This window comes from Arachis hypogaea, chromosome 4 (assembly GCF_003086295.3).
Source record: "Arachis hypogaea cultivar Tifrunner chromosome 4, arahy.Tifrunner.gnm2.J5K5, whole genome shotgun sequence".
In the NCBI taxonomy this organism is placed as follows: domain Eukaryota; kingdom Viridiplantae; phylum Streptophyta; class Magnoliopsida; order Fabales; family Fabaceae; genus Arachis; species Arachis hypogaea.
The window spans coordinates 125,233,179-125,298,563 of record NC_092039.1 but is presented as its reverse complement, the minus strand read 5'-3'; the positions used below and the strand labels follow the sequence as shown (position 1 = coordinate 125,298,563).

The following is a 65,385-nucleotide window of genomic DNA, read 5'->3' as shown; positions in this document are numbered from 1 at the left end:
AGCAAGTACCAAGTCAGGAGAAAATAACAGAAGCCTGATCCAAGAAACTCTCCAGGAACCCTCAGTGGTAAAAATAGAAGACAAACAAGAAATCTTTGAAGGTCGGATTAAATCTCGGATGGATGAACCCCTTGGTCGAATACATGAAATTCGACACCCTCCCCAAGGAGGAGAAAGAGGCTAAGAAGATCCGAAGGGAAGCACAACACTACACCTTGGTGAGAAATATTCTCTACAGAAGGGGGATATCAACACCATTGTTAAAGTGCGTACCGACCTCAAAAACCACCGAGGTGTTAGAGGAAGTCCACAGTGGAATCTGCGGAAATCATCTCAGAGCAAGATCACTAGCCAAGAAAGTAATCCGAGCAGGATTCTACTGGCCGACTGATAAACCCCATTTTTAGGGTTTATCTTGTATTGAATTTAGAGTATTTTGATAACCTTTCGTCACATTTAGCCTATGAATTAGCATGGTTTTGTTATCTCTCCCATATTTATGCTTAAGTGTAAAAACATGCTTTTTAAGCCTTATTTTGATGAATTCTAATTTCTCCTTGATTCCATAAGATGCCTTGATGTGTTTGCTAGTAATTCCAGGATTGAAATAGGCTAGGCATGGATCAAAGGAGCAAGGAAGGAAGCATGCAAATGGAGAGAAGCACAAAAGACAAAGGAATTGATCTCGGCCAAGCACGCGCACGCGCACAAGGCGCTCGCGCGCACATTGCAGAATCGGCCAGGGACGCGCACGCGTACCGTGCGTGCACGCGTCGATGACTGCACATGACTTCATTAAAGCAACACGTGCCTGGAGATTTGAGAGGGTTTCTAAACCCATTTTTGGCGCCAATTGCTGATAGGAAGGGATAAAAGGATCAAGGATTGAGGGGAGGGCATCATGATCATCATTATTGAATCTAGGGAAGCATATAGCATAACTAGGATTAGTTTAGAGTTAGTTTTAGAGAGAGAAGCTCTCACTTCTCTCTAGAATTAGGATTAGGTTTAGGTTAATCTCTCTCTTAGATCTAGGTTTAATTCATGCTTTGATTCACTTTTCCTTTATCAATTCTTAATCTTCTCCTCCTCCTCTTTCTAGTTATGTGCTTTAATAATTGTAATTCTCCATTTTGTTTTGGATAGATTGTTGTTTCTTTGTTTCCTTTCAATAATGCAATTTGAGGTAATTCATGATAATTGTGATTTCCTTGATTTTTGTTGTTAATTCATTGCAATAATTGTTGTTAGATTCTATTCTTGTTCTCAATTTACTATGCTTTTCTTTTGTACCTTCCAAGTGTTTGATGAAATGCTTGGTTAGATTTTAGTGTAGGTTTTGTTCCTCTTGGCCTAGGTAGAGTAATTAGTGACTCTTGAGTTATCTAATTCCTTTGTTGATTGATAATTAGAAGTTGCTAATTGATTTGAATACCTCTAAAGCTAGTATTTCCTTTGGGAGTTGATTAGGACTTGAGGAATCAAATTGATTCATCCACTTGACTTTCCTCCATGGTTAGAGGTTGACTAAGTGGGAGCGATGGACAATTTGTCATCACAATTGAGGAGGATAACTAGGATAGGACTTCTAGTTCTCATATCTTGCCAAGAGCTTTGCTAGTTGTTAGTTTATTTTCTTTCCCATTTATATTTCTTGTCTAAAATCTCAAAAACCCCAAATATAACTCACAACCAATAACAAGACACTTTATTGTAAATCCTAGGGAGAACGACCCGAGGTTCAATACTTCGGTTTATAAATTTAGGGGTTTGTTTTAGTGACAAACAACTTTTTGTATGAAAGGATTATTGCTTGGTTTAGAAACTATACTTCGACGAGATTTTATTTGAGAAATTCTAAACCGTCAAAAATCTAATCATCAAAATGGCGCCGTTGCCGGGGATTTGCAATGGTGTTGTGTTATTGGTTATTGTACATATGTGAATATTGTGAATAGGATTATCTTTTGTTTGTTTCTTAATTTTTGTTAGTTTTATTTTGTTCTCTCAGTATGAATTCTCACTTTGGCTTTGAGTTTGGTTCTAATTTTGTTGTAGGAAATGTGCACCTCAATAATGACACTCATTATGGATGGAACCAACAAAGATGGGAGGAGCCTCAAGGAATTGATTACTCCTATTGCAACAACCTCCGGATACCTATAGGTATAATCACCATCCTAATGCATGTCAACTCAATGGCTATGGTGACTCTTTTTGTAACAATCAACCACCATCATATGCCTATGAATCTCATCCTCAACATGAACCTCAACCATTCTCACAAGCCTTTCCATACCAAACACCTTCCTATGATCCATATCCATCATATGACCAATCATCCATACCATATTTTTATGACTATTTTGAGCAAGAACCCTTAGAACCACCACAACCCTATCAAGATTACTCCCAAGAACCACCTCAATACACACAATCTCCACAACCTTACCAAGAGGAACCACCTTCCCATTATGAACCCTCTCTCCAAAATAATGGACCTTCTTACTCACCCCAAACCCTAATAGACGATCCTCTCACTTTGTTACTTCAAGGACAAGAAGCCATGAAGCGAGATACATTTGAGTTTGTGACCAATTTGACCAAGGTGGTACATACTTTAGCCCACCAACGTTTGAAGACTCAAGGTACTTCCGTGACCACATGTAAAAAATCAATTGAAGAGCGTAGCATGAAGGAGAGATTGGAAACTCCGGTGGGGGATGAGGGATGCCATTTTGTATTGGAGCAACTATAGGAAGCCATGATTATTGAAGAAAAGGAAGAAGTGGTCGAAGATTTAGGAGATATTGAAAGTCCATGGGAATGTAGCATCATGGAGAACTCTTCCAAGAAGCTTGATATTGATGTTGAGGAGGGTGTGCAACCTCCAAGGTATGTCATCGTTGGAGACTTGGAAGAGGCTTATCAAGAGATGGATTCAATCATGGATGAATTTCTCTTTACAATGGAATCCTCTCCCATTGGACATAAAGTTGAAGTTACAAAAGAGTGTGCACAACCTCCCATACCCTTGGTGAACAATGAAGAAGAGAGTGAATCAAAAGAGATCTACCAAGAGGAAAACGTTGGCATGGTGTATATCGAAATTGAAGAATACGAAGAGGTTGATCAAGAGATGGATTCATTCATTAATGAATTCCTATCCAAAATTGAATCACCTTCCATTGGACAAGATGAAGTTCTTGAAGACAACACCAAGCCAAGTGAAAAAGGGGAAAAGGTTGAAATTGAAGAAGCTTGTGAAGAGGTGGAAATACACAAAGAAGAGCACAAGAAAGTAGACCTTGCATTGTCTAAGTGTGGGGAGGTCTCCCTTCCCAAGTCACCATCCAACACAACATTCAAGTGGGTAAAACTCTTATCCCTAAGCTTTACTTTCTCACTTGAATATGGTTTAATCGAAAATGATGGTCAACTTAGAGCTCTTTGTGGAGTTAGGAATAGGAGAGAGTTGTGTAGTGGTTGGAAATTCGGTATAAAAATCATAAAGGCCAAGACTCCACGGTATAGGAATGAGGATGGAACGGAAATCACCGTATATGGGTCTAGAAGGAAGCATTGGTGGAATAAAGAGAATTCTGTGTGTCAATCACCCGTACGACAAAATCATGAAACTCAACTAACGGATGGGTGTGAAGATAAGATATGGGATCCCGGTTTGCTATATGAAGACCAACTATGGGGACTCATATCTTGGGTAGAACTTTGCCCAAGCCTGATGAAGATGGTTGAAAATTCTGTCAACCAATTGAGGAGCAAAGATCCTTGGAGATTCAAGGATGAGTACAAACATAAGCCACCATGACAATAAGCACCTCAACAAGTCCAACATAAGGACTTAAACTAAAAGTGCTAGGTGGGAGACACCCCACCATGGTAAACTCTTTCCACTCTCTTTTAAATTTGCTTAATAAGTGATTTGAGTTGCCATTGTAGGTAGATGTTTCATACAAATTTGTTTGTACAACTTAATTGTTAGCTTAGTCACATGTATGTTGTGTTTAGTAGTAGATGAATAATATCAAATTGCATTTTTTTTGTGAATTGTATGATGGCTGATTGAATAAAGAGTTGTGAACAGTATGGGGAGCACCCAGCATAATTTTTCTGAAAAAAAAGGGGGTAGACGCGCGCGCACAACGCACGCGCACGCGTCCCTGAGCGGATGCATCATCACCCACATCCCCGAGAGTTGGGCCTCTCTTGGGCAAACACTATGCCCCAAGCCCAACCCAATCCATTTCTCAACCCAATCCACGCTGACGCGCACTACGTGCGTGCGCGCCGATCATGAGAACAAGGACATGTACGCGGACGCGCACCTGCCACGCCCGCGTCGATCTGCTGCTGCAAATTTTTGAGCCAAGCCAGAGAGTTGAGCCGGATCTGGGCCAACTTTAAGCCCCCAGCCCAACTCAATGTACGCGGACGCGCACTTGCCGTGTGCGCGCCCATTTGCCCAGGGAGGAACAGACGCGAGCGCACGCATCGCGCTAGCGCGCCTTATCACAAATTACCAACATACGCGCACGCGCACTTGCCGCGCGCGCGTCCCTTACATGCTGCCGCCACTCTCGGCTTTTGCCCCGAGAGTTGGGCGTGCATCAAGCCCACTCTAAGCCTCAGGCCCAACCCCATGTACGCGTGCGCGCACTGTACGCGCACGCGCCGTTGCATAATCTGCCAACCCACGCTAGAGCGCACTGCACGCTCACGCATGGATCTCCATTTTCCTCAATGCACGCGGACGCGCAAGGTGCGCGCTCGCGCCGATTCAAAAAAGGGGATAACCCTAATGCGCGAAGCGCACTGCGCAGTCACGCACTCCCCATCCTCTTCTCACCATTTCCTTCTTCTTCTTCCTACCTCAGCCGCCGCTGTTGCTCCGCCGGCAGCCACCACCGGACGGCCATCCTTTCTTCTTCTCTCATCACCACCTAATATCTCTCTCTCTCTCTCTCTCTCTCTCTCTCTCTCTCACCCATCCCGTTCACCTCGGCTGCCGCAACAACCGTTGTCGCCGCCCTTCACCGCGGCCGCCATTGTTCACCATCAACCCTCTCTCTCTCATCCATTCACTTCGTTCTCTCTCTCTCATCCACTCACTCTCTCCTCTTCCTCTCGGCCAAACCTCAACCACCGCAGCCATCCATCTTCCCGGCCACCGTCCACGGCGGTGCGGACTTCTGCCTCCCCCACATTCCGGTCAATCCCTATTTCCCTTCCCATTCCCAGTTCCTCCCAGCTCCCAGGTTCCTACTCAATTTCTGTTTTTCTGTTTTTCTTTTTATTGTTCATTTCTGTTAGTTACTGTAATTGTCTATTAGTTAGTTGAATTCAAATGTTACATGTTAGGATTAGATAGAAATATCTGCTGTTAGGTAGCTAGGGCTGGATAGAGGATTCTAGGCCTGATAAGTGCTCCGTATGTGCATATTTGCTGCTTGTTTCCTTGGGTACTGTATGTTGATTTTGGGTTGCTATTTTATGCAATATGTGTTGCTGGGTACTATTTCACTGCTGCTGTGTTTATTTGATGTTGCCTTCTTGCTGTTTGTGCTATTTTGCTATCCGGGAACGTCCAATTTTAAGCCGGAATGCTGCCCAATTTTCAAGAAAATTAGTTTCATTCTGGTCTTTATTTCAAATTTGGGCAAATTTCTGTTTCCTTTTGACTTCTCGGATTTGCATCATTCATTGTGAACATGAACCGCAACTTATCTTTTCTTTGAGCCTAAATATCATCATAGCACTAACCCACTTTTCTAACTCACTAATTTCTTTAACCAATTAACCTCTACTCACATTTAACCCTCTTTAACCATTCTTTCAAAATTATGATGATATTATTGCTCATTGAATAAGAGTTGCTGACCTTAGTGAACATTGCATTCTTGTTTATTTGTTCACTTATGCTTACTTGTTTACCAACTCTTTCCAAATTCAGTTCACATCATGATTGTTTATTAGCCAATTGATATCCTGAACATGCCTTCTTTGTTACATGCTAAGTGTTTCATTGCTTATATTCTATCATATTTTTCAGGATGTCGGATAAAGGAAAAGCCATAGCCACTGCCTCCAAGAAAAGAAAACACTCTACACCCTCTATCCCCTCCATTTATAAGAATTATGCTAAGAATCCTTTGAATGACGAAGAAAAGGAAAATCAGTCATTACCTTCTACTGACCCAACAAAGTTCCCCAATCTCTACTGTGAGCTTCGACTTTCCAAATATCGGACAACGAAGCTGAATACTGAGAAGAAATTGCTCCCCCCCAATGATGTCCGACGGTCCATTACTAGTCGGATCCTTGAGTTGGGTATCGATTTTGTTGACAGAGATTTGGGGGATATCAACATTTCTTGGGTTAAGGAATTCTACTGCAACTTCTTCCGTCCTACTTTGGATTCGGTTCAGTTGAGGGGTAGAGAGATCATGATTACTGAGACTGCCATTGGGGAGGCATTACAGTGTCGGCACATTCCTGATGACACGTGTGCCCATCAGCAGGCAGAGATGGCTATCCATACCATGACCTTTGATTATGAGGCGCTTAGGCGCGTGATTGGTTTACCGGATGCTACATGGGTCATGGATGCGACCAACACCAAGCCTAAGGGGATGCTATTTGCTCAGCTGACTAGAGAGGCCAAGACTTGGCAGATGATCTTTGCCCACTATGTCTTGCCTACCACTCACTTCTCTGAGATCCCTATGGAGATGCTTCTGCTGATTGGGTGTGTTATGGAGGGGAAGGATGTCTCTTTTCCTCGACTTATTCGACAGTGCATGTGGCGGGCGCATATTCGTGGCCTACTTCCATTTCCTACCTTGGTCACGAGTATGGCATCCCTAGCTGAGGTCCCCTGGCTAGACGATGATGTGATACCACCACCCCCTGATGCAGATGACAGGGAGGTTACTATTCCTTGGGGTGGTTGGGTGCACGAGAAGCCCCCAGCCAGACGCCAATCTAGAGCTAGAGCAGTAGTGGGGACAGCTGGACCATTAGCCCCTACAGCAGCCCCATCCTCCTCTATAGCAGCAGCTCCCTCTTCATCGACAGTTCCTTCTTCAGCACCTGAGCCGACTTATCTACTGGTCCAGCGCCTGTTTCGGTTCTTAGAGCGCGAGAGGCGCCATGTCAGACGCCGACTGGACCGGATGGATCAGGCCCTCATCTCCCTCGGTGCTGAGTTACCTCCGCTTCCCGACTCTCCGGCCTCCGATGAGCAGGATCATCAGGAGGAGGATGCGGAGGCACCGACTCGGCAGGATGCCCCTACAACTGCCCCAGATACCACAGAGACACCACAGACTCAGGCGGAGCCGGTTCCACAGCCTCAGACAGATTCAGCACCTACCATTGTACCTTCCACTGATCCTCCGGTTTAGCATCGAGGACGATGCTTGATCTTAAGTGTGGGGAGGTCACCGGTAGCACTTTTCTAGTTATCCTATTTTGCATGTCTTTTGTATATATTTTGATGCATTTTTAGTTTACTTTGGATACCTTTACTACTCAATTTGGATTTTAGATATTTCGATGCTTTTGGATATTTTTAGATGTTTTGGATGATAGATTCCATACTTTTAGTTGGATTTTTCTTTATACATTTTTGCATATCTTTCTTTTTAGTTTGTGGTTGTGATTAGAAATCATACTTTGAATTGCAAACACTTAGTCACCCTTTTTGCATAAGAAATTGGTTTTAAGCGAAAAAGGAAAGGGTGAACTAAGGAAAATTTTGAATTTTTCAATCACAACAATGCTTAGTCAAATATTGAGATTTTTCAAGAAATTTAATTATAGGGCACCAACCCAATTGATTGAAGAAGCTATATCTTTATGCTTGAATTTCATACTTTGTGAATCATGTATTGAATTAAGAACACAAGCTTGTGAGACTTGAGCCTATTGATGTGGTTACATTTTATAACCACTTATTTTCCATTCTTGTGTGAAATTGTTCTCTATCTATGATTGTGATCCTTGATTTGTTTGATTCTATATGTCCATTTATTTCTTGTATTCATGAATTTATATGATTGAGGCCATTATTTCATTAGCCCACTTACCCAAATAGCCAACCTTTTACTCTCCATTGTTAGCCAATTTTGAGCCTATGCTTAACCAACTTTGTTCTCACTTTAGCACATTACAAGCCCAAGGCGGAAAACCAATGAAAGTCCTTGTTTGGATCCTTGATTAGTCTAGGCTAGTGAGAGTGTTTATTATTCAAAGTTGGTGAGGCTTGGGAACATTGGATGGGATAAAAGGGGTAGTACACTTTCATGTTTAGGAATTGGGTACATATTCATGTATGGATTAAATGTATAGACCTTATGCATTGATGCTCTTGTGTATAGTTTGAAAGAAAAAAAAGAGAAATGAAAAGAAAAAAAAAGAAATAAAAGAGAAAAAACAAAAGAAAAGAAAAGAAAGAAAGAAAAAGGAAGAAAAATAATAAAAAAGGGACAAAATGCCCCAAAGTGAAGTCAATAAAAAGGAATCAATGCATAGGTGTTATGAATCAAATAAGAATGCATGAGTATGTAAGAAAAAGTGAAGAATGGGTAGTTAGAGTAGTTTGAATTTGTATAGGTCATTATGTAGGTTAGGTGGGAAAGTCTATACTAATCCAAGATCCAAACTCTAGTCCACTTAACCATAAATGAACCTACCTTGACCCTAACCCCATTACAACCTAAATGAAAGATCTCATGATGAATGTATGCATGCATTGAATAAGTGTAGATTGTTAGAAGAAAATCAAATTTTGGAAAAGCATGAATAGAAGAGAATTGAGTGAATTAACCCTTAAACACTTGAGTGAATAGAGCGGATACACATCCGGTGAGGGTTCAACAGTTCAATTACATGTATTCACCCATATTATCTACATTCTTGCAAGTTTGAACTCTTTTTGATAATTCAATACAATTGTGGTTGGACTTAACTCCTATTGCCCTAACTATTGTGCTTACACATGTTCTCTTGGGAATTGATTTGTTTGAACTAAGCATTTGCATTTACTTTAGGTAGTTGCATTTAGATAAGTTCATGTAGTTAGTTGCATTCAATAAATGGCTTACCCCTTAGTTCCTTCTTATTTTAGCATGAGGACATGCTAAGGTCTAAGTGTGGGGAGGTTGATAAACCCCATTTTTAGGGTTTATCTTGTATTGAATTTAGAGTATTTTGATAACCTTTCGTCACATTTAGCCTATGAATTAGCATGGTTTTGTTATCTCTCCCATATTTATGCTTAAGTGTAAAAACATGCTTTTTAAGCCTTATTTTGATGAATTCTAATTTCTCCTTGATTTCATAAGATGCCTTGATGTGTTTGCTAGTAATTCCAGGATTGAAATAGGCTAGGCATGGATCAAAGGAGTAAGGAAGGAAGCATGCAAATGGAGAGAAGCACAAAAGACAAAGGAATTGATCTCGGCCAAGCACGCGCACGCGCACAAGGCGCTCGCGCGCACATTGCAGAATCGGCCAGGGACGCGCACGCGTACCGTGCGTGCACGCGTCGATGACCGCACATGACTTCATTAAAGCAACACGTGCCTGGCGATTTGAGAGGGTTTCTGAACCCATTTTTGGCGCCAATTGCTGATAGGAAGGGATAAAAGGATCAAGGATTGAGGGGAGGGCATCATGATCATCATTATTGAATCTAGGGAAGCATATAGCATAATTAGGATTAGTTTAGAGTTAGTTTTAGAGAGAGAAGCTCTCACTTCTCTCTAGAATTAGGATTAGGTTTAGGTTAATCTCTCTCTTAGATCTAGGTTTAATTCATGCTTTGATTCACTTTTCCTTTATCAATTCTTAATCTTCTCCTCCTCCTCTTTCTAGTTATGTGCTTTAATAATTGTAATTCTCCATTTTGTTTTGGATAGATTGTTGTTTCTTTGTTTCCTTTCAATAATGCAATTTGAGGTAATTCATGATAATTGTGATTTCCTTGATTTTTGTTGTTAATTCATTGCAATAATTGTTGTTAGATTCTATTCTTGTTCTCAATTTACTATACTTTTCTTTTGTACCTTCCAAGTGTTTGATGAAATGCTTGGTTGGATTTTAGTGTAGGTTTTGTTCCTCTTGGCCTAGGTAGAGTAATTAGTGACTCTTGAGTTATCTAATTCCTTTGTTGATTGATAATTAGAAGTTGCTAATTGATTTGAATACCTCTAAAGCTAGTCTTTCCTTTAGGAGTTGATTAGGACTTGAGGAATCAAATTGATTCATCCACTTGACTTTTCTCCATGGTTAGAGGTTGACTAAGTGGGAGCGATGGACAATTTGTCATCACAATTGAGGAGGATAACTAGGATAAGACTTCTAGTTCTCATATCTTGCCAAGAGCTTTGCTAGTTGTTAGTTTATTTTCTTTGCCATTTATATTTCTTGTCTAAAATCTCAAAAACCCCAAATATAACTCACAACCAATAACAAGACACTTTATTGTAAATCCTAGGGAGAACGACCCGAGGTTCAATACTTCGGTTTATAAATTTAGGGGTTTGTTTTAGTGACAAACAACTTTTTGTATGAAAGGATTATTGCTTGGTTTAAAAACTATACTTCGACGAGATTTTATTTGAGAAATTCTAAACCGTCAAAAATCTAATCATCACGGACCTTGCAGAAAGATGCCACAGAATTTGTGAAAAAGTGCCAACCATGCCAGATGCATGCAAATTTCCACGTGGCTCCCCCAGAGGAGCTTATCAGTATCACTTCTCCATGGCCCTTTACAAAATGGGGAATGGATTTGTTAGGTCCTTTTCCCCAAGCGCCAGGACAAGTCAAATACCTAATCGTGGGAATAGATTACTTCACAAAGTGGATAGAAGCAGAACCATTGGCCACCATCACCGCACAAAGAAGTCGGAGGTTCCTCTACAAAAATATCATCACAAGGTATGGGATACCTCATTCCATTACTACAGATAATGGAATCCAGTTCACCGACTCTACCTTTAGAAGCCTAGTAGCCAGTATGAAAATCAAGCACCAGTTCACCTCGGTGGAGCACCTGCAAGCCAATGGGCAAGCCGAGGCAGCCAACAAAGTCATACTGGCAGGGCTAAAGAAAAGGTTACAAGATGCAAAAGGAGCCTGGGCTGAAGAGCTCCCACAAGTGCTATGGGCTTACAGGACGACCCCCCAATCCGCCACTGGAGAAACACCCTTCCGACTAGTTTATGGCGTGGAAGCCATGATACCAATAGAAGTCAACGAACACAGCCCAAGAGTGATTCTCCATGACGAGATCGGAAATATACAGGGGCACAAAGAGGAGCTCGACTTGCTCCCAGAAGTCCGAGAAGAAGCCCAGATAAGAGAAGCGGCGTTGAAGCAAAGGATGACTACAAGATACAACAAAAAAGTCATTCGAAGAGCATTCACCCCAAGTGACTTGGTCTTGATCAGAAACGACATTGGAGTCAACAAATCAGGGGAAGGAAAGCTCGCTGCAAATGGGAAGGGACCATACAAAGTCAATGAGGTCTTAGGAAAAGGTTATTATAAAGTGACCGACCTGAACGGCACCGACTTACCGAGGTCGTGGCATGCTTGTAATATGAAAAGGTACTACAGTTAAAAGCGAACTCTACTCCCTAATGTACTCTTTTCCCAACTTCACGATTTTTTCCCAAAATCAAAGGGTTTTTTCTGGAGATGGGTTTTTAACGAGGCATCATAGTAGGGGCTAAGGGAAACAGATTGTCAAAAACCCTTAGTAGCAATAAAGTACCTTCCCCAATTAATAAAGATCTTTTTCACCTTACAAATATCTCTTATAAATTCCTTTTTTGTTTTCTCTTTCTTTCTACGAAACGCGCCAACTTAAGCTCGACAAAACGTGAAAATCCCATGAACCGACCTAGATGGTCGTCAGGACAAAACGACGAGGTACAAGTTGGTGTAAAGAGGTTATATAAGTTGATCGTAAGAAACTCAGGGACAATCCAACTCATGAGTCGAAATGAAAACCCGAGTAGAAAGGCTCGGAAACACTTCGACCTGTAAATCGGAATGAAGAACCGAGTAGAAGAAAAACGCATCGCAAAAATAACCTAAGGCATAAAAGCTCAATAAACCACAAAGTTGAGCATAAAGGAATAGTGGAAAAAAGAGATCGAAAAACTATTGAAAAGACTGTCCTAGGTTCTTAAAGCGAAAAAAGCTCAGAAGAACAGACAAGTCGAATAAAAGGTTTTTGGAAAAAGGTCAAAAAGATTTCCTAAAATATCAAAAACAGAAAAGCATGCACGCATAAGGTAACTTAAACCCTTATCCAAAAAAGGGTATTTATTTTTTAACTCAAACCCTTATTAAAAAAGGGGCATTTCTTTAATATTTTGTTAACAGCCTTAAAAGGTCAAAAGAAATTGTTCAAACACCACCAACAAACAAGATATAAAGAGTTTAAAAAAGGGGGGGACTCACAGGCCAAGCCCCCATATAGCCATATAAAGTTATTTCTGCAGAGGAATAGACGGATCACCACCACCAGAGTCAGGAAAAGTGCCATCAGGACCGGGAAGAGAGGCAACCACAGGAGATGAAGAGGAAGTCGGAGGAACAACAGAAGAGCTCGGAGCGTCTTTAGAACGAGGAGGGGACTCCATAATCCTCTGCCCCCGAGTCTTCAATTCTGACTCGGAAACAATTACGGGGGCAGGAGGATCCACAATAGCACCATCAATGACGACTTTGTCCGGATCTAAAGGAGAAAGGTCCAGATCAGGGGCAATGACTCCGACCTGCTCCTTGAAAATCCTCCAAGCCTCCTCGGCGCCATCAGTAATAGAGTCCTCCAACTCAGCATATGCATTCCGAGAGTTCAACAAGTCCTTCCTCACCGACACAAGATCTTGAAATAAACTCTGGTAACTCTCCTGTGCTGCCTTCCTCAAACCCGCCTCCATGTTGCATTGGGCCTGCAACTTACTCTCTTTCTCCCGAAGGGTATCTCTCTCCTCCTTCAGCTTAGCGACCTCCTCCTTCAACTCCCTCTCATGCTCTTGATAAGCAAGAAGCCTTCCTTCCAGCTCCTCAACCTTCGAGGTCAACCCCAAAGAGTTGAGAGGAGTCTTCTCAAAAATATCCAAGAGCTTGCCACAAACACCTGCCGCCCTAAAACTCTCCTCAGCCAGAGTGGTAAGGTGGTTCCGAACAGAGACATCATCCATACTTATATGAGGATAGATGTTCTTTCGGACGAATGCAAGAGTATCCGCCTTAACCCCACCATCAAAAGAAGAGCCAGACTCTAAAGTCTTGCGCTTCTTCTTCTCCGGCTCAAAAAGAAGTCGGGCGGAGGGGAGTGGCCGAGACAAAGCTGAAGAAGAAATCACAATGGGCTGGGAACAAGTCCCCACGTTCTGAGGAGGAGGAGGAGGAGGAGGCGAGACGATCGCCCTGGTGCCACCAGTCCTAGCCCGAGATCTTGCCTTAGCCTCCTGAACTCTCTGTAAGATTCTTGAGTATTCTTCCTTGCCATATCTGCAAAAGAAACAATTAGCAAAAACAACAAGTCGACAAACCTCAAGTTGGCAGATACAAGTTGAAAATAAGAAACGTATATACATGTATAAAAACTACCTAGTTGGGACCGAACAAAAGTTGGTGATCCCTGGAGGAATTTTCTAGTATCCAAGTATGGGGCCCTCCCCCACACTTCTCGGAAAACCCCACAATGGCCGCCTCCACCTCGTCTAGGTCGTCCAGACCATACTTCTCACAGGGGGAGGCCTCTAACCAATAGAGGGGAAAGCAAGGGGAAGAATTCTCATATAAGAAAAAGGGGTGGTGACCCTCTACAGCTTGCACTTTGAAAAAATAATTTTTGAAGTCATGGAAGGATTCGTCAAAAAGGGTGAAGATTCTCCGACCTTGTATGGCTCAGAAAGACACCCATTGCTGCTTGTTATTTAACCCACTGAAGGGCTTAGTCATGTGGAAAACATAGAAGAAAATCCTTAAAGAAGTCGGAAAGTCTAAAGCGTGACTTATAAATTGATAAATTTTCAAAAAAACCCCAAGAGTTGGGGTGAAGTTGGGTAGGGGCAACACGATAGTGGCGCAAAACAGCCATTTCAAATTCAGAAAACGGAAGAAAAACACCCAAACGGGTAATCATGCTCTCATACATATAGAAAAAATGAGGGACCTCCTCGGAATCCCTCCCAAAACAAACCCGGTCTTCCAGACCCGGGGCCACCAACTCATACTTGGGCTCATCCTCCTCAAGAGTACAAAGGCAATGATGAGTGCGAAGATGGGTGATGAACTCGGCATCAACCAAGGGTTCCTCCCCTAAGACCGTGACATCAACCCACTGAGAAAGAACATCTACGGAAGCCATTTCTTTTTCTTAAAAAGGTAACAAAAACCTACAAAGGAAAAAGAAAAGAAAAATCAAAACACGGTCTCTAAAGGGAGGGAATACGAAACTAAAGTCTACAAACCAACCTATCTACAAAATAAAAACATGCAAATAGAAAAGCATGTTACAGAAAGAGCTAACCTTTATCTGAAAATGAGGGTTGGAGGAAGAAAAAGCCTTCGAAAGCACAAGAATGCAGCACAAACGAATGAAGGGGAAATTTGAAAAATCGCAGAAACGAAACAATGAAAGAGAGGGAAAGTATTTATAAGTACGTGGGGGGCACAATGGTAAAAACGGGGCAGTCATTAATGAGAATGCACCGTTACCAAGACCATCAATCCCTACGCACATCCCTAATAGACACAACGCTTGATTAGACGTAACTGTCAGAACCAAAAGGCTACGAAAAGTCACGTCGGTTTCAGATCATCACGTCGGTCCTCCTACGAGTCGGCTACGACCCCGAGTAGAATACTCGAACCCAAATTTTGAAAAGAAAATTGGGCTCGAGTAGGGGCACTGTTCATACCCTGGCCCAACAATAAAGGCCCAGGTCCAAATAAAAGGCCTAATCCCACGGATTGAGTCTCACCCAGTACCAACCTTCGTCCTACGAAGTCGGTTCTCACCACGACTTGCTCTATAGAAGTCGGGTACGAGGGTTAGCTGGCAGATAAACACTCATTCAAATGAGTAACTGCCCCTAGAATCTCTCTAACCACTTCCAAGAGCCATATCCTAACCTCCCTAAGATAATGGGACGGTTAACACCCTAAAAAGGTGGCACTACTCCAATGGTGGTTATTGGTTCACCACTATAAATACACTGACACCCCTCAGGTATTTCTAAGTTCCAATACATTCTAAACCTGCTTAATCCTTTGCTGACTTAGGCATCAGAGTGTCTTTGCAGGTACCACCCCCATCTCTTGGAACACATAAGTCGGACGGAGGTTCCCGAGTTGCAGATCCACTTGAAGCCTCCTTCTTCATACGTTTGGGCCAACCAACGCCATCCAGCCCATTAATCTCCGGTTACCCACCGTAACAATAATATATTATATAAATTTTGTTTTTGCCTAGATATAATACATGATCAAATTTAATAGTATCATTTAATTTATATAATAACTCTATTTAATAGAATAAGATTTTGTTATTATTATTATTTATTAATGTAAAAGAATTTTATATAGATAAATAACCATATTAAAATTTATTATTTAAAATATTATCTAAACATAAAAATTTAATTTGATATTCGTGGAAAAAATTTTACACTCTCATGCATTAAAATTAAATATATATATATTCCATTGTTCCTCCAAGTTTGATGTCTACTATCTGTTTGTTTTGATTTGTATTCAGTTCTAATATTTCACGTCTTCATTTCGTGGATGCCCCATGTGATAATACTCCATTTCGTGGAAGGCGGGTTTGAGTTGCTATCTGACACGCAGCAAACTCATTTTGTGGGGGCTTCTTGCGAAATGGAGTAAGAATTCATTTCGTAGTCGCAGGATAAAATGGGTCTACGTATTTTGAGCATAATTTCAAACCATGCACATTCTAAAAATAAATCATTTTTCTATGCGTATTTAGATAAAAAAAGCCTCTTCCAATAATATCTCCATTAACAGATAAACACAGAACCTTAAAAGAATTTGAGAGGAATCTCACGTAATAAGGTCTAAGACGACTGTATTTTGTATTCTTTCATCACCCATATCTCAGTTTTATCCTCTAAATACAAATACGAATACAAGGCTAGATACCCTCCTTCTCAAACAACACAAATCAAAATGGTTTTGACCGTCTTTACCCTTATATGCTACAACTACTACATAGTCATCTTGTGACGCATCGTAACCAAAACCATATAGAAGAGCTTGTAAAAAGCAAGAGTACTCACCATTGCTTGTTGCGGCATTATCCATATGAGAGTATGAGATTGTTTTGGTGGAACTAGTGAGCAGGTTCATTGGATAAGAAACTGTGGTTTGCCATGTAAGAATATGGTATACAGGTGGTACCTTCTTGTAAATGGGAGAGATCGCTCTTGTATTGTCTTGGAGCAGTGCGTCGAGGTCAACGGAGTAAGTCTGAGAATTGTCTTGGAAGAAGAGGCATGTATGAGAGGGTGCGATAGAGTGATCAGGATGAGATTTTGTAAAATAGGGTGTTATCTAAATTATTTTTTATTAATAATAAATTTATCATTATAATTATTTTTTAGTGAGAGTACATAAAGAGTACATTGTATATGAGGTGTAATAACTCAACAAATATTTTTTAAGGGAATTATAAAGAAAATCTCATCATGTCTTAAGCTGTTCAAGCTGTGATGTTGATGGTTTGATGAATTAAAAGGGATTAAGAGATGGAGAAAAATAAATTCTTCTCATTGTTGAAGAGAATAAATAATCCCTTTGAAAAATATTTGTTGAGTTATTACATCTTATATACTATGTACTCTTTATGTATTCTCACTAAAAAATAATTACAATGATAAATCTATTATTAATAAAGAAATAATCTAAGTAATGGATCTCGGAAATGAGAGTGTTCCATAGCTTCCAAACGCGCCTGAGGCACACAAGATGTTTGATGGGGATCCTCAGAAAGATTTCTCGTATCAGCTCGAGAAGAAGGAGGTCGTTGATGCTCTTGAGCTTCTTCTCCATGCTCGATTGTTCCATTGATTGGTTCGTTAGGGTTCTTGGCAGGGAAAAAGATTCACATGTCCTTTCCCTCAATCCGTTTAAAAAAACGAGGATTTTCCTGCGTTTTCGTTTTTCTTTTCAATTCCTACTTTCCACTTCATAGGTCTTTTAAAGTAAAAAATAATGGAATAATATAACTTTGAAAACAGTTATTTTAAAAAAGTGTTGAAGTAGTTTAGGCAAATTTTATTTATATTTATGAATGGAAATGGTTTGTTGTGTATTGTTATTGGGAGGGTAGGGTTGGTGTTGTTTTTTTAATATGAAGTTAACTTTTTTAAATTGTTATTAAGTATATTAAACGGTTTGATTTGTTGAGGAACGAAGAGTAATACGAAATTGAAGAGTCCAATTTCAGTAGAGATAATATTTTTGGACACCATATAAATTGATGGATTTGATTTTCGTGCAATTTTTTTTTTCAAATTTAAAGATAAATTTTTTAGTCAAATTTGTGAAAAATTTGGAAGTGAAAAATATGGAATGTGAAAGTGATAAATGAAAAGACATTTTTGGAATATGTAAGAGAGAATTTGTGGTAGCTTTAGTCAGCGCATACACGACACATATATTGATGATACAAATATGATCGTCTCATTTTAATATTTTATTCTGATGATTCGATTTTTATAAGCATAATCTTAACTATTTAATTTTACTCAATTGTCTATACTTTGTATAATATTTGAGTAAATACTCAATTTGATTCTTATTTATTTTAAATTAGGACAAGATTATTCCTATTAAAAAAATATATCTATGTCAGTCAATGTCCGTCTTAAAAGTGAACTATCGTAGGCTTCGTAGCTTCTCTATCATATTTTCTGATCAAACTTGCCAGAAAAATCTTATGTGGCAGTTATCAACGCTGATGTGATGAAGGTGGTGGTGTTGGATGTGCGCTCCAACCAACTTAGAAGCCACTGAACTCTATTAGCTGCTTCTGGAAACTTAAGGTCTTGAATGTTACCAAAGACTTCATGGAATATCTTTCCAAAACCATTGACAATTGCAGATCACTAGAGAAATTGAACGCCAACTTCAACTGATACAGCTTTCAGAAAGCATTGGTTTGGAATTGAAAAAGTTGAAGAAGCTATTAGTAAACTCCAACAAGCTCCTCTTCCTTCCATCCTCCACTTCACACCTCACCTCTCTTAAGGTGCTCGACGCCTGTCTCCACTGCCTTCACTCCCTTCCCGACGACCTCGAAACCCTCAACATCAGCCTTCCACTTCCTCTGCTCTCTCCCTTGCTCCGTTGGCCTCCTCTTCTCTCTCATCGACCTTGACATCAGCTACAACAGAATTCCCTTCTTGTTTTTTTTCATTGCTTGCCTCAACAAGCTCTAGAAACCCTGTGTTGATGATAATCCCTTTATGTCGCCGCCACTGAAAGGGTATCTCTGCTAAAAGTCAGGAGTAGTGGGAGCCACGAAGAACAAGAAACTTTTGTAATGACAAATTATATATTCTTCAATCCTTTTTTTTTCATATTTTTTTAGTATCACTTATAAAATTAATAATAAAATATTATATTTTATCTTTTTAAATTAAAAAAATTGAGAGAATTTATTTTTATTATTATCCTGAACACTTACACAATTTAATTTAAGAGAAATTCTTCGCATACAAGCGATTAAGACTTGTAAGTCTTACAAATCCAATTAAAACTAACGCTCAAAACGCGCTTCGAACCGTTCTTTTTCTTCTTCGTCTTCTTCTTCTTCCTTGCATTCTCTTCTTCTTCTTCTTCTTCTTCTTCTTCTTCTTCTTGCTGCACGTTCTTCTTCTTCTCCTTTTCTTTCATTTCTTACATTCTTTTTCTCCTTCTTCTTCTTACTGCACGTTCTTCTTCCTCGTCTTCCTCTTCTTCTTCTTCATTTACGTGCTTTTCTCTCTGTTTTCTTTCTTCCTTATTCTCGATTTCCATTGTTTTTTGACATCAAGCTCTGAAGTAGTAGAAGATGAAGAGGAGAAAGAGAAAGAGTTCTGAATTATGCATAAGATGTACTTCAACAAATTTTGGGTGTATTTTTTAAATCCTTTGGGTGTAGTTTTGTAATCCTTTAAGTGTGTTTCTGTAATCTTTTGGGTGTATTTCTATAATCGTTTGGGTGAATTCCTGTAACTATTTGGATGTATTTCTGTAATTGTTTTGGTGTATTTCTGAAGTTCTATTATCTTCAAAACGATTTCAAAGCTTGATTTCAGAAATAATGAAAATCGAAAAAAAATGAAGAAGAAGAGGAAGAGGAAGAGGAAGAAGAAGAAGAAGAGTCGTTCATAATACATGGTGAGTGTAGCGCTTTAAAAACAGGAAACAGTTGAATAGCGCATTAAAAGGCCCGTATGTGTAGCAACTTGTAAGACTTGTAAATCAAAAAGACTTGTATATATAGCAGACCTCTTAATTTAATTAACGTGATTTTTCTTAAAAAAAATATTATCTTGATACTTTCATAATAATATATCTCAAATTCAAAATCATATTATTAATTTAAGAATGAAAAAAAAATTCACCTTTTCAAAAAAGATAATGTCACTTTAAAATTAATAAGGTCATTCTAATTTAATAAAATTTAATGTACTTTAAATTGTTCAACTCTCATATAATTTTATCTTATCTAATATCATAAGAAATTGCTAACTTTTAGCATTCTTGCTATAAAAACACATGTTATTTTTACAAAAAAGTTATAAAATTAATGAGTAGATATTTTATATTTATATATATTATTTGTACATATTAATTTATATATTTTCAATTAAATAATTATTAATAAAAATAATCAAACATTCTAAAATAAAAATAATTAATGACTAATTTTATTGTCTACATAGTATATTTAATAAATATCTCATTTTGATTCTTTTTGGTTTAAATTGATTTTGTTTAAGTTAGATTGGATTTAAATTTTAAATAAGGTAAATATTTACGTATACAGTTATTTTTATGTAGAGTTAATAGTTAAGAATTATTAGATGATAATTTAGTCAAATTTATTCAATCATCTACAAAATTCTCTCAAATATATTAACTTTACATTAAGACAACAATTGCATGGGAGTTTTCACTTTTAAATAATTCTATAAAAACATGGAAATTAAAAATATAATTTGTTAGACTTGGCGCCCAAGAATCAGCCGCAAGTGTTGTCCATGGAGCTGTACTCACTTTCAAAGCGCCTCCGCCACTTCACCGCCGCACCTACTCAGCCCATCCATCTCTCCTCCGACAAGTCATACCTCAACGGTCGCACCGACACCTCGCGGTTCTTGGAATCACATCGCTGCTCCGTCGTCTCCGATCCTCAAGTTCCGGTGAGTTCCTATAGTTCCGCCTTTTACACCAAACGAACACGCAATTGTTTTCTATTAGGGTTTGTGATCGACACACAATCATAAATTCAGATTGCGTATCAACTAACATACGATGCAAAGAACCCTAGAAATGATCCACATTATTAAGCCAACATTTGCATGTCTGCTTAAAAAAAAAAAAGTGAAAAATATGATCTTGAAGGTAGACTATATGCTAGCTGAAAAAGTTTGTTGGATATATCATACGTGTTTGCTTTGGTTTCTTAAACTTCTCTTTTTTTGTGGTTTGTGTGTTTGCAACATACAATTCTTCTTTGTTCATCTTTTTCAGCTAAAAATGGTAAATTGACGTATTGAAAATTTGATTATCTTGTATTCATAGAACTTTTGATTATTTTGCTATAAAAAAGATTGACTACTTTGCTACGGAAATTTTAATTATTTAATGGTTGATTATTTGATTAAATGAAAGAATATGTAACTCACATGTAGATCTCTATACACAAATATATTGGCTGATCTGTGGTGTTAATTATATTATAGTATATGGGGAAGTGATATTGTTATTTTCGAATTTGATATTAAAACACCTCTTTTGTATGTTCATTATTTTATTTCTCAAAGTGATGGAAGAACTTTTTTGTTGTGAGAATAATTTAGAATTAACACATAGTACAAAAATGACATTATCAATTATGGAGCTAAAGTATTGGCTCTCAAAACTATTTCATCTCTCAGTATCTCTCAGTTTATGGCTTTATTTTTTTATGTTTTAGAGAAGGGAGTGGGATGCTGACATATTACTCAACATTCTGTTCCGGCTGGATGTGAAGTCATTGACTCGTTTCAAGTGTGTTTGCAAAGATTGGCAACACAACCTTGGGAGCCCTTTATTCCTGAAAAATTATGTGCAAAATAGTGTGCTGAGATTAACCGGTTTCATCTTTCAGCCACATATGTACCTGATCCAATCTAGCTACATCCGCGTGGAGACAAGTGGAACCAATATGTGGGAGATGTTCCTAGGTGGTCTTCCTGAAGATGTTTATATCTTGGCATCATGCAATGGCTTGCTCTGTTTCTATAGCATTTCACAAGAACCAGCTTTATATGTATGCAACCCTGCAAACAAACAATGTCTTAAGTTGCCGCCATCTAGCGGCGGATACATAAGCATTGGAATTGCTTTTGACTATGAAGGAGGATCCATTGACAGTGCCACCAACTCTGCCAAGTTCAAGTTAGTTAAAGTTGTTAATGCTCAACCAATGATTTCTACTGACTTGAGATTTCAAATTTATTCGTCAGAAACAAGATCTTGGAAGATGTCAAATGCAACCTGCAAAGGCGGGATATTGTTGAAGAATAAAGGAATTTACTTAAGAGGTGTCTTATATTGGCTTGGCGAATGCAAAAGAATACTGGTTTTTGATGTTCGGACCGAGTTAGCTTTGTGGATTCTTAGGCCATGCGCTGCCAAAGATACTTGTTCGTCGTCATCATGCATCGGAGAGTCTAATGGCACACTGCATTATGTCTCACTGACAAAAACATTAGGTCTTTGTGTGTGGAGTCTTGAGCATTATTTTGGAGAATGGACTCTTGAGTACAAGATGTCTTTTGAGGATTTTAAAGAACAATGTGAACGTACTTTTCCCAAATTTTTAGTGGATAAATCGGCAGTAACTCCTCTAGCCTTCAAAGACTGGGTGTTGCCGCTGCTAATTCGTGGTAAGGATCAAGTAATTGTCTATGATTTTAAGAACAGAAAGATGACTTGGGCGTGCAGCTTGAAACGTTATGACCCAGGTGCAACAGTGTTTTCTCATTCCATGAGCTTGGTTCCATTGAATGATGCATAGCTTGGTTCCATTATGCGCCCATTTCTTTTGGTTTTGTATTAGCATTTTTTTTTGTATATAAAAGAAAGCGGAGATTTCTTTGTACTTATTGTTATGGCTTATTATGATGATATTATTTTCTTCAGTTTGCTGTTGTTATTAATGCTGTGTTAGCTAATGCATATGGACCATCTTTGTTTGCAACTTTGAATGATTTAGATGTGTGGTAGAAAAACTTAATGAGAAAATTTTGAAAGGGGACAAAAATTCAAGAGGAATGGATATTTTTCTTTGGTGTCTAAGAGGAACGGATATGAAATCAAATTCTATGAGATCATTCAAGCTGAGGTATTAACTTCTGCCCCTAAGGCCCTAACTATTTTTTCAATATATTATTTGGAATGTGATCTGTTTATTTATTTTTAATTAAGTTTATCTCCTTATAATAAATATTATAAAATTTCATTTTGGTGCCTAAGTTTTCAAATGTTTGCTTCAAATCTTCAATTTTGTTTATTGGCAACATCCAATATGCAAAAGGGTTTTTAGATTGAAAAAAGATATACCTATCATATGGTTTGGAAAAGAAAAATGTGTTGTCAAAAGTCAAAACTAGTTTCAGGAATCAAGAGAAAGGATCCATATACTCTCGGTGGGAGTAAAATTTTGATTCAAGACCAAAAAACAAAATTTGATTACTACATAATGATTTGCATCACAATTTACAATACCATTACCAATGGCACCTCCCCAATTCCCCTCTGATAAGTGATAACTCATTTATAGACCGAAATCAACATTCACATCCTTGAAAAACTGGAAAGCTACAGCTGAAACCAGTACAACAAGAAACGATTTGAACAAGAACTTAAAACCAAGAACTCCGGCATCTATTCTCCTCACTGACCCGGCATCCGGCAGAGAATCCCCAACCTTGGTTTGATTATCATTTGCAGAAAAATTCATCCAACACCTGTCCGCCTGGGAAATTAAAATAGGAGCGATAATTAGAGTGTAGCTGAATTCAACATTTTCCAGGTTCTTGAGATTATTGTACTTCGAGAATTTTTAAATTCTTTTAGCTCAAATTCTCAATGCTCACATCTTAAACTGCTATGAACGTAAAAAATTGAGTTCACAATAATGATACAAGATCAATGTTATGTTTTTTATTTGATGTATATAGTAACAATAGTATATAACAGTAATTGGAAACATTGAAAGGGGACTGAAAAAGTAGACCTAGTAACATTCAGCATCAAATATTCAGGAGTTTTTCTTTCCATTAGAATGATATTTTATGGCAAGTGAAAATGACTTGAGGCAATATCTAGAGGAAACAATTTTCACTTCAAAATATCTTGATCAAATTTCACATATAAGACACTTGTAATTATAAAAGGTTATTCAACATATGACTATCCCCCTTAGAAGTAATGAACAAATAAGAAACAAGTTCAAAAAAGTCTGAAGTACTCACCTCATAGTCATTCGCCGACGAAGCATTAGATTCTGGAAAAATACCATTTGCCGCCTGCTTTAGCTTTACTGCCAAAATTTTGTTCTCACTTGCTAAGGAAGAAAGCTGCAGATAAAATGCAAATATTTCCATATTTAAACAAGCAAGGAACTATACCTTAAGAACTTAATATATTTAGTTTGCCTTTAGCTAAGCTTGAATTCTTAATACCAAACTATCTTCTTTGCTGATCCAAAAAAAATTCAAGCAGATTTGGTATAGTCTTTTGCTCTTCTTTTTTACTTCTTCAATTAAACAACTTGAATGTTTTAACAAATAAACATTCTATCAACTCAAACATCCCTTGGGCCAGGTACACTACTACTAAATTTTGTTCCTCTGAATTTTTATTTAACAAAATTTAATGGAACAACTCCATGGACCAAATAAGTTTTTTTTTGTTTAATTTTTCTTGGGGAAAAAAGGGGGTCAATCTTAAGACACAGTAGAAAATCAAAGAGAGAGGGAAAAAGGTTTCCTCATTCACTTGTTACTCACAAACTGACAACAAACAAAGCATCACAAACTGCAATGTTCACTTATGATGCTACACAGAACAGTCAATACCATTCAAAATCTTACTCGTTTCTGCTGATTGATGCTAAGAATAATGAAATTAAATATCACGCAGGCAAGAGACCCAGCAGGATACGATATGCCCTGCTATGACAGGTCATGATGGTTTTATGAGTTAGTTGCATGGCTTTACCTGCTTATTAAGACGTTCTCTTTCAAGAGCAATCTGTGTTATCAAATTCTGGAAAATCATTGTCCGATTTCTGATGTCCTTTGCAGTTGCCACTTTGGCTTCCTCCACCAGGTGCAATGATCCCTCCAAGCATTCCAATCTATTTCGCAAGAAGCTTAGCTCCTCATTCAACTCTGCGTTAGTTTCGGATATTATGATACACTTGTCCTCTGCACTGTCAGCCCGTATCTCAGCTTTAGAAACCTTTGACTTCAGATCCTCTATCACAAGCTCCATATCTTTAATTGTGGAACATAACATACTTTGCTTCTCCTGACTAGCTTCAACAGATGCGACTGCTTGCTGGAGTCGTAAATCATATTCCTTTAATTGCTTCTCAAGTTGTTCTACATTCTTAGATGTGCAACCGCCATCTTTCGGAAGAGCCAGCTTTTGATTGAGTTCAGAGTTATTCTCCGACGATAACAGATGCCCAGATTCTGCAGCTTTAGCTCGACTTTCTGCATTAGATAGTTTTTCTTTCAGCTCAAAAACAAGGTTTTCCATGTCTCTTATTTCGGAACACATCGCAGTATACTGTTTCTGATATTCATCAGCAGAGGCCTTTGTATTCAGGAGTTGAGATTCATATTCTTTTAGCTGCTTTTCAAGTGAAGACACCTTATCTGAATTGCCGCTTTCAAGCCTAGCTCTGAGCTCAGATTCTCTCTGATTTAAACCATTCAAATTGAACTGAGAAATCTGGAGCTTGCCTAACAGGTCTACTGAAATTCCCATCAAGATCTCACGTGCATTGTCTGCCTCAAACCATCTTTCACAAACATCAGCAGCTTCTTCCTCCGCATGAATTAGCTCTTGCTCTAAAGAAGCTATCCTAAGCTTTAGAGTTTCTTCAATTTGTCTTGACTTATTGATATTCTTCTCAAGATCCATTTCATTTGCTAAAGATTTCTCCAACATCCTCAGAATATGTCTTTGTTGCTCAATTGTTTGCATATTCATTCCTGTTTTGACATCCGAAGAGTGATCATCCTCTGGGATTTTCACACCCTCTTCAGCATTACCTGTTCCATGGAAATCAATACAAAAAATATACATCAGAAACGGATATATTATATAAAAAAAAAATTATTCTTATTGGTCACTGACACATTCATGAAGAAGTAGCAAGTTTGAGCCAATCAGTTCGATGGTCTTAATGCTTCTTCTTAATTCTTTAATTTTTTCCTCTGACAAAATAATAATCAACCAAATTAATTCATGAGGAATTCCCTCTGAAATTGTACAAACAACTTCATATGGAAATTGAAGTGGACCCCTTATAAGGAAGGAGACAAAAATACGAAGGAAAAAATCCTAACCACTTCAAAAACAACCACAATTTCTATAAATACATAAGTCAATTAATAAATGTGTAAACAACCAATAAGGAAGAATAGAAACAAAATCAATCAATAAGATTCTCTATCATTACCACTTTCTTCTCTCTTATAAGAAGACAAAGTCCTCTGAAAATCAGTAGATTGCTTCTTAATCTCAGAGAGCTGCTCCTCAGATTGCTTGAACCCTTCTTCAGAAACTTCCAACCGGTTCCTCCAAATGCTGTTGGTAGAAGACACAAACTGCTCAGCTTCAGCAATCTCAGCATGAAGGGTCCCCAAGAACACACCCAATTCGCTCACCTCAGAATCCAACACTCCACACAACAGATCAAACTCAAGCCCCTTCTCAGCACATTCCATGTCCATTACCATTCCATCAATGCCATTTTTTTCCAAAATCATTGTCTCCAATTCACACTCAAGGGTCTCCAAGTTCATCACAAAGATGCCCAAGTTTGTAACTTTCTCTGAGAAACATGCAAGATTCAGCTCCAGCCTCGTCAGCATTGTGGAAACAATAAAATCTATATCATATTCATCTTCTCCACTCTGAGTATCCATGGTTCTAAAAAAGGAACACTCCAAAAACTTGTTGTTCTTCTCCCGGAACCTGAGTTCGAATTCAAAAACCCAATAAAAATGTCAGATTTTGAAGCCACATAGTGAAAATTTGTTGAATTCGGGAAGGGACGAAAATAGAATAAATAAACAAATTGGGAGAAAAATTTGAATGACAAATTTTTAGAACTGAGACTATTGAATGGAGTAGAACTATACCGATTGAAAGGTGCAAGAAACGGGGGGAATCGGAGATAGAAAGTTAGTGGATTTCGATCGAAAACATGAATTTGGAAGATTCACAGTACGGTTAATCCCTAACTGCAAAATCAAAGACAGAAGCACGAATACACTGCACTTCTAAAACGCAGCGTTTTGCTTTTGAAAATTTGTTTTTTTTTTCCTCTTTCATTTAGTATACTATACATTTTCAAAAAAAAAAAATATGGTTCAACAAAAACGTCAATCTATAATTATTAATTACAAGGGTTCTTTTTGTTGCCAAAGAATTATAGTTCAAATGGTATATGATATCGTATATATATACATATTGATTTAAAAAAAATCATATTTTTACGATGAAATAATGTCATTTTTATTTATTATTTCAACAATCATGTCATATAAATACTATGTCTTATCATCAATTATATTTTATTTTATATAATCAATTTGTTTATTAAAAAATTTTTATTTTTTTATTTATTTCTATTCTATTTATATGTTTGCATATATTAATATTATTTTCATTAACCCTGGAATTCTAATTTTCTACCTCTTGCGTTTTTTTTGTAAATAATTAAAAAAATGAATGAATGAAAATGAAAAAAACATATAAAAATGTTACATTAAATTTAAGAAATTTTTGACAATTAATATAAGAGATTAAGAAATAAAGAGTAGTAAGAGTCTTAATATGTATAAATTGTAGAATTTAAATATTTGTAACTGAAATTTTTTATAATTATCATTATTATGACACTTTTAATGTATATTTATTATATTTAATTAGTATTTGATGTTTCAATTGAATAATAATAGATAAAAATTTTTTGTTTTAATTTTTTAAAAATATTTTACTAAATAGTGATTAGTTGATTTTAATCTTTTGCCAAATCATTAGAATTGCTGATGTGGCATTATTAACAAAGAAAAGATGGCTTAAATTCATTGTGAAAATAGTTTTTATATATTATAAATAGATTAGAGTGAGATATGCGCATTGATTACTTATATTATAAATAGATTTTAATAAATGTTATATTAAAAATATTTTAGAGAATATATTATAAATAGATTTTGAATTTATTTTTTTTAAAAAGACATAAATTATTTATATTAGAATTATATAAAACTGTATTTTTATTTTTTTTTTCGATTTGCATTAATTGCTACCCTTTGTCTTTTTTTTGTGTTTTTTTTGTTTGTAAATAATTAAAAAAATGAATGAATGAGAATGAAAAACATATAAAAATGTTAAATTAAATTTAAAAAATTTTTGACAATTAGTATGAGAAATTAAGAAATGAAGAGTAGTAAGAGTCTTAATATGTATAAGTTGTAGAATTTGAATATTTGTAACTAAAATTTTTTATAATAATAATTATTATGACACTTTTAATGTATGTTTATTGCATTTAATTAGTACTTGATGTTTTAATTGAATAATAATAGATAAGAGTTTTTTGTTTTAATCTTTTTAAAACATTTTACTAAATAGTGATTGGTTGATTTTCATCTTTTGTCAAGTCATTAGAATTGTTGATGTGGCATCATTAGGAAAGAAAATATGGCTTAAACTCATTGTGGAGAAAGTTAGTATCAGCTTTTATATATTATAAATAGATAGATAGATTTGGCAAAGATTTGAGTGGTAGATTCTAAAATTTTGCCAAGTAAGCGGTGGTGCTGACATGGCGTTAGTAGAAGAAGAGAAATAACTTAGAAGTAATGTGGGTAAACTTAATTTTGGTTGTGACTATTGCACAGAACCGTTTAAAAAAGAGGAATACATAAACCTGTGCTATTTGCAATGAGTTCACAATTAAAATGTTATTATTTGTAACAAATAAATAGGGCTATTGAAAATGATATTGAACAACAGAATGAGAAGAATAAACTGCAAAGTTCAAAATCTTTAGGAAGATAACTGGGACGAATTTCCTACGTTGGCGGCGTGACGTTAGTTTGAGACACAGAGTCGAGCTCTGACAGAAAAACTGCAACAGGAAGAATGGAGTTTGTCCTGGTTTCTGCAATTTATGCAATGCGATTCCACCGGAGATGATCGTGATGGACAATTTGTTTTGAGGAAAAAACAATGACTCATGAGACCGGAAGAGGATGGAGGAAATAAGATCTTGGTACGGAGAGGTGTCAAGAGGAAGATGATTTTGAGAAGTATGAGAAAGGTATAAACTCTTTGGTTTTCAGAGTTTTTTTTTTGTAAATGTTAATTTGTGTTTTTGTTGTTTTAGAAATAAGGATTGATTTGGAAAAAGTTAAGTTGTTGGTTTTTATTGTGTTTTTTAGTTGTTTTTGTGTTTTTTATTTGAAAATAAAAGTTGATTTGATAAGATTTGAGTGGTGAATTATAAAATTTTGCCAAATAAGCGATGATACTAATATAGCATTAGTAGAAGAGAAATAACTTAGAACTAATGTGAGTAAACCTATGTATCTACTTTTATATATTAAGAATATATTAACAAGTGTGACAAACCATTAAAATATGAATTTTCTTTCCTTAATTTGTGGATGATTCTATTTTTTCTTCTCGTTTTTGTTTTACAAAATGTTTCTTGTGTCAATAAAATTTGAAACTAATGTTGATATATGGAACATTTTTAGTTAGTTAATTAATATATTTCTCAAGGAAGGTTAGTTGTTGATCATTTATATTGTGTCGTCTTAATAAAGTTTAAAGTGAACTAGAGTCAAAGTAACGAACAATTAAAAGGTCAAATAAGTTTATTTAATAATGAGTTGAGTATTGATTAATAAAAAATAATTTAGAAATGATTTTCCAAAAGTTCCTTTTACAGAATGCTTAATGGCCTTAAGACAAAAGCATGAAATTTAGTATTATAAATACAAATTAATTTTAATGTAATATATAAAATATTTTAGATAATCATCCAATCATATCTATTTTTTTAAATAATTATTTATGTAATTAATATAAAAAATTACTATTTTTGTTGACATGATATCACATAATTAAATACATGTGTAAGATTGTTTATTAACCATACATCAAAATTAAATTCTACAAATAATATTTATTTTGTAGCATGTTTCATGCAAAACTAATTTGAAATTCAAACTCATTTTATACAGAAGCTACCACAAACAAAATTCTTAAAAGGCTAAAAGCATAGTACTAATTCCTTTTGCAAAGATCAAAATGATACACATATTAATTCAAATATGATTGCCCATTCATGATATGATTTCTTGATCATGAAGGCACTCCTAAAACTGTGCTTCTAGAATCTTCCTTTATATATGAAAACAAAAATGCAAAACATAACAGTTATGTGAATCTATGCAGATAACACTGCAGGCTGTTGTGGTGACTCTTCAGTTTGCAAACTTTCATAGTATTTAAGAAGAACCTTCCATCCATTAGGACACATAAAACCATCTGGTGGATTCTCTCCACTTTTTGCATAAGCCCTCATCTGAACAAAACAAATTACCAAAACATGTTACAATTTTATACTCTATATGAGATTCATGTTCTTAATATAGAACTTAGTTCAAGTGGTATTATTATGGTTTAATTATTCTGTTGGTTCCTATAGTTTCACCAAATTTGCAATTAGATCCGTATACTTTTTTTCTTTTTAATTAGATCCCTACACTACTTTCAATTTTGTAATAGGTCATTTTTATGTTAAAAATGTTAAAATTAACAAAATATTTCTCTCAAAAAATATGTAATCAAAGATCTAATTAGGTTCTTAGTTATAAATATCTTCCATTTGCAGAGAAATATTCAATTTAACTCTAATATTTTTTACATTAGAAAGGATCTAATTACAAAATTAAAAGCAGTGTTAGGAACTCAATTGAAAAGAAAGAAATATAGAGACCTAATTACAAATTTGATAAAACTATAGGGACCAACAGACTGATTATTATTTATTAATTATTAAGTAGCTATCCTTTGGTTAATTGCATTGGCAGTTAATGACAGTTAATTATTTTTTTATTATGACTATCAAAAACATTCTGGTTCCATTTGATTGGTAGTTGATGAATTGGAAGTTCCAAATTTGATCAAGAACAAGAACAAGTATGAATTGAATCAAGAACATGACTGGACAGGCTATGGCTGGAAGTATGTCAATTACTTGTGTTCAAAGAAATTACTTAGAACACATTTTTAAATTTCAGTTAATACAATGCACCAAGATTAATTTGGTGCATGCATGCATGGTATAAATTGAATAGAAATTGTGAAATGTAAAATCATATTGTGATCACTAAATTAGCATAATGCAGTAGTGTTTATCTTGGTGAATCAGAGAAACATAACAAGTTTTAGTAAAACTATGAAGGTTTATTCTTCACTCTATGCTCTTAGTTGTTCCAATATGTAACATATATGATACTTTGCTTAAGCTGTAGCCAGTTCTAAGAAAGAAAGTGAACCAATGGCTGTGGCAGATGCAGAATTGCAGATAAGAATCAAAAGAAATACCTTTGTTCCGGATATGAAGAGAAAATCCTTGGCGCGAGAGGGATCGAAAAATGCCATCTTATTCTCACTAGTATCATATGCTGCTACCTTCAATTTGAGAAAAAAAGAATGTGTAAAAGATGTTACTATTTACACAAATGAAATTGATCTCTTCAACTATGTGAATACCAAATATAATGTTACTTACCCTAAATGGCAAAATATTAAGCTTTTCTAGGCCAGGTGCCATGCTTAATACCTTTTTACCATGATCAGGATCATATAGATCCCTCTTCTCAGTTGGGTGTCCCATGCCAGCTGGATCGCGACCGACAATATAGAAGTTGGCACCAGCATTGATCCTAGCCTTGGCATGCCACTGCACCTCGGTTGGACCGGCATAGTGCATAGGTGAAGGAAATATAGCCACTATGGTGGTCTCAGGATCAAGAACTCCATCTTCTAAGACCTAAGAAGATACAAAAATATTTACCATAAGAACAGTGCTTAGAAGCATATAATGGCATGACCAAAGGGTCAATAATTATGTCACATTAGCAGCTAAATTTTTAATCACATTGATTTTATACTTCAATTCTCTTTTATCTATCACTGTTATCTTCTATACATTCTTAGATAAATATGATCTAAGAATGTAGTATAAAATAATGGTGAAAGATAAAAGAAAACTGATGGATACTACTAAACATCACACATAAGAAAAATAGCAATGTGAAATTGGTAATCACCTTGCTATGTTGCTCCATTCTAACACTCAAAGGCACATCATCAGCTTTTGTGAAACCACCAAGAGGATGAAGCAACAAAATTGGATTTTTGTATCCCATTTCCAATAGGCGCTTTCTAGTATCATTCATTAACAAGGCATGACCATTATGCACAGGGTTTCTTAACTGAAAGGCAAAAACTGCATCGGCTTCTCGCCCGTCGAATTCCTCACGGAGTTGTTTAGGAGATAGCCTGTAGTTATCAAGGCCATCATTGTACTTGATAGGCTTTAGCACTTCCAAGTCTCCTCCGAGAAGCCAGTTTCCGGCCGGAGTAATCGCCTCCTCTACATATGGCAGCCCTACAGCAATTGTTCCCCATGTTCTAGCTATTCTTTCTTCCTTGTTGTGCTTATAGATTTCAATGCTGCAAAAGGAGTTGAGTGGTTAAGAAATACCAAGTAACACCATGAAAGATAAGTTTATTAAGACATGGCCTTTTGGCAGTGAAATTTTTAATAATCATACTCTCAAAATGGTTGCATATATATTAGATTCAAAACAATAATATTGATTAAGTGATGGACAAAACACATATACAACTTATATCATGGCCACAAAGAATTGAAAACAGCAACAATTAGGTATCAATGAACACTAAGAAGATAGAATATGATGAAAAGAAAACAAGAAAAATGTGAGATTTAGAGAGTGACCTTCTAAGAATAGCAATGCAATCTCCACTGGGACCAAGCAACCCAACATTGGAGGAATTCCCAATTTTCTCCTTGGTCTGATCATCAATTGCCAACACAATTGGTAGTGACATGTTCACCAAAGATCCATTTCCTTTCAACCTCAAAGCATTGAAATGAAGGCTTTGCAAGTACTCATCTTCCCTCATGAACCCTCTCAAGGGGCTAGCCCAACCTTCACTAATCACATGCACCCACTCTATATCAATCTTTGTGAGCTTTACCTTTGGAAGTGCCTCAGCTTCCAAAATCTTAGGACCCCTTTGAGACTCTGGCACCACAAGGTCCACCAATGCACCCCCATCTGGCTCAATCAATGAGCTCTTAATAAAGGGTGCACCATAGGAGCCTAAGCTCATTTTTCTAGACCTACTAGTTGTTATGATCAATGGGTTGGAAGTGTAAATTGGTTTGGTTCTAATGTTACTTGTGTTAGTGTTGGTGTTGGTTTTGGCACGGTGGTTGAGGTAATTTAGATGGGAAGTTGTTACATGTAACTTAATGGAGAGAGACATTGTTGTTGGTGTTGGAGATTACTGTGTGAGAGAGAGAATATATTATGTTAGAACAAGAGAAGTAGTTGTCTGACGGAGTTGAACAAGAACCTCTAGATTTGGGAAACATGTTAGAGCCACCCAAGTTGGTATCTTTGTGCCTTTTTTGTGTTTGTGGAGGAGAAAAAGGTACTAGTCCATGTAACTAGTAGCAAGTTGAAAAATTTGGGGACCCTTACCAAAAAAAAAAAGAAAGAGCACAATGAAGAAAGATCTTGTCTTTTGATGCATATAAGAGTTAAAATAGATTTCAACTTATTAATTAACCATCCTTGATAAAGAGAAATGTTGTTTCAAACCATAAACCATATTAGGGAGACTATTATGCACATCAACATATATAAATAATTGACAATTATTAATTATTAACAGATTATTCATGGAACTAACATTTTAGGGAACACTATTCAATGTTCAATTGTTCATCATTCAACACACATAATTTTGAGAAAGTGCAAACAGCTGGTATGTTGGCTAAGATTGAAAAAGACAAAAACATGCATCCAAATTTGAAAAATTTACAAGCTTAACTTGAGGCAAAAATGACAGATTCTTAGGCATTATCTTAGCTGAATTAATGTCTGTACTAATTTAGGCAAAATGATTTCTGTGCACTTGTGGCAATTGGCATGGTGTGCCAAGCAAATTTGACACTAGCGAAAACCTCAACCACTCATTTCCTTATCTTCTTTACTATATTTTGCACTGCTCTAAAAGGGAAAAAATTCTTAAAATTTCTATAATTTGAGTTATGGGAACGAAAAATTTGTATTGAGAGATATAATAGAATTCTTGATAATAGAATCCCAATACTAATGTCAGAGATATAAATAATATTTAATATGTATTCTTTGGTTTTCTACGCTCTATTGTATATCCCAACTTGACAGGCTAAAGACTAATCCATCGCGGATCTGAGCTCCATTTAAAGGTTTGTTGCTGCCCAATAGATTTCTGCATGCATAAGCCAGGATTCAAATCCCGACACTTGTTTAAGCAGAATAGTTATTCTAGAAATGAATGAAATGAACATAACCATTTATTTTAACCGAAAAAGTTGCATGCTTTTCTGGTACTATTAGTCAACTACTACAGGACTTGATTTGAATCAGTTAATAGTGAAGTTGAACTCTCAAGATCACTCACTAAATAACTTAATTAACACAAAACTAACTGATAAACAAAGTTAATTACTACCAAATAAGGGCAAAGATAACATATTGGTCATCATGACCTTTGGTTAAGATTGAATCACTAATCACATATGGTTCATTTTAGAAGACTTATATTCAATTTTGCAGATAATATATGAAAGAGGAGATTCTGTATAAACCAAAAAGAAAAGCAGATTCTGTTTTTCTTTAGATCACATATTGGAAAGATCAGGTTGCAGATTCCCATGCCAACTGGGGCTGCAGTCATGACTTGATGCTGAAAATTTTGGCTTCATCATCATCCCCTATAAAGTGCAGATTCCCTTTCTTTTCAGAACTTAGTGCTTTTTCTTCTTTCCTTTTCTCAGGATAATTTTTTAAATGTAACATTTCTATTTATCAAGGCACTATTTGTAGAAATTAGAATCTGTGAATTCTCATTTCACTTACATGTTATTGGTTATCTTAGGAAGATACAAGATATGCTTAAAACTTGATCTAATAAAAATGTTCATGCTTTTATGAATTTATAGAAAGTGAAAAAGACTTGCAAGGAGATCAAGAACAAGAGGAATATTGCTGCAAGGAATGTAAGAAACTGCCATGAACCAAACACATAAACCTTCACAAATTTCCAAACCTTAATACTAACTCTACCATTATAATACTGATTAACATCTTCAATGGCCTTATCCAATAATGGCACCCTTGTCAACTTAATGGACTTACTCATCCCATTCCACAAGTTTGCCACCTCTTCATCACTCTTTAAGTGATTCAAAATCACCCCTTTTTCTCTAAGGATCTTTGCATCTTCCTCAGTGTCTATGATCCCATTCATCAATTCAGTGTAACGTGTAAAAATCAATGGCCCTGATGAATTTGATGCCTCATAAGCAACCAAGTTTCTTAACAACACTTCAGTGTTTATGTCCAAACCAACTTTTGGAAGATAGAGTGTTTTTGTTTTAACATCAAATCTAATGGTTGATATGTTTCCATTAGCAGCAATGAAACTAACCCCGGATTTCGCGAGTTCTGTGACCGATGGAATTGTGATTTCTTCCATTAAGGGTGACTTGTTGATGATATTATTTGAACTTAAATTACCATTTTCTTCTTTTTTTGTTGGTTCTTTGTCTTGATTAAAGAACAAGTACTCAACTGGTTGCTTTATGATTCCGAATCCGGGTAGGTTAGAAATGATTGTCCAAGGCACCCTAAAGATCACTTTCATGGTTCTACATGTTAGGAACATTTTGATACAACTTATTGATGCTTCAACCAATCTTGAAACCATTTTCCAAACCCCAAATAGAAATTGCTTAGCATAGTTCACTAACGAATTTTCGTGGTGCTCGCCATCTTTATGCCGATCCTCTGATTCTGCTGGATCGGATTGTTCTTCCAATTTAGGCACAATCATGTCATACAAAAAATCTAGAAGATGTGCACATTCTGAGACAAGGATTTGGGGATAGTCCTCCTCCTCCATGGGCGAAAAAGGCGAAAGATCTTTAAACAATCCTATGAACATGGAAAATAGCATGTCATCTGCTAACTCTAGTGATGAGAATTTGAACTCCAACATCTTTCTCAATACAAATAATGGGATTTGATTTTCAAGCATCACAATATCCTTCAAGATTGCATTGTGAGCTAATTTTCTACCTGCATAATCCAACAAGTGAGACATTCTTGAAGAAACTCCTATTGTCATTGTTCCATCATGGTTAGCAAAAATTTGAAGAAACTCTAACAAGAATGCAGCATCAACTACCATCATCCACGCCAACGTTTCGCCATTAACATTCAAGTACTTATGGTAGCACCCGCGAATCCTATGTTCAAACCTTATCAATTGGACAACAATGTGCTCCAATTTAAGGCTTTGCAGCTGATTTTGGAACCGTTTCGCGGCCGCAAGCTTGTACCTCTCCATTTCATATAGCTCTTGGCGCCAATAATGGTAAGGTCCAATTGCAACTTGTTGAGGAATATATGAATCTTGATGAATGGCCATAAGGGTCTTAGGAACATTGAAGATTGATACAGATAACTCATCACCATAATCTAGATCTTCATCAAGGATTTCGCGGATTTTAATCACCCACCTAAGTTCATCAAAGTTGGATGTTGACTCATCTTTTGGCATCATTGAAGGCTTAAAATAACGTGACATGTTTTTGGAGAAATTAAGTACAGTTGGGATAATAAGGTTGCTTTTTACATTATTCAGTAATTGTGAAGAGTGTGTAAACTGTTAATATTTATGGTTTGGTTATCATTAATTAATGGCCTTTAGGAGTAAGAATAAACGCATTTCCTATGATTCAATGTTCATGAGTTATATGTTAAGTTATTCTTCAGAGCATAGTTAGTTTCTAACTGTTTATTTGAAGTTATAAAATTTGAAGACTATGCATGCTTTTCATGTGATTTTGATATACCATTTTTTATGATGTGACAATATAGGATTAGGTATTTCATATTTGTGTAAATTTTTTTTTATATTATCAGTGTATAAAAGTTAAATTTATATAATTTATATTTCTATATCATATATAATAGGAATATAAGAAAGGTTAGTGCATAATTTTCTTTTGTAAAATAATATTCATTATCTATAATTCATTAAAAGATTTCATTTCATATAGTAATTGAATAGTGTATTATGATACTATGATAATAATTTCAATGTACAATTAAAACATTTAATTATTATGTTAACCAATAAAATATTAACACAAGATTCAAATACTTTAATAAATTGATTATATAAGGTAAAATTTTAAATGATATTGTGCAAAAAAATATAAGAAATTAATTTAAATGTGCAATTAAATTTATAAGAAATTGTTTAATTTCCCCTTCATATTAAAATATCTATGCTTTAGTAGGCATTGGACTTCAGCTTCAGCCTCAATCTTCTTCTTCTTCACACCAAAACGCAGCGTTTTCATTCTGGTTTGGTTTCGTTCCTCTGCTTTCTGAATGTTGTATACTCTATTCTGTTCAGTTCTGTTGTTTCATTCCTAAAGCTACCTCTTTTAACTTCATCCTTTCGATTTGGTTTGTTATATTTCACTAATTACATTTGTTTAATGTATATTTCAGGTAACCATTGTTATTATTATGTTGAATTTGCTATTTCAGTGTCAAAAGCCTCTTACTTGTTGTATTCACAAACCCTTTCTTGTTAATAATGCCCAATTTCAAACAATTCCTTACTTCACAAGAGCACACAACAACCTTATTAGCAACATTGGTTCCATGATGTCACAACAAAAGATTTGTGTGCTTTCAATTAGGTCAACTGGGTCCCCACAATTGTCTAAGGACATGGCTAATAGTTTTGAATTCGGTCCTTCTGAAGAAGAGGAGGAAGAACAATATGTTGATGATAATGATGATGAAGAAGAATATGTTAATGGTTATGAAGAGGAATATTTTGAAGAAGGAGAAAAAAATTATAGTTCGTTTGTTTCAAAGAATCATTTGCCTCCATGGGGAGAAGTAGAAGTAAAAGTAGTAGAAGAAGAAGAAGACAAAAATGATCATGATATTGATGATGGAGGGAGAGAAGCTGATGAATCTTTTGTGCTCAATAATGATGATGCTGATGATGAAGATGAAGATGAGGATAAAGATGATGTTGAAGGAAGAGAAGGAATTGATGCATCTTTTGTAGGCAAGAAGGATTTACCACCCTGGGGAGAAGTGGAAGGTTCTAGGCACTGGCATTCTGGAATTGTCGATGTTACTCGGTTGGCGTCGAAAGAGAAGGGACTTGTGAATGAGCAAAGAGCAATTTATTTGGAGGAAACGGATGAGAATGTTCTTTCTAATAGGATTTTGGTGCTTAGTAGAACTAACAAGATTAGAAGTGCAATGGAATATTTTAGGTCTATGGAATTATCAGGCCTTTGTCCGAATATCCATGCTTGTAATTCTCTTATGTCTAGCCTTATGAGACATGGGTGGTTTGACGATTGCTTCAAGGTGTTCAGGTTCACGAGAACTTGGAAGATTACTACTGGGCATACTTATAGCTTGATTCTTATGGCACAGGTAAAAGCTCAAGGTTGTGACTCGGCTATAAATTTCTTTAGAGAACTACAAAGTGAATGCGATGTGAGAAAGGATTTTGACGCAATTGTTTACAACACTATGATATCAATTTGCAGAAGGGTTGGCAATTGGAGTGAGATAGAGAGGGTGTGGAGTGATATGAAGGCAAATGGATGTGTAGGAACCGAAGTTACATATCAATTATTGGTCACTAGTTTTGCACGACACGGTCAGAGTGAGCTTGCCCTTTATGCTTACCATGAGATGATTCAGAATGGATTTGAACCAGAAAGCAACACATTGAACGCCATAGTTAGTGTATATGCGAAGGAGGGAAAATGGGATGCTGCATCAAATGTCTTTCAGAAAATGTTAAAGAGTGAACTTAGGCCAAACATTATTGCATGCAATGCATTGATTAACTCGCTTGGAAGGGCTGGAGAACTCAAACAAGCATATCAGGTCTATAATACAATGAAATTGTTGGGCCATAAACCAGATGCATATACATTCAGTGCACTACTTAGTTCTCTTAACAAGGCTAATAGGCATCATGAAGCTCTGCAGCTTTTTGAGATGGTTAAAAAAACCGAAGCGTCTCAGTTCAATGTACGTTTATACAATACTGTTTTGATGTCCTGCTCCAAGCTTCGGTTATGGGATAAAGCTCTAGAAATTCTGTGGCAGATGGAAGCTTCTGAAATGTCTGATTTGACGATGTCGTATAATCTTGTTATCAGGACCTGTGAGCTTGCAAGGAAGCCAACAATTGCTCTGCAAGTGTATCAGCATATGGTTGACCAGAATTGCATTCCGAACACATTAACTTATCTGTCCCTGGTTCGATGTTGTGTTCGTGGAGATCTCTGGGAAGAGTTAGAGGAAATATTAAAGGCGAGTAAAAAGCATTTTTTAAATTTTAGTTACATTGTACTAGCATATAAAATTGTTATGTTAATGCTATGAACATATCCATTTTGTCTCTTTTTGCACACAAATAATTATGAATGTTAATTAAATTGAGTATAACTGAGCTACCTCCTTTTCCGATCTGATATAAGCACTTAACCTCCCCAATATCTGTTCATTTTGCAGCGGACTATGCCAAATGCCACTCTTTATAATGCTGCTGTGCAAGGGATGTGTTTACGTGGCAAGGTTAATTTGGCAAACAAGGTTTATGCAAAAATGCTAGAGAAAAATCTTCAACCTGACATCAGAACACAAGTACTGATGCACTCTATGTTAAGGAAGTAGCTAGTAGACTGTTAGTTGCTATAGCTACAGTATAGAGTTTAGAAACAATGACAAATGCGGTAGAGAACGGCACAACATAATCTTTCTGTAAGTATGGTATAGCTTCCAAATTATCATCTGCATACTTTCATCTTTTCTTTGATGCCGAAGGATGTAAAGTGAACTTTATATTAATGGCATATTAAATAGTTCTAGCCTACTCCAGGGCACATTTTTTGCCCCTTGCAACTAGTTTCTGAAATATTCTTAGTGTTATCTCTTGCAGGGTTCATAAATCTCAAATTCAGCTTGTTATGCCAAATCTACTCATATATCCTCGAAGTCCTATACTCAAGCTCCTCTTGGTTTAACTGCAGCAATGGCTCTTCTGGTATTCAAAATAGACTATAAGCTTTTCAGCTGAGCAGAAGAAATCCCTTGAATACCAGATCCAACTTGGAGGTTGGCATTGGCCTGCTTCATTCCGTCATGGTAATTTCACTTAATACCTTTTTGTTTTACTTATTCCTGTTAGACTATGCTGGTATATTCAATAAAATTTTCTTCTCTTAGTTGTGAGTGTAAAGTCAAGGATTTGGGAATTGGGATGTAGCATACTTCTAGTTTCGACTTCAGATCAGTAGAGAAAATGATTTCAAGTATAACTATGAGAAAAATTGTATGTTTTTGTAATTTAAATTTTAAACACTTGTTCCACCTTGCTTGTTCTTCTTCAAGGCTTTTCATTTATGTACATAAAAACCTAATCTTTTGTATTACATCAGCTGAGGAATGTATATTATACTCCTGATGGTTATTTAATGTAGTTGAAATCTCTGTTCAAACAGATTCACATTGATCATTGCATTTCTGTGGTGCTGTGCTGAACAATGAACATGAAGAGAGCATATGACTTTTTATTTTATCTTTTTTCATTTTTGGAATTGTTCATGCTACTACAGGTCATAGATGGCAGTTACTAATTAGGCGACTACTACATTGTGAAACCTGTGATTCTTCAGAACCTAATCCTAGGGGCATTAGCCATGGAACCACCACAGATGACAAGATCCAACCTCGGATAACTCAAGAACATATGTGCATTACTCAAATGGATCTTCCAACACGAAACTTGTGACCTGATCATGTATAAATCTCCACTGTTAATTAATGGTAAAATTGTGTAAAAATATTTATGAGAGATTGTGCATCAAGTTTAACTTAAAAGTGTGTAGTAGTTTTTGGGGTGTACATGTATTTGGAAAAGGTTTTGTGACTTATGACTTCTGTAATATTTTTGGGTGTAACAACATACAATTTAAGATGTTGACTCCTTATATTCTAAAGTTATCAGAAAATACATCATGCAGTTGGAAGTAGATCTGCATAATATCTTTCATATATTCACAAATCGATGCAAATAATATGCTGTCAAATTGTGATTAGAAAAACGCATCTAGATATTGTAATAAGCAGCATATCAATGTTTTGAATATACAGGAATATTATATATAACTAGGCCATTTGGAATAAAATTAAGGGCCAAACCATTTGGTGCCAAACTTTCCTTATGTAAATCACTTGCTAATAGACTTATGGATCCATTGGACTAAAATGAAGGATAGAGTATAGAATGATCATTCGTTGTTTTAAACTGTCTCTAACAAATATTTTCACAAGAACCTTCCCCACAATAAACAAAATAGGGGAAGGTCAGAGACATTTAACCTGTAGGTAGGCCTAATATATATATATTACAAAAGAGTGCTACTTTATGCTTACAAGGGGAATTGATTCTCTCAATTGCAGAATTCAATTGACAGAATCAAGTGTTGTGTTCTACAACCCTTTTCTTTTCAAGGGGCCTGCAAGCTATATAATTGACCAGAAGCAGTAGGTTCAGAAGCAGTAATGCGATCATGCAGAACAAGCACATTCAGTGTGCTTGATTTCTTGAGCCATGCAGCAACCAGATATCCAGGGGATGTGAACCTTCCAATGTTAGACTCAGCAATCTTGAAAGGTGCTCCGATCCCATTCAGAAGAGCTTCGATTTTTCTCTTCAAAGCTCCATCGCCTAGCACTTTGCTATGCTTTCCCCAACCAGTTAAAATACTGTATATAAAGGATATCATAAAACACACACATTCACGTCAGAAATCCAATGCAAGGATATAATAACAATGAATCTTAGGGTGGGAAGGTGCATACCTTAACAGCTTTGGCAGTTCAGATCCTTCAAAAACAATTGATCGAATGTTTAGCAACCAATCGTGAACCATCGCGCATGCAGCTCCACAAGACATCAGGTGTAGATCCAAGCACTCAATGGACCAGTCGCCAGTCCACACATTTCGGTTTCGACCTTCAAGCACAACCAGCTGCGCTCCGCGTTTCTATGGTCAAAATTAATTGAGAAAAATGAGAGTGATAGATCAACACAGTTGAAAGCTGCATCAGTATGAACTTCTAACCTTAACCATCAAACTGATGAGACATGTAGCAAGTAGCAACTTTCTAGTTGGGCAAATTTACCTGACCAAAGTTCCACAGCATGTCAGTTAGAGCATTATAAAAGGCAGATGCTGTCAAATTATCCATGCGCTTCATGTCATCAAAGACAGCTTGAGCATGGATCCATATGTTTTCCCTTGAACCCATGAGCAGTCCATGGGCTACACCATACACCTGGTCATTGAACAGGCGGAGCTCATCCAACAGCCTTGAAGCATCTTCAAACGAATTGCAACGGCTGCATCCAAGGGACCACATTAATGTATGTCTTAATCAATGACCTCTTCACATAAGAATATCAAAGTATGAGAAATCTTGGATAACAATTTACCTGCAGGCATTCAGAATCGCTGAAAATGTGACAACATTTGGTTTAATTTCCAGCTCATGCATTTTTCTTAAGAGCCACAATATGCTGAAATCTTGGTTGGTCCTCAAATCCTTCTTCCCATGTCCTGCTTTCTCCACAGCAAGCTGCTTGAACATCTTTGAGATTCGGTCTTCTTTGTCAGATCCCGTCTGATTCTGGGATGACGCCGCAATAAGCATAGAAGCTGAAGATTCAGTCTGATCGTCATTGGCCCGAAAAGAAGTTTTAAACCCGAGAGCTGAAACGTCACCAAAGGCATCAATCATGGAGTTATAGGTGACCACATTAGGAGTGATTCCATTCCTGGTCATCACATCAAGCAACACCATAGCAGATTCCACTAGCCCATTTTTACAGAGAGTATCAATAAGTTGACTATAAAAGACAACATCAACCTCCAGGTCATTCTCCTTGAACTCTCTGTAAACTTCCATTGCTTCCATGTACATTCCTCCTTTAGTATAGACATTAATCAACGTAGAGTAAGTTAATGTGTTTGGATAAATGTGCTTTCTTTTCATCTCAGTAAATATTCTCTTAACTTCATCATACATTCCATGCTTCCCATATCCACCCAAGAGAGCATTGTAAGTTACAATATCCTTTTTGTAACCACAGATCTCCATCTCTTCGCTGGCGAATAGTGCGTCCTCAAACAAACCAAGCCTTCCATAGACTGCAATCAGTGTATTATAAGAAACCTTATCAGCAGGAATATCTAGACGCTTCATTTCATCATATAAAGCAAGAGCCTCTTCAGATTGGCCAGCTTTCGAATAGCCATCCATCAAAATACTATATGTTACTGCATTTGGAAAAACATTATTGGCAGACATATCTGCGAAAATGCTTCTGGCAAAATCCAGCTGACCACCCTTACATAAGACATCCAAATACGTATTATAAGTATACACATCCTGCTCATGCCCTTTATTCCTCATCTCAGCAAACAAATCCCTGGCGATCTCCCAAGCACCCCCTGGGACACAAACACTAAGAAGCGAATTATAGGTAATCCGATCAGGCATGATCCCATTCGCCACCATCTCATCAACAAACTTCGCAACTATACTAAAGTCTACATGCCCCTTAGCTCCTGCATCAATCAGGGCATTATAGGTAATCAAATTTGGTTCCATTCCCAATGGCCTCATCGACCTATACAAGCGCACGGCATCGTTAAAACGCCCATTATGCCCGTAAGCATTGATCATAGAGGAATAGGAATAAACAGTGTTACCGAACCCTTGGCTCCTGGCCACATCAAACACCCTACAAGCATGCTCAATTTTCTTCATTTTACCAAGTTGACTAATCACAGTACTAGTCAACTTCCCCTTGTAAAACCAGTTATAATGCTTCCTCCCCATAGCAAAATCATAGGTCTTAGATACCTGCAAGTACAGGTCCTTATTGCCACATTCCCTAATAAGGTAAATATAATCCTCAGGATCATACATCTTACTCTCATAGCTAAGCAAAACATTGTCAACAGATGCAACATCATTACCAGACTTTTCAAGGCACTGCTGCACCTCTTCAGCAATAAGAGAATGCTTTGTCTTGTTATTGTTGTACCTCAGCCTCCCTGAGCGCATCCTTGCCGCGAACCGTGTGGTCCTCCGGCCCGAAAACTCCAGGCCGAGAGTGGACCTCCGGCCACCGAGCATCCCCAATGCTGATGAAAATGCAGCAGGTGCATTGTCACCAGCAGCAGCAGCAGCTACAGCTGCAGCAACGGCAGAAGCTGAAGCAACACCAGCACCAGAACCTGAACCTGTGGCATTAGCATAAGGCAAAGGTGAGTTATTTGCAAAAGAACCATAACCATTATGGTTCCACCTTGACTGTTCTTGCCTCCTCAGTCGGCTATTTTGGTGGTTATGACGGTTGTGGTTGTTGTGGTGGCTGCTATGCCTATGGTTATGGGTGCTCCTGTTGCTGGTAACATTAGGCCTAGAAGGGACAGAGGAACAGTGTGGTGGTGGTGTGGGAGGAGCAGAAGCCATAGGTCAAAGAGAGAGAAGAAGAAGAAGAAGAAAGAAAGCAAAAGGGTATCGGAATCAAAGGGAAAGATTGAAACTTTTGGATTGTACAAGAGTGACTGTGTGCTGGAATGGATTTGAAGTGAAGGAGACAGTGGTTTCATTCAGGTGACTCTGGCTTGGATTTGAAGTTCTTCCCTTTTAATCAATACAAGATTTTTTCTTTTTGGATGAACAACACACTACCTGCCCCCACTCAAACACAGCACTGTTGTTACAGCTTCTGAGAGTTTGAAGAAATAGGATAATGTGATGGGTGTAGAAGAAACCCTTTGGAGACTTTTTCTCTGTTGCTATATTGTTATTAAAGAAACGCATATTTTTTCTCCCTTTCCAATTTTTAGTCAATTTTTTTAATGACTAGTTATGTGAAGATAATTTCAAGATTTATTTCCTAAATTTGCACGTGAATTTCGTAATTTTTATTAATCTTTTGGATAATTTTTAACATACAAATATTAATATTAATAGGGTTTTGATATAGACAATTATAAAATTTATTAAATGACATTATTTTGGCTTTAAAACTCAAATAGTTAAAAAATGGCGTGTATTACTTCTTTAAAATGAAAAATTTTAATAAACACTACTTAAGAATTTTTTGGATTATTTAAGTGACAAAACTAAAATAATATTATTTTTATAAAATCTATTGTAGTATATGGTCTATGTCGATATTTATTTATTATTTATACATCAAAAATTATTTTAGAGACTAACATAAATCATATTTATAAAATTTGAAGATTAAATAAAAATAATTAAAATTTCAAAAATTAAATTAAAATTCGCATACAAATTGAAGATCAAATTAAGAATTATCTCTAATTTTATTAATATTTAAGTGAAAATTATAATTGTTTAATATGAAAAAATATAAAAAATTAGTAATTTTTGTAATTTTTGATCTGCATTTAACTATCAGAAAAAAAGTGAGTGATTTTTCACTATTGAATATAATCTCACACTATTAAAAATATTATTAATAGTCATTTAATAGTTATAAAATACCAAAATTGTTGGCCGTAGCATTTCTCGTTTAATATAATATAGGTTAGTATGTTACAAATTTATAAAGATATAATTTAATTTTAACTAGTTATACATAATTGTTAAGCATATTGAAAACCTATAAAAAAATTTATTTCAGTTTTTATTTAATTTATGTTATTATTCATTAACATATAAAATAATTAATATAAAATAACCTGAGAGCCAATTTTTTTTAATTTCACAGTCAATACTCAATAGTCAATAGTCTTGTTCTTACCTTCAATTTTGTATTAAAAAAAAAAAACCTTCTTTTGCTATTCTAATTATTATATTGTTATAGTTGTATTGTATCTGTGTTATGTGCATAAACCGAAAGCAGCGAGAGAAGACAGTGACGAAGTGTGTTTTTTTTTTTGGTGCGTTTTTGACGAACAACATGGCTATGCCTCCCCCACCTCCCAGAATCCCTAATCCCTCTTCTTCTTCTTCTTCTTCTTCTTCTTCTTCTTCTGATGAGAAGAGCGTGCCAGAAACCGCAATATCAGAACCGCCACCAACTACTACTACTACTACTTCAACCGATTCAGCAGCCATGCCTCCTCCTCGAATTCCAGAACCACCTTCTTCTTCCAATTCAGACGATTCAGCTGAACCTCGACCACCACAACAACCGCCTCAGCCGCCAAAGCCGTCGTCGTCTTCTTCTTCTCAGGGCATACCGATTCCCTACAAGATCCCTCCATGGAGCTCTGCTCCCTGCCACGAGTTCTGCCTCGAGGTCCTCAAAGATGGCACCATCATCGACAAATACGACGTGTTAGTCTCTCTCTCTCTCTCTCTCTCTCTCTCTAGTGAGGGAAGTTAGTTACTGTATTTTGGAGTTAACAACTGAAAGAAAAGATTGCTTCTAGAAGTTTATTTTTTCTTAAATATTTTTCTAGCTGATAAGCTGAATGGGATCGAACTGAATTGAATTTGTGTTTATTGCATTTGACTTTTTTTTTTCCTTTAAGCTTGTGGAAGATTTGAACTTATTGTTTTGGCTATGGTGTTACCACACAGGCATGAGAAGGGGGCATATATGTTTGGGAGATTGGACCTCTGTGATTTTATACTGGAGCATCCCACCATTTCGCGGTTTCATGCAGGTATGGTGCAGCTTAACTAGCTAGCCCTTTCAGCGAAAATTTTAGTGATTTTATCAACTTTAAGACTAGGAGTGGAATGACTAGTGTGTTGGTTTGAAGGTTTGGTAAAGTTGGAGACTGGAAAATTGGTTACTACTTTTGTTTGTTTATTTGTATTGGTAGTTTATTGTTGGGAATAAAATCCTAACATTTATATGTGTGGCTAGTAATTTGGCTTGTATATTGTGAATTATTATTATTATGAAACATTAGCTATCTAGCTATGGTAGAGTGTAGACCAATCTGAAGACAAGGTGTGTGCGTGTGTTTGGTTTAGGGTATGATAAATAAAAAGAATTATTTTCCCCTGAAATAATACGATTCCAAACATGATAGAGGCATGGATTTGTGACTCAAGAAATATTTGTGTGAAACCACCTTTCATTGAATAGAGCTCATTATGATAAACTGCTATGTTGGTCAAAAGTTTCCTTCTGACTTCAAGCCTTTTATGCTTAATAAGAATAGGAATTGGAAAAGGCACTACTAGGTGAGTTAGGATCGTGACCAATTACCTTTAACTGGGTTAGCATGACTCGTGAATAGCGTAATAATATTTACTAAAAGAAGTTTGTCCATGATTCTTACCAAGTTTTTATTATGCTTTGATTTAGTTCTACAATTCAAGAGAAGTGGTGATGCATATCTGTATGATCTTGGGAGTACTCACGGCACTTTCTTGAACAAGAATCAGGTAATAGGGTTAATGGATCTGTAATCCCGTTTTGATACAAGAGAGGTATAAGTATAATCCCATCAGACATAAATCCATTTCTTTTCCTATTTTCTTAGGTGGAGAAAAACACATATGTTGACTTGCATGTTGGTGATGTCATTCGATTTGGCCGGTAAGTACTTTTCCCTTTTTCACTTGCTAATGAATAAGGCTTTTCCCTTTCACCTTCTCCTATGTCTCTACTGTTTCTTTTTTATTACGTCTGAGGCTGTAATAGATTTATTGGTTTAAATCTCTAAAATGAATTGTGTGCTGGACTGCTAGTTATGAGTTATCTATTAGGACCTATGCCCTAGTTACGAAGCCATTAGAAAAATAAAGAATTGCAGCTTTGTTGAGGAGCTCTTTTGCTTTAAGTGATGTGCAACAAATTCAGTTGAATTAAGATGTTTAGTGTCCAATTTAAATTGCATACTATTTTCCCCTCAATATCTATCAGATGTTATGTATCATGTGCTGAAGTTCTGAGTTCTAAAACATTTGTAGGTGGTATGCTTATGACACTTATGTGGTGTTTTACGTTCCAGTTCCCTTTGGCAAACATTATGTAGTACATTGAGTTATGATGCATATACTTAAATTTGATTTATCTATTTGTTCATCTTTTTATTACATCTACACTTCTACAGGTCATCTCGCCTGTTCATTTTTCAAGGGCCGTCTGAGTTGATGCCTCCAGTAAGATCTGCATTTTTTTTTTTTTTACTTTTTGTGGTCATTCCCCTTTCCTTATTTGCAAATATGTCTCCTTATCTATCTTGAAAAGGAAAAGTGAAAAAAGAACAAGTAAAGAAGTCTCCTAGACTCCTAGTATTTATATGATTGAGTTAATAATTTACAGGATGAAATGTGTATTGCTATAGTGGTTCATGTGCTCTTATTTTATAGGAAATCAACAAAAAAATCATTCGAGAAATGAAAATGCGTGAAGTAATTCTAGACAAGGAAGCTTCACTCCAACGAGCAAGGCTGGAAGCATCTCTCTCTGATGGTGTATCATGGGGAATGGGTGAGGATGCTATTGAGGAAGAGGAGGTTTGTGGAAACTTATAACCATGAATATACTGCATATGATATTATGATCAATGGAATTTTCCCTCTGAACTAACATATATGTTACTTATTGAGAACCTGCTTTTTGTTGAAAATACAAGTTTATTTATGCCTTGGCTTGATTCAAATTTTTCAGGACGATGTGGATGAAGTGACTTGGCAGTCATATAAAGGACAGCTCACAGAAAAACAGGAAAAAACACGTGAGAAGATACTAAAAAGGATGGAAAAGGTGATCAGAGTTAATTTTGTTACTACAATGTCTTTCATTTGAATTATATAATTCATGAAGAGCTTAACTCAGCTACCTTGCCAGAATAATTCAGCTCTGTATTAACCATGCTGATTTAATCTTTCTCCTATACTAATGCCGATTTTCTCTGTGCAGATTACAAACATGAAGAAAGAAATCAACTCTATACGAGTTAAAGACATTTCTCAGGGTGGGCTGACTCAAGGCCAACAGACTCAAATTGCTAGGAATGAGCAAAGAATAACACAGGTAATGTTGTAGAAAAATAAATAAGACAAGAAACCATCTCACAAATATTCTGTGATTGCCTGAGTTTTGAAAATTATATGTTGGTTCTCATCAACCCTTCTTGTTAATTGGGTACATTCTAATGTCTAAGCATGTCAGCTGTTTTTTTTTTTTTTTTTTTTTTTGACAGGTATTGGAAGAACTTGAAAACTTGGAAGAGACACTGAATGACAGTATACGAGAAAGCATAGGTGCTCGTACAGGAAAAATATCTCGTGGAAAGAAGAAAGGTGTTGTGGAAGATGAAGATGAATATCTCAGGTATGATATCACCAATAGAAGGAGATTCCCAGGAAAGTGAGATTTATTGAGGATTTCAATTTGGAAATTTTGACATTGAAATTTTGACAGAGGATATACTCATAATCTGAACTGCTTAATGCTATTTACATGCTTTTATCTCCTTTTCGAGAAGCTACTCTTTTGTGTTCAATTTTTTTGGTTTATGTATACCACTTAGTGGGACAAGGCTTTGTTGTTGTTTTGTTGTATGTATACCATATGTATAAAGTGATGCACTAAAACTAAAAGCACTATGGTTATTACTTGCATTGTATAGCGACGGTGACGATGAATTTTTTGACCGCACAAAGAAAACGTCTTCTCGCCAGAAGCTTGGTGACAACCAATCTATTGAGACTGCTGATACTCTTCTGGATAAAAAAGATGCCATTATCCAGGAGATGAATGAGAAGAAAGAGTTGCTTATAGTTGAAAAGAATAAAATGTCATCAGAGTCTGCCAAACAAGATGAAGTTGATGATTCCCTTGATGCTTACATGTCTGGACTTTCATCCCAACTTGGTAAGAGTTATATTTGTTTGCTTTTTCTGGTTGCTTGCTTATATTTGCACATATTCATTGTATGCAATTGTGTGCTTTGATGTGTGTGGAAGTAATACTAGAAAATGAGTTGTCTCGTTCCTTCAAACTCTAACTTTATGTGCAATTACAAGTCTTAAATTGGACATTTCATTAGCACACGTTAGCTTATCCTTGCTGATTTATTTGTTGCTGTCAGTTCAAGACAAAAGTGTGCAGCTTGAGAAGGAATTGTCAACTCTTCAGTCCGAGTTGGATAGGATTTGCTACTTATTGAAGATTGCTGACCCAACAGGCGAAGCTGTCAAGAAAAGGGAGTTGAAAGCACAAGAACCTAAATCAAACAAATCTCAAGAAGTTGCCTCTAACATAAAGAAGCCACAAGCAAAAACCCAGAAAATCACTGAACCTTGTACTAAGGTCGATAACAAGAAACCACCTGTGGAAACCCAGAAAATCAGTGACACTTGTGCAAAGGCAGATAACTCCATACAAGAAGGGAAACCTGGAGATACAACTATGGATTTGGACAAGTCAGAACCTGGCAGTGACAAAGTGGAGGGTGAGAATGTTGTATACACGGTTCCAAAGCCCCAGTGGCTTGGGGCTGTAGAGGACAGGGTTACAGATGATAACCAACAACCAATAGCCGCTTTGCATGATACAGACGAGTCCAATCAGTTCGTTGACTACAAGGACAGGAACAAAATTTTGGGTTCGGGTGATGATGCAAAGACTAGAGAATCTAATATTGAGTCTGCTGCTCCTGGTCTGATTTTAAGGAAAAGAAAACAAGTTGAGATGACGGGTGCAAATAGTAATGATGTCACTCGGCAATCGACTTCTGCTCCTGTGGGTGAAAAAATGGCTGAGGATGCTGTGGCTTTATTATTAAAGCACAAAAGGGGATTGTATGCAACTGATGATGTGGAAAACCAAGATGAGGAGAAGAGGAAGCCTAAAAGAGTGCTTGGGCCTGAGAAACCATCATTTTTGAACGATCAGACAGATGACACATGGGTTCCCCCTGAAGGTAAGCATAATTGGTTTCAATGTCCTTACTATATGATTGGATTGTCATTTTTTCAGAATGTTCATATTTTCCTGTATCGTGTGTGCAGGACAATCAGGTGATGGACGAACTTCTTTGAATGACAAATATGGCTACTGAGCAGATTTGTGCATAACATTGCCGATTTTGAGAAATAATGGATATCGATGGAGGATTCGGAAGAACCTGGTAAGAGTCATTGAACCTGCAGAGTTGGTTGGACAACTCATTGACCTGCGTCCTTTTATCAACTGGAAGTGGAAGGATGACGATGAGGTTACTTGGTGTTTAAGTTACAACAGTAGTGTATTTAGCAGACATGGCAAGTTGAGATGCACTTTACCATTGGTACAGCCACAGGATATCAGAATGCTACTAACAAGTGACTTTCTTTCTTTTTTTTTTTAAAGTATAGAATGGAGTCATTTGGAAAACAATTTTGTTGCTGCCACTGTAAAGTTTATTTGAAGTACGTGTGTGGTGTTAAGAGGATTAATGGAGGGCTCCATTGTGATAGGAAAATGACATTTCAATATTTCATCATGTTAAAGGTGGTTTGCAAATGTAGATGCTTATGAAAAATCTTCATTATTTTCCCATATGCATGCAGATGTTTATTTAAGGAAGTAAAGATTAGTATTTCATCTGGTCTCTGAAATTTCATGAGCTAAAATCATATATTCTTTTTCTATTTTTTGTGCATATAATGTCTACAATAAATTATCTTAAACATGTTATAAAATAATAAAAAAGAATGTTTCTTTTATATTTAGTTATTTACAAAAGAAAGCTGGTACAAAATACACATGTAAAACCTTATCTAAGGTACACATTCGCTATTCTCTTGATATCAAAAGACGGTCTTGCATCTATCCCTGGCATAGTTTTCATGGAGACTTGTGAGCTGAACTTATTCGCAGATCTTTTCCCAAATTCTTGAAATCAATAACTACTACACTCACTAACTAGCAATGCCAAGCTTTATCCCTTGGCTATTTTTTTCTTGAAAGCATCATGGTTGTTGCAAAAGCTACGAAAGCTTTTATCTGGTGTTAAAGTATATACCCTCAAAAATTCCAGTGGAACGGGTGATTTTATATTATCATACCAGACAAGAGTCCTCCTCAAGACCCTGGATGCCTTCAAAGATATATAATGCCACTGAGGAACGGCCTGTATCGCGAGCACATTCGGAAGAACTGTTGTCTGCTATTATGCACATGCCGAAATGACTCAAAATGCAGCCAATAAGCCCTAAAGAAAGAGTCCATGCCCTACAGAGGGCTGCAGAAAGATCAGTTGAAGAAATATGGTGATTCTAAAACTTCCCTTAGGTCGAAGTCTCCCCGATCCGGTAATGGGGGGAACATTAATGTTGAGAAAGACCCCTGGAAGCTCTCCAGTAACTGCTCACAAATAAAAACAGGTTAACAGATCTAGCAGTAACCTAGAAACTACAAAGAGGCTATTTATACAAATATAAAATAAATTAACCATTAATATCAACCTTTGCATCTCGTCACATAAGTTTCCCAATCTACTAAAAACATAGAATGGTTTTTCCCGTCATTTTTTTTTTTTTGAGAAATTCAAACCAGATTTCAGGTTTTAGAAAACAAAGCACAAAACCAAAAGAAGTATCCACTATTTAATTACACAAGCAAGTATGAAAATACCAACGAAACTAAAGAGAATAAAATCAATTTCCTCTCAAATATTCCCAAGAATACCAGAGATTAAAAATAATAGCATATCGTGTAAATGACGTTAACATCTAAACCATACATTTTCCAGTACTGGGGTCTCATAGAGTTCAACAAACTTCTCTCTGAGTATTCTGTTCATTCTATCCACATCACATGCATGCGTCCAATATGAGTCATGAACCCCTAAATGTATGAACAGAAATCATTCCTTGTAAGCATTTTAATCACTATAAATCAAATCTGAATGAAAAGAACCTAACTAGCTAAAACCTGCAAAATTCAAGCCTTCTTTTTTGCAGGCCACCGCAGTCATCATCATATGAGTACCATCAAGTGAGTGAACGAAATTTGGGGGAATGCTGTCCTCTGCCTCTTTGTCATGACCTAGAACATTCATAGAACAAAACAATTTCATATTATTGTTAAAAATTTAAATCCTAAGCTGTTATTTAGGTCATTGAAGGAGTACAAATTTCTGAACAGTTTCAATGTTATTTAGCTTCCCTATGTTTTGAATCTTGGTGTTATTTTCATATCATAACTTCTTATAAATTATAATCAGTAGGGATGCCTTGGGCAAAGGATAAAATAGTTAATAGATAAAATCTAATTGCCTCCGAAGTAAATGATCCAAATATCTATACATGATGTTAAGCTTACCTTATCTGTTTCTCGTTGCAATGTCAACATCTGAAGTGAAGTTTTGACCTGTAACCCATCACATAATAATAGCATTAACCTATATAAAGCCATAAACTCAGAATTTGAGGGTATATATGGCATGGAGGATTTTGGAAGGGATGACAAATTGAGGTTTAAAGTAAACAATATTTTGAAGTTCTTTTTTTAAAAATTGAAAGAATAAAACGATGGATTATGGTAAAAACTTTATTAAATCGAGTAACTCCCTAAATTCCGCACCCCCCCCCCAAAAAAAAAAACTAAGCTCTTTTTCTGTTTCTTTCCGAAATCCTCCATCCAAACATATCCTGAGAAGTATATTTCATGGAAATTCTACTATACTTACAATATGCCTTCCAAGTTTCCGGTAAGGTTGCACAACAGGAAGTCCAAGAGGAGTGGTCCAGCGGACTGGCTGATTTTCAGATGCAATTACCTATTCAAGGTCATTGTCATACCAATTCTGTTACTAATACAATGACGACAACAAAAGGACGAAACAAGAATCAGAATATGTGCATCACACATTTAGGTAGAAGGAAGATTGTAACATACTTTTGCACAGTCACCAAGCCATTTCATAATATTCCGTGCACCTTGAAACATCTCCTCCAAGGCAGTTAAGGTGACCTGAGAAGGAAATGAGATTAAACAAGCAATACATGTTATGCTACAAGGATAATATATATCTATAATACAGAGTTATTTTCACCCTCTCACCTTTGCAGCATAACAAGAAGCGCCAAAGAGTTCGTCATCATCTAGACCGGATTCTCTTTCTTTCAACCTCCTCTTTATCTGCTCCCGTGCACCAATGTAAGTGACACCATATACTGATGTCATCACTGTCTGCTTAACCAATTTTCTATCCACCTAACAGTATCCGAGATCAGATCAAAATCAGCTTTTACACGAGAACAAAAAACATAAATAAACGAACCATAATTGCTAATTAGAAAATTTATTTTCAAATGCCTTAAGAACCTAAGATTCCAGATGAAATTGTAACTTATTCTTTCAAAAAACACGAGATTGCATTTATGCACCAAGTAACACCAAAAGGATGGCATAGAACCTGATTAACTAGTCTCCTTGCATGTAGGGCATTGGGAAATATTGCAGGATCTTCCTGAGCATCCCTTTGCATAATGTGCAATACTCTGCATGAAAATGACATTTGTAAGACTGAGTTGTTTATTAGACATTTCCTCTCTTCCCTGAGGAATTTCAAGCCCGAAACTTAAATTAATTTAACCTTTTTTTGTTCTTTTTAAGCTCTGCAAATATCAGAATATGATCAATATACACAAATAAAATGCAGATTAAGAAAAAGCATAACAAATGTAGTGTGGAGTAGAGGTTGTCTATCGGAAGAGAGTAATGAGGAGAGGTAAATTATGACAATATGTTAAGTATCTAAGAAAAGTGGGGAACTACACCTTAAAAAGGCTAGTTGTTAAGGAAAAGAATCACTCTCCTTAAATACAACATCAAACATTCCATACTACTTGATGTGGGACATTGGACACCCCATAATACACAAGTCCCTAACAATTCACCGGCCCTAGAGACCCGACATCCACAGCGGCTTTACTCTTTTCACACTGAACCATAGCCAAGTGGCTATCGGCTATCAGTGTTCAGTATTTTATCTTAATCTAGCTTATAGGTAGCCTTTTCCATGCTGCCGACAACCTAAGCACTAAATACCATTGTTAAGTACCCAAGGAAAGTGGATAAATGCACCTTAAAAGCTAGCTGTTAAGGAAGAAGAAGCACTCCACTTAAATACAACATCAAGCATATTGTACTACTCAATTGGAACTTTGGGGGCTCCATAATACCCAAGTCCCTAACGCAATCCAAAAAACATGTATGCCCACTTCAGCATTTTGAATTTGAATCTACATGTAAATTACAATTACACTGCACAGAAATACTCACCTAGTAGCAATTCCGGAGTAAACATCTGCGGGTTTCTCTCCAGCAACTAGATTGACAGCAGCAGCCCCTAACTGGAAGGGGATAAAATTGTAAATTACAATGAAGACATCTCCAACTTGATATTAAATATTTGGGACTAAAGAACTTAGAAGAGCGAAAAGAACAAAGTGCCAAAGCCACAAAGCCCTATTACCTTGTCTCTTCCCAAGGCAGCATAATGTTGTAAGCCATTACAAGAGCCATCCTAATACAGAAAATCATGGTATAACACATCATAATCATAATAAATTATACATATGATGATAACTGTGAGCATTACAGTGTAAATGGTGATGGATATCAAACATCAAAGAATCAGCATAAAAAGATAATGATTTTTATATGAACTAATTAAGTGTACGCCCATATAAAGGGGACCAGTCAACAAATTAAATCTGCAAATGAAATTCTACTCTAGCATTATAAAAGCATCCTGTCTTATCTCCCGCAACAGCTGGGCAAACAATCAAGATAGCTTTTGTAATAGTTAGGATAATTTCCACACCATAACTCAACCCATGAATCACAATTATTTATCATGAGTTTGTAGAATGGAAAATTAAGTAATGGGGTCAGTTTGAGCACGCATATGACATCCCTAGCATATTTCAATATCCCAAACTTATATTTACACAAAGAAAATACCTGATGTATTGGAGTATGTGAAATGAATGTTTCTGGGGAAGAGCTTCTTAAAGCATCGGCTAAAGTTATGCATGCAGCCAAACACTGCAATGGATCTTCTGCATTCAACCACCACCGACTACCTTCAAGAGGTTTGTCAGCTGAATCAAATATGTCATCCAAATGATTTTCAGTGAATGCAATACGACCCTCATGAGATAGTTTATCAACACCGCCGGCATACAGATTTGCCAAGTGTATCTTCAGCCAGTGGAGGCCAGACTTTCCAAGAGGGCGTCCCTCGGCAAATTCTAATATACCACGACATAAATCTGAACCTAGGTGATTCAAGTGTGGGTGCATGGGGTATGCACGTCCTCTGAAATCAACGTTGTGGGGGTAGTAAAAACCTTCTTCATCCTTCATTTTCCGTGCTACCTGCACTCACGGGAATAAATGGCTGTGTTACCACAAAATAAATGGGGATTCATAATTGATCAGTACATAAAGTTCAACCAAGCTTACGGCCAGTTTAAGCTCAACATCACAGCGTTGTGAATATCTCTCCCTATTCTCTTTCCTCACAGATTTGGCCTTCCATCTCCATTTCTTAATCGTAGCTTCATCATCAGTATCTGGTTCCTCAGGTAAAGGAACCTACAAAAGAAAGTTGATAAACCATCCCAAACTGTAGTCAACCTCCACACACTTTTATTAGCACATGTCCAAATGCAAAAAGAAGAAACCAGATTAACTTACATCATTTCGGTCCACCAAATCAGCAAGTCGTCCTCCACTAGCCCATATCCTGTCTATAACACTCAGTACCCTCTTATTTACTCTCCATTTTGTGTTCCCAAGTGTATCCAGAGCCTAAACAAAATGTTTTGTATGGAAATCCATTAAGAGATACTACAATACCAAGACAAAAGGAAAGTGAGAGAGTAACTGTGCATGCAAGCAAACGTGCATTTGTGTGTGCTGGTGTGGCTGGGTGGGGTGATGTAGTATATATAATTCAGACCTCAAATACAGGCTCAAGTTGCTTCCTAGGGGCCCTCCTAACTGCCTCACGTTGTTGCCTGACTCCATGGGTACGCATGACATAGGAGGGTAAGAACAAATACCCACCTTTGTCATAACTGTTGAGAGTACAGAAAATGGAAAATCTAAGTGTCAAAAACTAAGTGTGCCCTTCAGCCAAAGGAAGAAAAACAGTAAATCCTACTTATTATGAACATTGAAATTGTAACTTGATAATGCATAAGGAAAAATCTTGATCCGCATTTTGAAGCCAACTGCAAAAGACAGTTGCTTATGGAGCTATATTTTCTCATAAAAAATCATCAAAAGGAAAACCAAATAGCATGCTAATTTTTGTTTTTACATTGGTTGGAGTTGAACCATCTTCTGGTGTCAATTTATTACCTTAAAGAAAAGGTTTCAAAATCATATACCAATCATAGAATTGAAAAACAAAATGGAAGCAAGGCAACAATAAGATGCAAGTCACCATACCCTGTCCAGTTGATTGGTGGAACCAACATAGGCATGTAGGGAATGACCATATTTTTTGCCTGTTGAAAAAGCAAATATAATAATAATAATAATAATAATAATAATAATAATAATAATAATAATAATGAATGTAAAACCCAAGGAAGGGAGAGGATGCGTTATTCAAACAAAAGTATGCACACAATGTAAAACACAAGAAACTATTGTGAACTCGTTGAAATAAAATCTACATATAGTAGAGCTGTAGTATAGTAGTAAGTGAGTTTTCTACTGAAGTAAACCCAATCACATCTGAATATAATAAGGATCATAGGTCATAACCACGGGCCAAAACATAAAGAAAAATATATCTTAAAACAGAAACTTCTGATATGCCAAGTGCATTGAGCAAAGTGCCAACACAAAGAGGCTACCACAAAGCTTGCCATAAAGCCATCATGTTTGAGGGATCTCCCTTAGTGGGCAAATCAAGGAATGACACTTGTGGAGTTAAAGATAAAGACCTATCATAAAAGATAAAGATATGCCATATGATTAAACCAAAAAAACCACACGGCAGAAAAAGCTGCAAATCTCCATAAAAGCTTTTCATCAAAATCACACTTACTCTATTACTTTCGATAACCAAAGGTTTGGGATCTTTCCAGAAGCAGGGATTTAGTTTATTTTAGGATGATATTTAAGGTACTAACATGGTAATTCACTATACAGCCTTCTTACAAAGAGGATCGAATGTGCATCTCAGTTTATCTCTATAACATTATTTATGAAATTATCATGCATTAAATCAATGAATTGGAAAGATTTTTCTGTAGCTGGATTCTCACTTATATCCTCCATTCTTCTACAGTTCTACTACCCTAATATGTCTTTACTCTTTACCTATCTTCATCTGCACCTTATGGTTATTCCTGTCTGGCATTGCCATTATTACATGTTTAAAGTTTTTCTAGCCCAAGTCCAATTCAGGAACTAAATTATTAGTCAAAAAGAAATCTAATGACAAAACTCTCCTTTAAAAACTAAAGGCTCTACAACCTACCAAATAACAATAACAAAAATGCTGCTAAATATATCGCTAGTGGTGAACTATTCAGTTCAAGATTTCCAAACAAACAGAAGATGATGAATATACTTACAGTTCTTTCGAGACCTTTAAGAACTATAGGGTCGCATTCAATAACACCATATTTTTTGCTTGTTTTCCTATGTAAATTATTTTTTAAAAAACAGTTAGGGCATCAATATAAGGTACTGCTGGAAATTTTAAATTTAAGCATGTGAAGCAGAGATTAAACCTCACATTGACTCATGTGTCATTGTTTTAAATGAATGGACAAATGCAGGTCGGATATCAGGTGGACAATCCACTAATTGATCTGATGGTGGTTGTATATAGGCTGTCTGCACCAAAAGCTCAACTAAACGGCTTCCTACCTGTGAAGTGGATGGGTGGATACCACCTTGTAAAAAACGGGGAAAAAAAGAGCAAAATGAACATTTAGAGAATATAGGTGAGGCTATTCAAACCTTTGACTTAATGATTGGTCCCCATGGCTTTGCATCATCCTGGCTCTTCACTATCCCCTTCACTGCGACAAGCTTCTGCTTTTTCATCAAATCAAGGACTTTTTTCCGCAGCTTTTCCCCTTCTTTGTGGTCAACAGCAGACTGATCATCTGCTTCATTTTTCTTCCCTTTACGACCTTTTTTCTTCTGGGTTTTCTCCAAAAACTTGTGTATTTTAACCTGAACCAGAAATTAGTAAGCAGTGAATAAGGTTACACTCATAGGCCATAGGAAGACAGTTGTTCAGAAATAGAAGTAGAGGCCTAAGGAAGTTAATCGTTCAGACACCATCCAAACTCTATACTACTTACAAACCCCACATCCTTCTCCAATTAGATAAAAAATCCAGCAGTTACCTGACAAAGTTAGAAGTGCTTCAACAACCCCAACCCCAAAAAATACTAAATAAATCCCCTTTTGCACCTCCTCCACACTACCATAGGTTTCTAAGGGTGTTACAAAAGGCCTGAGTTTCTATCTTTGAACTAACATATAGCAACACTATCAAACATTTTAAAAGGAAATCATAATATTATGAATAAACAGTTCAAACTATATAGATCATGATATCTGTGCAATCAGTTCAAAATAAAAGGACAATGCAACTATCAAGAGAAAGGCAATATGCCTACCTCTTGTTCAATGGCATCACCTATGCTGCAGACAACCTGCACAACCCTGGCAGTGCCAAGGGTTCCACGTTCACTTCCAGTCATCAATAACCCCATCAACTTATGCATTGTGATAACAGCCATCTTATCGGCCGGCAACTGATCAAAGTAAGGAGCGAAAGCTGACTTGTTCTTCCCCTGCCTGCACAATTCCTGCTCTTTGGTAATGGCATCACGCAACGGCTCAAACCAACCAAGAAACAGAGACTTCATGTATGGCAAATTGGGTGCAAGCTTCTGCTCACACATATCCAACAAGAGCTCTCTATACTCCTTTGCCGCCTCCTCCCACACTTCGGTCTCAATCTTAACCTGCCTCCTCCTCAACTCCTGTAACTTGGACTGTGTCATACTGCCCCTCCTATTCGAATTATAACCCTTCCACCTAAAAGAAGCAACCTGTCTCTGCTCTTCCTTCTTCATCTCCTCCAACAATTCTCGAATTTCATCCACCACACTGGCATCTTCCTCAACATAAGTTGAAGATACTGTCTCAGCAACACTACCATATTCTTTGACACCAAATGGAACTGGAGCATCATCTTCCACATCAGTGGAAGAAGAAACCGCCTCAGCAACACTAGCATACCCTTTATACAACTTGCCATATCCAACATCATTTGGTTTCCTTGCAAAACTCAAAATTCCCATCCTTTTTTGGAAGATTGAATTCACAGGGCTATTGGGAGGGTGGAAGCGAAGGTGGAACCCCCTGAAAGTAGCGGAAAGTGCGTGCTTGGCGACGTTCCGCCACATGTTCGACGAAATGCTCAAATGGGCAGGCTGGAAAACAACGTGTTTTTCAAAAGGGTATTTAAAATCGAGACCCTTGTTGAGGGAACTTGTGGTGGTGCTGCACATCAAATTGCTGGGAAGAAGAATAGAAGAAGCGAAGGGGAATGGGAATTGAAGTGAAGAGAAAAATACGGGGTTGATGAAACAGGTGAAGTTCGAAGGAACAAGTATAAAGGAGGTTCGAAATTCATAGGAGATATCAAATGATAGAGAGAATATAAAGTGCCGCCGCCTTCAAAGGTTAAAAGCTTGATTCTTCGTTCTTTGTTTCTGAGTTCGTCCTGTTCGGAAGATTTTGAGGAAGACGTTGATTTTTTTTTCTTTAGTGCTTGGGAAAAACCCTTTGTGGCTTTGGGGTTTTAGAATCACACGGAGTTTTTATTTTAGGAGATTATTTTACTTAAAAATTCATCCCTTCAAAATTCAAATTCTTTAAATACTTCAAAAAAATTTTAAAAAATGCTTATAAGTAATTTATATATTAATTTATACATTTTATAGTGTGAATTAACTTTTGAAACCATTTTAAAATAAGAGAATTGTACTTAATATTTTTAAGCTACAAAGTTTATTTATACATAATTATTTACTACTAAACTATATATTAGTTTTATAATGATAGTAGGTATCCCTAAAATCAACTAGAAAAATTAACTAATAATATGAAAAAATATATATATATATTAAAAATAAATTAAATAATACATGCTATTATATACAAATATATTGGTATTTTTTTTAGTATAACCCATCTCCGGTCCTTAACCATTTATGAAAAGGACCTAGCGCCTCTTGCCATTGAAAAATAACAAGGCAATCCTTATTCATTCTCTTCGTATGACCGAAAGGACCCTCTTATCAGTTTTCGAGTAAAAAGTAACTGGAAGAGTCTACGTGTATTGGCTACAATGAAACGTAGACTGACTATGGTAGATAAGACAAAAATTACGTACACAGTCATAAAAAACGCTGCAGTTTTGATTCTAGTTCTTAATAAGAGCAAACCCAAATGTTAATGTGAACCCTAGATACTAAATCCCATCGTTAGTGATGAACATGGAAGAGCATTCATCAGGTTCAATCCGTAGTTCATGAAAAAAGAGGTCGTTGGACTCTTTAAGCAACAACACTGGCAATGTTGGCATGACGAATAAGAAGTTCATAGATCCAACCTGCAATTGTGGAGCTTATGCGATTCTTTTTGAATCGACCACATTAAATAACTCAAATAGATTGTTCTTTGGTTGCAGTTATTTCAAGGTACATTACTATTCACTCCATCTTACAATCTTTTCTATAATTAGGTTAATTAAAAAATAATTGTTTATAATTGTAGACTCCTTTAACACATTGCAAATATTTTAAGTGACTGGATGAGCTCATAACTGAGTCTGACCATACAGTGGTGGAAATGCAGAAGATGAAAGTTCATGGTAGATTAAAGGAGTTTGAGGACAAAATTAAAGAAATGGAGATTAAGCTATATGATGGAGTTCAAGGAAGAAGTTACAGAAGACAAAATGGATGTATCATCTTGACATTTTTCATTGTCGTTGCTCTTGGATTTTTTTTTTACTGCACTTCAACCTAATAGGATGTAACAAATTGTAACTTATGTTAGATATTAATGTTATAAGCTAGATGCACATTAAGGATGGTGACTGAGATGTAAAAAAATGTTAGATTTTGATGATGAAAAAATTATTGTGAGTTACATTGCAAGTGAGAATGTGATTTATGATCTTTTAGTATTTTTTATTGTTATGAGTTGAAGTGACAATCTCAGTATTTTGTTATTTGAAGTATGTTTTCATACAATTTCATTAAATCAAGAATAAACCACATTTAATAAGCAATGAAAATTTTTAGCCTAAAACACAAATATTAATATATATATATATATATATAAAGTTGCAAACTACTTACGATATATAATAACATCTCACAAAAATAACACCTACATGCCATTATATACTATCCCCTAGTAACTAAACAAAACAGATAATCTAAAATGTTTAAGTATTAGAGTTCCAAAATGCTTAACTAATACTATCCAAAATACTTAACCAATATTATGCATAGTTTGCATTCAGAGTTACAAAATACTATCCTAAATATTAGCCATAACTATCTAGTCCTCATTTTTTTCGTGGAGCTTTGAAAGGTGGTGCATTAGTTTCAAATTCCTTAAAGCTTGGTGGTGCTCCGAAGTTTGGTCCCTTGATTCCTTATTCGAGTCCTAGTGTTGAGATGAATTGGAACATTCTAACTATTGTGTCAGCATTAGTTACCGCCTATGTCTCGAGAGAAATTTCAATAGACTTAATTGATCTTGTAGCCATCCTTGGTTGGGTTAGTGGGGCTTGGTTTGTGGGCACATTGGGTGGAAGTAACTGGCCATAAACTTGAGGTGTCGATGGCTTACGAATTGGCTACTTCTTTCCAAATGGAGCAGAAATCTATGGATCGTTGATCATATTTTTCAAGACATGATTGCTTGTAGTGGTGGTTGGGCCTGGGACAGTTAGGTTAGGTATGGCTGTGTTTGGTGTCTATGATCCATTGCCATTTTCACTACTTTGTCCATTGATATTTTGGGCCTATTTTTTTGACGAAAAATAATGTGAATTAGAATTTGAACATCATAGTAAAAACTTAGTCACAATATTATGTTTTTTATTACTATTATCTCATTTGTAGGAACAGATTAGGATACTAGAAATTTTTCTCCTGTTTGCTGAAGCATCATTGGAGTAACATTTCTTGGTAATTTCTTTTTATGGTTCCTTACTTTGGCCTATAATTTTTGCACAATATTAGGTATCCTATTTTAATTCACATCATAATTTGATAACATAAATTAGCCATGAACTAACCACAGAATTTAGAACTGCAGACGGAGCAGCACCAGATTTAGGTGCAATATTAGATGGGTTATCACCCTGTAAACAATAATAAGACATTTAGGAGACATATAAACTCCTCGTTAAACCATATCTAAGATACATAAACCCCTCATTAAACCATTTGCAAGACATATAAATCCCTTCGATAGTCACATTATAAGACATTTAAATCATTGTAAATCCTAATACTAGCCTAATTATTGTACCTTTGATTGTCTTGCCTTTTTCTTTTTTGGTTGCCAATTGGGATTCCTTGGAGTTCCTTTACATGTCTTATAATAGTGATCTTTTTTTCGTACTTGCTACATGTCACTTCGAAGGCCTTCTTCACATTGTTCCCTGTTAGTTGGCTCTCAGACACAAGATCAACAGTTCTTCTCTTCCTAGGACGATTAGGGGGTCTGTTAATGGCAGATGTCACTGGTCTAAGAGCATCTGATGTCTCCCAAAATTCTTCACTATTTACATGTTGAATTGTTATACCATAAGTGGCATGCATGGCATCCATGGTAAGCCATTCATGCACAAAATCTTCAGGTTTCAAGTTAAGCTTCCACAGCCTTGAGATTGCAGCAATTGCATGTTTACAAGGCATGCCTGCAACAAATTATCTTATTACAAGTGTACATAATAGAAACTACAAATTACTATTACTAGAGAATTACCAATAAACTGTCATAAATTACAAGTGCATGTCTTTGCTTTTAGATTCACTCCAAACTTGCTTTGACATCTTTGAACCTCAAAGATAACTCTTTCATCGGCTCCAGTCCACTCAGCTGTCCACTTAGTACTTTCGGGCTTAATGAATTCATCCAATCTTTGCTGTTGCACAGGAGCCAATTTCTCATGATAATTACTTAACCTCTTCTTATACCTAGCCATTTTTTTATTATATAACACCTCAAATTCTCACACATTGTCAAAATCAGCTTGCTCCTATACTCCACAATCTTAGCATTCCAAAACTCACACATATTGTTAGTGATGTTATCAACCTTCGGATAGTGAGAGAATTGGCTTTTAGTCCATGCAGATTCACGAAATTTGGATAGATACTCCCAAGCTCACTGGTTCACCGATTTCAACTTGTTCATATTCGCACGAAACTCTGGAGTTGTTATACTCCTTGCACATTGCCACACTAAACCCTTGGATATAGTGACGGACCCAGAAAATTTATGTTGAGGGGGCAAAAATAATACACATTGTTATCAAAAGATATATTAATTTAAATTTAAAAAGAGCTATTTTACAAAAACATCATTACTCGCACCGTCAGATTTCATAAGATAACAATAGAGACAAAAAACAGCATCTTTTGAAATACTATATTCCAACCAATTGTCAAATTCATCAAACCAATCAGCATTAAATTTATGGAAAAAAGTCCCAAAATATGTTTATAAAAAATTATGTTCTCTTGGTTGACAAGGATTTATTTACAAATAAGCTCATCTACCTTCATCTCTATCATTTAGATCATAATTTAAAATTTTGGATCGTTATACAGGATCAGCTACAAGGCCTTTTACATTGAATTCTAAAAACTTCTTTTTATTAGAAGAGACTAATGAAGTAACTTCAGATTCTAGTAGTAGCTTTTTTCTTTTGAAATATTTGTTCATTATTATTTCTAAAAATAACAAATATATATTCTAAATTAGTAAATTGATCAATTTACTTTAGAAATTTATATGCAACATAATTACATATAATATAATAGAATGAAAGATAAACAAATAAATAATAAAGATTACTAAATCAAAAATAAAATAAAATATATAAATTCACGAAGAGAATAAAAAAATAGATCAATACCTAAATTATAATTGTTTGAATTAAAATTTGCAATCAGAAATATGAAAAAGAGAAATAATAAAATTGAAAAAATATAAAATCATAGAGAGCTCTATAAAACAAAATAGAGAATTTAA

General features: G+C 36.2%; 8 protein-coding genes across 8 annotated transcripts; 3 read left to right on the top strand and 5 right to left on the bottom strand.

Moving 5' to 3' along the window:
* The first annotated feature begins 20,309 nt into the window (after nucleotides 1-20,309).
* Nucleotides 20,310-22,475, top strand: LOC112797966 (F-box/kelch-repeat protein At3g23880). The gene is made up of 2 exons (XM_025841096.3): nucleotides 20,310-20,489; nucleotides 21,266-22,475. The coding sequence occupies exons 1-2, from the start codon at nucleotides 20,328-20,330 to the stop codon at nucleotides 22,349-22,351; spliced, it is 1,248 nt and encodes a 415-aa protein (XP_025696881.1). The 5' UTR covers nucleotides 20,310-20,327; the 3' UTR covers nucleotides 22,352-22,475.
* A 471-nt stretch (nucleotides 22,476-22,946) lies between these two features.
* Nucleotides 22,947-26,969, bottom strand: LOC112797965 (WPP domain-interacting tail-anchored protein 1). The gene is made up of 5 exons (XM_025841095.3): nucleotides 26,718-26,969; nucleotides 26,033-26,550; nucleotides 24,559-25,622; nucleotides 23,811-23,915; nucleotides 22,947-23,311 (listed from the first exon to the last, which is right to left on the bottom strand). The coding sequence occupies exons 2-5, from the start codon at nucleotides 26,499-26,501 to the stop codon at nucleotides 23,111-23,113; spliced, it is 1,839 nt and encodes a 612-aa protein (XP_025696880.1). The 5' UTR covers nucleotides 26,502-26,550; nucleotides 26,718-26,969; the 3' UTR covers nucleotides 22,947-23,110.
* Nucleotides 26,970-29,810: 2,841 nt separating this feature from the next.
* LOC112797964 (ATP sulfurylase 2) lies at nucleotides 29,811-33,438 on the bottom strand. The gene is made up of 5 exons (XM_025841094.3): nucleotides 32,630-33,438; nucleotides 31,935-32,340; nucleotides 31,394-31,654; nucleotides 31,207-31,293; nucleotides 29,811-30,181 (listed from the first exon to the last, which is right to left on the bottom strand). Exons 1-5 carry the CDS (start codon nucleotides 33,181-33,183, stop codon nucleotides 30,044-30,046), a joined length of 1,446 nt encoding a protein of 481 aa, XP_025696879.1. The 5' UTR covers nucleotides 33,184-33,438; the 3' UTR covers nucleotides 29,811-30,043.
* A 1,449-nt stretch (nucleotides 33,439-34,887) lies between these two features.
* On the bottom strand, nucleotides 34,888-36,558 carry LOC112795412 (putative UPF0481 protein At3g02645). Its single transcript, XM_025837344.1, has one exon. The coding sequence runs from the start codon at nucleotides 36,556-36,558 to the stop codon at nucleotides 34,888-34,890; it is 1,671 nt and encodes a 556-aa protein (XP_025693129.1).
* A 701-nt stretch (nucleotides 36,559-37,259) lies between these two features.
* On the top strand, nucleotides 37,260-41,062 carry LOC112797963 (pentatricopeptide repeat-containing protein At3g29290). Its single transcript, XM_072233938.1, has 5 exons — nucleotides 37,260-37,343; nucleotides 37,494-39,341; nucleotides 39,543-39,791; nucleotides 39,955-40,175; nucleotides 40,646-41,062. Exons 2-3 carry the CDS (start codon nucleotides 37,512-37,514, stop codon nucleotides 39,702-39,704), a joined length of 1,992 nt encoding a protein of 663 aa, XP_072090039.1. The 5' UTR covers nucleotides 37,260-37,343; nucleotides 37,494-37,511; the 3' UTR covers nucleotides 39,705-39,791; nucleotides 39,955-40,175; nucleotides 40,646-41,062.
* A 171-nt stretch (nucleotides 41,063-41,233) lies between these two features.
* LOC112797962 (uncharacterized) lies at nucleotides 41,234-45,004 on the bottom strand. The gene is made up of 4 exons (XM_025841092.3): nucleotides 42,529-45,004; nucleotides 42,219-42,435; nucleotides 41,895-42,079; nucleotides 41,234-41,798 (listed from the first exon to the last, which is right to left on the bottom strand). Exons 1-4 carry the CDS (start codon nucleotides 44,574-44,576, stop codon nucleotides 41,540-41,542), a joined length of 2,709 nt encoding a protein of 902 aa, XP_025696877.1. The 5' UTR covers nucleotides 44,577-45,004; the 3' UTR covers nucleotides 41,234-41,539.
* Nucleotides 45,005-45,926: 922 nt separating this feature from the next.
* Nucleotides 45,927-51,653, top strand: LOC112797961 (uncharacterized). The gene is made up of 12 exons (XM_025841091.3): nucleotides 45,927-46,421; nucleotides 46,668-46,753; nucleotides 47,407-47,486; nucleotides 47,585-47,640; nucleotides 48,158-48,206; nucleotides 48,417-48,563; nucleotides 48,718-48,813; nucleotides 48,970-49,083; nucleotides 49,253-49,383; nucleotides 49,682-49,926; nucleotides 50,144-50,977; nucleotides 51,066-51,653. Exons 1-12 carry the CDS (start codon nucleotides 45,964-45,966, stop codon nucleotides 51,113-51,115), a joined length of 2,346 nt encoding a protein of 781 aa, XP_025696876.1. The 5' UTR covers nucleotides 45,927-45,963; the 3' UTR covers nucleotides 51,116-51,653.
* On the bottom strand, nucleotides 51,654-60,953 carry LOC112797960 (DNA-directed RNA polymerase 2B, chloroplastic/mitochondrial-like). Its single transcript, XM_025841090.3, is given in 20 exon segments — nucleotides 51,654-52,401; nucleotides 52,781-52,884; nucleotides 52,972-53,058; nucleotides 53,061-53,085; nucleotides 53,362-53,409; nucleotides 53,729-53,818; nucleotides 53,938-54,012; nucleotides 54,103-54,255; nucleotides 54,458-54,542; nucleotides 55,327-55,397; nucleotides 55,520-55,570; nucleotides 56,011-56,427; nucleotides 56,515-56,646; nucleotides 56,749-56,862; nucleotides 57,014-57,131; nucleotides 57,508-57,566; nucleotides 58,647-58,713; nucleotides 58,811-58,944; nucleotides 59,038-59,256; nucleotides 59,709-60,953. Coding segments are annotated over 20 exon segments (3,060 nt in total). The 5' UTR covers nucleotides 60,609-60,953; the 3' UTR covers nucleotides 51,654-52,290.
* Nucleotides 60,954-65,385: the final 4,432 nt, after the last annotated feature.

Bases quoted from the DNA above. Each gene is read 5' to 3' on its own strand.
- LOC112797961 (XM_025841091.3), top strand. From the start codon at position 45,964: ATGTGCATAAACCGAAAGCAGCGAGAGAAGACAGTGACGAAGTGTGTT. The intron at 46,754-47,406 runs GTATGGTGCAGC...GCTTTGATTTAG, and splicing joins CATTTCGCGGTTTCATGCAG to TTCTACAATTCAAGAGAAGT. The intron at 48,814-48,969 runs GTGATCAGAGTT...TTCTCTGTGCAG, and splicing joins TACTAAAAAGGATGGAAAAG to ATTACAAACATGAAGAAAGA.
- LOC112797964 (XM_025841094.3), bottom strand. From the start codon at position 33,183: ATGTCTCTCTCCATTAAGTTACATGTAACAACTTCCCATCTAAATTAC. The intron at 32,341-32,629 runs GTCACTCTCTAA...CTCCTTTTGCAG, and splicing joins TGCATTGCTATTCTTAGAAG to CATTGAAATCTATAAGCACA. The intron at 30,182-31,206 runs GTATTTCTTTTG...TGTTTTGTTCAG, and splicing joins TCTTCATATCCGGAACAAAG to ATGAGGGCTTATGCAAAAAG.
- LOC112797963 (XM_072233938.1), top strand. From the start codon at position 37,512: ATGTTGAATTTGCTATTTCAGTGTCAAAAGCCTCTTACTTGTTGTATT. The intron at 39,342-39,542 runs GCGAGTAAAAAG...TTCATTTTGCAG, and splicing joins AGTTAGAGGAAATATTAAAG to CGGACTATGCCAAATGCCAC.
- LOC112795412 (XM_025837344.1), bottom strand. From the start codon at position 36,558: ATGTCACGTTATTTTAAGCCTTCAATGATGCCAAAAGATGAGTCAACA.
- LOC112797966 (XM_025841096.3), top strand. From the start codon at position 20,328: ATGGAGCTGTACTCACTTTCAAAGCGCCTCCGCCACTTCACCGCCGCA. The intron at 20,490-21,265 runs GTGAGTTCCTAT...TTTATGTTTTAG, and splicing joins TCTCCGATCCTCAAGTTCCG to AGAAGGGAGTGGGATGCTGA.
- LOC112797965 (XM_025841095.3), bottom strand. From the start codon at position 26,501: ATGGATACTCAGAGTGGAGAAGATGAATATGATATAGATTTTATTGTT. The intron at 25,623-26,032 runs GTAATGATAGAG...TCCATGGAACAG, and splicing joins TTATAAGAGAGAAGAAAGTG to GTAATGCTGAAGAGGGTGTG. The intron at 23,916-24,558 runs GTAAAGCCATGC...TTTTATCTGCAG, and splicing joins GAGAACGTCTTAATAAGCAG to CTTTCTTCCTTAGCAAGTGA.
- LOC112797962 (XM_025841092.3), bottom strand. From the start codon at position 44,576: ATGGCTTCTGCTCCTCCCACACCACCACCACACTGTTCCTCTGTCCCT. The intron at 42,436-42,528 runs GTAAATTGTTAT...CCTTGGATGCAG, and splicing joins GCGATTCTGAATGCCTGCAG to CCGTTGCAATTCGTTTGAAG. The intron at 41,799-41,894 runs GTATGCACCTTC...CTTTATATACAG, and splicing joins GAACTGCCAAAGCTGTTAAG to TATTTTAACTGGTTGGGGAA.